General features: G+C 32.7%; 2 protein-coding genes across 2 annotated transcripts in view; both read right to left on the bottom strand.

Annotated features, from left to right (window-relative positions):
• Positions 1-10,979: 10,979 nt before the first annotated feature.
• LOC137402385 (collagen alpha-2(IX) chain-like) lies at positions 10,980-38,228 on the bottom strand. Its single transcript, XM_068088886.1, has 13 exons — positions 38,079-38,228; positions 35,689-35,731; positions 34,266-34,432; positions 33,842-34,007; positions 32,813-32,926; positions 30,269-30,436; positions 29,202-29,477; positions 27,159-27,349; positions 17,792-17,962; positions 15,649-15,691; positions 13,982-14,155; positions 11,676-11,789; positions 10,980-10,984 (listed from the first exon to the last, which is right to left on the bottom strand). Exons 1-13 carry the CDS (start codon positions 38,226-38,228, stop codon positions 10,980-10,982), a joined length of 1,782 nt encoding a protein of 593 aa, XP_067944987.1.
• A 26,174-nt stretch (positions 38,229-64,402) lies between these two features.
• The window catches only part of LOC137402384 (synaptic vesicular amine transporter-like), a 16,270-nt gene continuing 9,847 nt past the window's right edge, over positions 64,403-70,825 (bottom strand). Inside the window, exons 10-12 of the mRNA XM_068088885.1 lie at positions 66,571-66,701; positions 65,529-65,708; positions 64,403-64,465 (exon numbers count right to left, since the gene is read on the bottom strand). Coding sequence (XP_067944986.1) covers positions 64,403-64,465; positions 65,529-65,708; positions 66,571-66,701 — 374 coding nt within the window. The remainder of the gene's footprint in view (positions 64,466-65,528; positions 65,709-66,570; positions 66,702-70,825) is intronic.

The raw sequence follows: 70,825 nt of genomic DNA, 5'->3' as shown, positions 1-70,825 counted from the left end.
ATCTTTTTTTCAGCTACTGACAGTTTCTTGCTAGTGCAATCCTCAGACTGTAGACTTCAACTGGAACAAGATTGTGACTTTTCAAACATCCCACTCTTTCATGTGATTGGTGTATTTTGTCGCGCTCTGATTAACTTGTTACTAAAATTGCAGAGAAGATAACTCTTAGAATAAGTACAGGCTGAGGCAATTTGTGTTCTTTTATTAAGTGTTGACATGTCAGGTTTTTAATAAAGTAATATTTTTCAGAAATACGTAAATTGCACCTTTTTCTTAAGTTACTGTAGGATGCAACGTGTTTTAGTATAGTCCAGTCAAGTTTGAAGTTAATGTCTCGGTCTTTTAGTGCCCATATGTGTTTGCTCAGTTCTGTAGCATTTCTTTTTGAGCTATTATTTATACTGCTTTTACTGCTTCATAAAAGCAGTATAAATAATAGCTCAAAAAGAAGTGCTACAGAACTGAGCAGACACATATGGACACTAAAAGACCGAGACATTAACTTCAAACTTGACTGGACTATACTAAAACATGCTAAATCTTACAGTAACTTGAGAAAAAGGTGCAACATAAGTATTTCTGAAAAATATTACATTATTAAAAAGTCTGACATGTCAACACTTCATAAAAGAACAGAAATTGCCTCATCCTGCCCTCATTCTAAGAGTTATCTTCTCTGCAATTTTAGTAACAAGTTAATCAGAGCACGACAAAATCCACGAATCACTTGAAAAAGTGGAATGTTTGAAAAGTCACCATCTTGTTCCAGTTGAAGTCTACAGCCTGAGGATTGCACTAGTAAGAAACTGTCAGTTGCTGATAAAAAGATAAGTGAACTATCTAATTTTCTAATTTAATTTTCTCTTTTATAGTTGTTGGACTTTTTTAATTTGTTTGACTCGCACAAAAAATTGTCTTAATGATATGAAGTTTGGAAGTTACAGTTGTTTGACAGTTTGAAAACTGTTAGTTTTTATTTTTTCTTCAAATTTATTTTAACTTCACAAATACTTTTCTCATGATATAAAATTTGAATGTTAACATGGCAAATGTTGTAATATGTTTAACTAAAAATTCCACTGTCATACAGCCCACGACCAAAGTGATATTGGAAAAAAGAAAATGTACTGATGGTTGAGAAATGCAATATTAGCAGTCAAATGGCACTGCATTGCAGTAGGATAACTGCAATGGTAGCTGTAATGTACATGGGTATGGGTGTTATTATATACAACAAACAGCAATAATGAAAGGAAAAGATTATATGTTTATATCTCTCCCTCTGCAATAGGAGAAATGCAATATTAAAAGTAAAATGCACTGATATTATTAGAATAACCAATATTATTAATATAGTAACACAGCAATAATAGAAAATCAATGCACAATTTTGTTTACATTTAAAAACGTCATAGCTAACAGTATCAAGAAGTATCAAAAAGAATATCCATACTTAGTAATAGTAATACAGTAATAATAGAAAACCAATGCACAATTTTGTTTACATTTCAAAACGTCATAGCTAACAATATCAAGAAGTATCACGAAAATATCCAAACTTATAATTAAATATTGTAATAATCTCATAAGAATCGTTAAAAAAAATATCATCGTCATTTCCTTTACTTACACTGCGTTGGACATCAGTTAGAATAGCAAAGTACTCAAATGTGTCTAAAATGTCAGTTACTTTGAAATCGGCAAAAATGAAACGATTTCTGTACTCCTACGTTAATTACAGAATCCTTCAGCAATTCGACAATGATATAGACTGGTGAAATGTGCACGTTATTTTTTCGTGAAATGCGCGCGACTAAATTGTTCTATTCTCTGTCGCTCGGCGTTTCAATTTCTGGGCTTAACTTTGATAAAAGTGAGGCTTAGCAAGCTTTAATAATGATTTTTGTCTAAATTAATCAGTCTATTTGTGTATAATCCTATCAGATGGGTAAGTTTAAGATAATGCCGATGGTTTACAAAGACTTGGTAATATATTTAAATAGGTTTATATGTGTTTTGTATCGTTATTATACTTTAACGACTCTACAAAATGATGGTTAAATTTGTTGATGAAATTTTAAGACAAGGGTTTGTCTCATTGTTGATAAATAATTTTTGGGAGTTGTGTGCACATGTGCATTTATCATAAATCTCCCAACCAATCGCTTCACTCGTGTTTGGTCGTGGGATAAAAATAAATTTTTTGTTCAAAGATATTTTTGTTACCAATGCCGGGCATTCATCTAGTTATGTATAATCTTTAAAAAGCTAATAATACAATGATTAATAATAATAATAATAATACAATTGATCAAAAGAAAAATCTTTGCAAATTGGGGTTAATAATGACTATGATTATATCAACATCAATTAATTCTTTTGTTGTTATTGCTGTTGTTGTTGTCTTTGTTGCCATGATTTTAGTAATGATTTAACTGAGAAGATCGATTAACAGAATCATCAGAACTAAACTTTGATTTAAACTCACTAAAATCTAAATTCGATGCATTGTCTTCAAACTTTCTCAGAAGGTTTAAATGTTGAGTTGAAAACTTTAAAACATTTTGCTAAATAATTAAAAAAATGATTACTTGCTTACGGTCTATTAGCATCAGGAGCTGTTACTGTTACGGCTTATATACATGATAAGTTCGCTTTCCAACTCCAAAATGTTTAATAATTTCTCAAACTTGGAAATCAACACAATTTAAATAAATGCTTATTTTACCACTTTAAAATGTTTTGCTCAAAAGGCTGTTTGTTAAAGGTTGACTTGCAACAAAATTCACATTACAGTTATTTGGTATCAAAAGATTCACCATGTCTTACTCTGTTGTTTTGTAGGTGCAAAATATGTGGAATTGTGATTACAAGCTCTTAAAAGCTCAAAAACAAAAAGCCGCCGTAGATTGGTATCTCTATATTTCTCTGACGTAGTCATAACGTTTGGTTATTGTCTTGTTACGTGATGTTCTCACGTGAATTGAAAGGCCAATAAAAAGCTCAATATAAAACTTATCGTAGCACTAGTTTATGACAAACACTTCGGGTTTTACCGAAGACCCTGTATCAAATATAGATGCTCGCCATTTTGCAGTTTTTTTTCGGCTTGATCTAATCGTCAAGTCGTAATCTGATCATGTGACCCAATACTTCGCAAATAATTTTTGCAGCACTTTTCGATTATCACGAGTGACCAACAGGCTCGTCATGATTATCAGACAATGATATGAACTCCTTCGAGCTAAAGTTAAACAAATAAACAAATTTTTACGGCAAGTTATAAAATATCAGTGCTAAAAGTGACAGCGTTGCACTGACGATAAAACAGACGCGTAAGAACAATAGACATGGTTTTATTGAATGCGTGAAGTATATTTGTGAAAATATTTTGACAAATGAGGTTGTATGAATGTGCAAACAGAAACCATCTTGTAACAACTACGTCTCATTTGAGCCGTTTTGGAAAGAGAATCCAAACTACGGCGGTCTCGTGTGGCTGCAATTATCTGTTCAATTTTTAGCTTTTAAGAGCTTTTAATCACATTCCCACATATTTGGCACTTACAACACAACAGAGTAAGACATGGTGAATCTTTTGATACCAAATAACTGTAATGTGAATTTTGTTGCAAGTCAACATTTAAACTCAGTTTTATACTTCAACATTTATGAAAAACTTGTAAAAGTACGGATACTAGCAATTTTAATGTCACTTTGCCTGAGGCAGTAGACAACATAAATGTCGTTTTGTTCACCTAAGGGTGAAATTTTTTTTCTCAAACTTATGACCAGCTAGTCAGAAAATACAAAATTTGGATGTCATCTCTAACATAAAGCCACTTTAAGAAAAGGGTTGAAAAATAGAGCAAAATTGCGCTAAAATAGAGGTTTTACAGTACATAAAAAGTTGTGACCCATGTTTGCAAACTATTGAGCATCTGTCAATAATTAAGCTTTATATGTTTGAATACAGCTTCTCTAATAGTTTAAAGTTTTTCAAACTAATTTCATTGGTCATCAGAATAGATAACAAAAACTAAAAACATATAATTGAATTATTCTCAAATCAATCTACTGCCACTTCATCTAACAGATCAATACAGATAGTGCAGTGATACGTAGTACAAAGCAGAAATATTGGTAAAACATATTCTCATCACATACACACTTCATACATTTTTGAGGTTTTTTGTTACTTTTAGGGCAAAAACTTTTAAGTTTTTTCCCTAACAGTTTTTAAATTTTGTTAACAGTTTTAAGAAGTCAATTTGAATTTTGTTATACATAAATTTTAAAAACTTTCAAGTTCTAATCTGGCTTTGCATAACTGATGTAAAATTTTTGCTTATGGCAATAAAAGTTATTGCACGAATATTCACCACAACCTAATATTCAGATCGAGCATATCAAGGTAAAGTTAGGAGGTACACCATTTAAAACTCATTTTTAACGATTTTCAATTGGTACATATAGAGGCACTTTTGTTTAACAACTATTAATCTACAAATGTAGGAATGTTTCCTGTTTTGTTTTACAGTCACTATCCTAATTGATCATTTTTAGTCCTCAATTTTGTTGTTAATCACCAATGCCAATAATATTACGCATACAAATGCAAATTTGTTTAGTAAATATCTGTCTTTTTCCATCAAATACTTTTATACAGTTGAAATTGTCTACTCAAACTTTTCATTATGTAATTTAACACCATACTGAATCAATTTTAACATACCTTCATATTCAATTATCCAATCATTGTCGGGGCAAGTCCTTTTACCGGGAACCATTATTGTAGAGGATCTGCTACCAGCATAGCAGACAGCACAAGGGGCATTCTGATACCTTGCGCTATTGCTGAATATACCAGAGGTGCCTGTCTCAAACTCCGTGCCAGCTAGGTAAGCAGGACTAGTAGGAGTGCCACCACTGTTGTATTCAGCGTCATTTACCATGCACTGGTAGTTCACCCCTCCTCCTGTGTTGTCAAACGGTGATTTTCCGGTGAAACCTGTAATTACAAAACTGCAGTTTACTAAAACAACAAAACCAGATATATATGATAAGACATTGCGTACTGAAATCGATCATTAGCAGTTAAGAAATGTGAAGTGAGCCATAAATTATAGAAGCAGTGACCACATACAGGCGCCATTACCAAGTATTTTGTGACTAACATACCTAGTTTAACATATAGATAAGTGGAGAAAACTTCATATTTAATTTGTTATAATTTGATGTAACGCATAAAAATTTCTTCAATATGTGTGTATGTTTATATGCATATGTTTGTATGTACATTTAAATGGTAAATTCGCGTATCGCCGTATGGGAGTATCCACGTATCCATCTAACAAACTGCATTTGTGTATTAGACCTGATGAATGCGGAAGCACGAAACAGACCTGTCGTGACCCAACACTCTAATTTTCAATCGGCTGCTATGACAAGGGAGCTTTGCCCGGATGATGAGGAAACTGGCTGGCACATGTAACCTCTTCATGATGCTTACCACCGACAAATATCTAAGGTTGGCGATCTACACAAAATATATATGTAGCTGAACAAAGGAAACCTAACGACCAATACAGAGTCGCTACTCATGGCAGCTCAGGAGCAAGTGCTCCTAACAAGGCAACTCTAAACAAAAATCGATCACACTCAAGACGATCCTAGATGAAGAATGTGCCAAGATGCGCCTGAGACCATCCAACACATTATCAGTGGATGCAAGCAGCTAGCAGGAAACGCATACACCGAGTAGCATAATCATATTGCAGGTGTTGTGTATAGAAGTCTAAGTGATGAGTATGGCCTTTATAAACCACAACACTGGTGGGAAGCTCCTGGTAAGGTCAATGAAAATGACTGCACTAAAATCCTCTAGGACTTCTACATCCGGACTGACAAGCATGTCCCAGCAAACCAACCAGATATACGTAGTGGTGGTAGACAAGGAGAACAAGAGAGCTACTATAATAGATATAGCAGTACCCAATGACTACAATATAGCCAGCAAAGAAAAAGAAATGGTGGAGAAATATCTCCCTCTTGGAGAAGAGATTGAAAAATGCTGGGATGTAAGAACAACTGTAATTCCAGTAGTCATTGGGGCACTGGGCGCAATAACACTGGCACATAAAATGTGGCTTGCCCGGATACCGACAGCAATCAGCTCAGGTGAGTTCCAGAAAAGTGCGCTATTGGGAACAGCTAAGATCTTGAGGCGAGTGCTCAAACTCCCAGGTCTCTGGTAGGATACCCGAGTTAGAGCAGAAATTACCACCTATACGGTTTAACCGGGGTGAAGAAACTATATATATATATATACATGTATATATATATGACAGATAGCGCAGTTGGTAAGGTATCGGGACCGTGATCATTAGGTCCTCGGTTCAAACCCCAACAACTGCACTTTTCTGGTGGTCCTTGGACAAGACCCTTGCTTGTATAATGTCTACAACCTCTATGTTGAGTGGAATAACCAAAGCCATGCCGGCTCGGACGTCGCCCGGTCAAACAAGGTCTGCGCTGCCTGTAGTTGAACCAGGACAAGGCAGTGAAAATGGGCTACTGATTCAAAATGGATAAAATGGACTCGGACTGATAACACGGACCTCATGCAGTGCTACTTTATGAGTGAACCTCAAAAGTGGGGCCACATGGGAAGGATGCGTCAACTGTGGATAAACGTGCGCCCTGAATTGCCACTAACCGCTAAGCAACTTGTAGCTCAGAGGAGTAACATAATCAAGCGGCACCTCATATCGGAACTTGAGGTACGGTAGATGAAATTAGGGAACAGTTTACCCAAGTAACCTCAACCAACGAGGAGTGCATATCAACACACACTGTCACGCATACAAAATCATGTGTTGACTCACAGGTTGAAGAAGACATGCACTTGGACCTTGACCCAAGGGTGAGAGAGCTTGCAGAAATTATCATCAACAAGATGTCAGCTGCTAATGATTATGGAAGCAGGGTACCACTACGGAGAGTTAGCAAGGTCATACCTAAGAAGCTGTTAGAAGACATTAACTTGGCACTGGAGTCGATCTCAACTGGATCAATCAGTGAGACTAATGCCTTAATCTACAGTACAGCAACCGTCATCTTGGAGGAGATGGATATTAAGCCACTGCCAGCAAGGCTTCAAGCCATTCCATTCTGGCAGCTGAGGCTACAAAATAAAATCAAGGACTTGCGCAAGAAAGTTAGTAGGCTCAGTGAGAGATCTAACCACAGTTTGGAGCATCCAAAAAGGGAAGCCACAATAGAAGCTTTAGAATCTGCCAAACAGCAGCTAGTAGCACTCTCGGCACGACTGAAGCGGTACACCAAAGAGCGGGATAACAAGAGAATGAACAAACTGTTCATCATTAATCCATCTAGAGTGTATTCCTAGTTCAAAGGTAAACTGCAGAGGCCAATGTCTGAGCCTCCCCGATCTAGCACTTCAAATTTCTGGAAGGACATCTGGGAGAAAGAGACTACTCGTAACACCACTGCAAATTGGCTGAAGAGGCTTAAAGAGAGCCATCAACACACTGTGGCTCAGCAAGGACTCACCATCAGCAAAGAGGCCATCAAGTGTAGAGTGCAGCGTATGAAGAACTGGGCAGCACCTGGCCATGACATGATTCAAGCCTTCTGGTTGAAGAAATTGACATCACTTCACACTAGAATGGCTAAGCAGATGGAATGCCTAATAGAACAAGGTGACCATTCAGAATGGCTGACCAAAGGATGAACTGTAGTTCTGATAAAAGATCCAAATCAGGGGCCGATTCCCAAAAACTATCGACCAATAACGTGCTTGCCCACCACTTGGAAACTGCTCTCAGGAATAGTTGCAGACAAACTGGAAGAGCACATGAGTCACTATATGACCAGTGCTCAGAAAGGAATTGGGCGCAACAACCGAGGAGCTAAACATCAGTTACTGGTGGATCGGACGGTCTGTCAAGACAGCAGGAGAAGGCAAACCAATCTTTCCATGGCTTGAATTGACTACAAAAAGGCCTTTGACTCAATTCCCCATAGTTGGCTACTTGAGTGCCTCAGTATGTACAATGTTCAACCTGCTCTTGTGGCATTCATCAAGATGTCAATGACCAAATGGAAGGCGGAACTGGAGGCTAATGGCAAAAAGCTGGCGAGTGTACAAACTAAGCGAGGCATCTATCAAGGTGACTCCTTATTACCCCTGCTGTTCTGCATATGCCTAAACCCTCTAAGCAATATGCTGGAGGAGACTCAATATGGGTACCAGCTTAAGAGTGGCACTAAGATAAACCACCTCTTCTACATGGATGACATCAAGCTGTACGCTGACAAAGAAAGGGACATTGATTCACTAATACACCTCACTCAGGTATACAGCAAAGGACATCGGAATGACCTTCGGTATTGAGAAATGTGGAAGGCTAATTCTAAAGAAAGGCCATTCTATGCTCACAGATGGCCTAAGAATGCCAAATGGTTCCATCAAAGATATAGAAGAAGGGTACAAGTACTTGGGGATTATGCAAAGCAACATCAACCACGAAGCCGAGGTATGTCACAAAGCCATTACCGAATACAAGAAACGTCTTCGGCAGGTCTTACGGAGCCAGGTCAATGCCAAGAACCAAGTCATGGCAATAAATACCTACGCACTGCCAGTAATAAGATATCCAGCAGGCATAATAAAGTGGACTGAGGAAGCCATCAAAGAAATGGATATAACAACTCGTAAACTGCTGACCATGTATGGAACACTCCACCCAAAATCTGATACTACTAGATTGTATCTTGATAGGAAAGATGGCGGTAGGGGACTCAAAAGAGTACAGCAGACAGTGAAAGAGGAGGAGCAAAGCGTCAAAGCATATGCAGCCTCCATGGCCATCCCAGATAAGTTGCAAGCTGAATTTCAATCGGCTGCTCTTACAACGGGCCTACGTCCTGATGATGAGGAAATTGACTGGCACACGAAATCTCTTCATGGTGCTTACCACCAACAAATATCTAAGGTTGGCGATCTTCACCAGACATATATGTGGCTGAACAAAGGAAACCTAACGGCCAATACAGAGTCGCTAATCATGGCAGCCCAGGAGCAAGTGCTCCCAACAAGGCAACTCCAAACGAAAATCTATCACACTAGAGAGGATCCTAGATGCAGACTGTGCAAAGATGCACCTGAGACCATCCAACACATTATCAGTGGATGCAAGCAGCTAGCAGGGAACGCATACACTGAGCGACATAATCATGTCGCAGGTGTTGTGTATAGAAGCCTATGTAATGAGTATGGCCTTAATAAACCACAACACTGGTGGGAAGCTCCTGGTAAGGTGAATGAAAATGACTGCGCTAAGATCCTCTGAGACTTCTACATCCAAACTGACAAGCATATCCTAGCAAACCAACCAGATATAGTGGTGGTAGACAAGGAGAACAAGAGGGCTACTATAATAGATATAGCAGTACCCAATGACTACAATATAGCCAGCAAAGAAAAAGAAAAGGTAGAGAAATATCTCCCTCTTGGAGAAGAAATTGAAAAATGCTGGAATGTAAGAACAACTGTAATTCCAGTAGTCATTGGGGCACTGGGCGCAATAACACCGGCGCATAAAATGTGGCTTGCCCAAATACCAACAACAATCAACTCAGGTGAGTTGTAGAAAAGTGCGCTATTGGGAACAGCTAAGATCTTGAGGCAAGTGCTCAAACTCCCAGGTCTCTGGTAGGAGACCCGAGTTAGAGCAGAATTTATCACCCATACGGGGTATCCGGGGTGAGGAAACAATTTATATATATATATATATATATATATATATATATATATATATATATATATATATACATACTCAAACTACAGACAGTACTGTTTCGGCTATTGAAGTCTCATCAGTGCAGCTCAGAGCAGGCAAGGAAACAAATCCCGTTGCCAATGGCAGTTGGCTTCCTGCTGTGAAACAACTAGGTTGCCTCACAGACTTTAAGAAAGTCAATGTGCTGACACAAGAGTGCTCAAATCACAAATGGGATGAGCTTTGTACTAAGGCCAATAGTGTCGCACCTCTCACAGAGCACTCAACCAAACCGAAATTGTTGTTGCTGTTTTTTAAAATTTTATACGGGTATCCTGAGTTCTGTTTAGTTCTATTTTCTTTCATGATTGAATGATGCTTTGTTAGCTTTGTTTTATTGAGAAAAATATGTAATAGTGAGAAATAGAAAAGAAGGTGCAATAAGGAGGCCCTTCCATAGTAGTTCAGCTAGTCATGTCACTGGGCCTGGCTAGTAGTTAATCAACTTTTTTTTATAAAAAAAGTACACAATGGCTATTGAGGGAATCGTGGAGATGTTACTTGAGACATGATTTGAAATGACTAAAATTGCTTATTTCTTAGAGTTTAGTTAACAAAGAGTTTATACTGCTGACACCTGAAACATGACCTGTCTATGACCATATACAAAGGAAGAATTTGGAAGGGGTAGATACATCAAAGGATGATATGCAATATATGCAATTAATGGTGTTTTTAAAAGTTATGTTAAAAAGTTATGTTGTGTTTTTCAAGTATGGAAGGCTTCGAAAGAAGTTTGTAAAATTTGGGTAAATTTTAAATTTTGTTAAATAATGAAACTGATGAAGATGTTGCTATTTTTAATAAATGATGTAAAGAAAATGGTTTTATATTACATAAAATTTATTCAGATATAATATATCTGAATAAATTTTATGTAATATAAAACCATTTTCTTTACATCATTTATTAAAAATAGCAACATCTTCATCAGTTTCATTATTTAACAAAATTTAAAATTTACCCAAATTTTACAAACTTCTTTCGAAGCCTTCCATACTTGAAAAACACAACATAACTTTTTAACATAACTTTAACATAACTTCTATTAATTACATTATTTACATACATTAATTAACAATAAATCAGTTTATTACCTATAAGCTTAAAGCATTACCCTATAAGGGTAATGAGTTAAACATATTAAACTTAAAGAGTTAAACTAAATTAAATTAAATTAAATTAAAGAGTTAAACTTCTTTCGAAGCCTTCCATACTTGAAAAACACAACATAACTTTTTAACATAACTTTAACATAACTTCTAATAATTACATTATTTACATACATTAATTAACAATAAATCAGTTTATTACCTATAAGCTTAAAGCATTACCCTATAAGGGTAATGAGTTAAACATATTATGTTTAACTCATTACCCTTATAGGGTAATGCTTTAAGCTTATAGGTAATAAACTGATTTATTGTTAATTAATGTATGTAAATAATGTAATTAATAGAGCAACAAAAGTGATTCCAGAGAATAACAAGAACAATAACACAGACCAAGTGTGATAAATAAGTCCTAGATTTTAGTTTTTTTGCGGACTTTCAAGGTAAATTGAGCATCTTTTAAACATTTAAACATCTGCCTATTAAAACTCTCAAAATCTTAGATTGTTCGCTTTATTTATGTGTTGGTTATTGATGGAAATTCGCTCTAATAGTTTAAACTTGGTTGGAGGGTTTTCAATAATTATGTAGATAACTTTTTCAAAATTCTTGGTAAATTCGTTTATATTACACCTATATAAACGGTTATTTGTAATTATTGTATTTTATTTCGAACACTGTTGTGTCTGTTGAATACCTTGATATATGAGTACCGCATCTGATCCACATGTGGTTCGACCCCATCTAGTGTAAACTGCACCACCTCTCGTTTCACCAGACTCTCCTTTAGGGCCGGGTTCACCCGAATCTCCTGTAACATGATCAATACAATGTTTGTTAGTGGTTCTAATCTGCTGAAAATCTGATGAGCTTAGCAATTTGGCTTGTGAACATCTATTTTCAAAAGTCGCTAGTAGCATAGAGTACCTAAAAACAAGTTGCATATTTGTATCAGAGGCTAACAACTGCTTCCTAATAGCTGAAGCCATGTTATCATAAACAAAGCTAGAAGTGAATGACCGAAGCGTTACTCAAAGCCATTAAAAACTTTTACTATGACACAAACCACAATGTTTAAATCACTTTGTTTAAAGCATTTTACCAAAACTAACCGAACAACTGATTTTCTGTCAAAGTATTCATAGATCGTATTATTTCTCACACATAAAATTAGGAACAAAGAACTATATATATATATATTTATATATATATATATAAAATTAGGAACAAAGAACTATATATATATATATATATATATATATATATATATATATATATATATATATATATATATATATATATATATATATATATATATATATATGTATATATATACATGTATATATATATATACATGTATATATTCATGTACATCTTCATTTGTATAAATATATATAGTATGCATATGAATGTATATGCATAAACTAGTTGAATGCCCAGCGGCGTTGCCATGGGAAATTTTTAAAAGTTTTTGAACAGAAAATCTATTCGTATTTAACATTTAACAACATTTGCCATTCTAACTTTCAAACTTCTATCGTAAAAACAGTTTTTTGTGTTGTTGAAATAAATTAATAGAGAAAATTAATAAATTTAAAAAAAACTGTAAAGGTTTTTAAACTTTGTCAAACAACTGTAACCCTCAAACTGCATACAATAATGAAAATGTTTTGTGTAAATCAATTAAATTAAAAAAAATTAAAACAACTGCAAAAAGGTTTAAATGTAGAGGCGGAAAAATTAGCAAGTAATAGCTAAATTAAGTTTGTTTTGCTACAATTACAATAAATGATGATTTGGTAATGATACAATGAATACGAACTGAGAAATAAAAATCTTGAATATGTTGAATTAATAATAGAAATTCTTGCATAGAAGTGTTTGTGTGTGGGTGCACGTGCATTTGTGTGCGTGTCTGTGTAAAAAAGGTTACTGTTCCGCCAGAAACTACCTATCAAAACTTTGAATACAACGATGCTGGTACCTCTTGATACTGGCACAAATGTAAAACTGAGATGTTGTGCTGTCTTTGTCTGACCGAACGGAAAGAGAAGGTAGAGGCTCTTCCTACGAAGACAATATAATTGTTTGTGAGCAAAAAAATTAACCTTGACCACAATATTGCAATTGAACCTTATGAAAAACCACAAATAGAAGTTCAAAAAACGCGAAAAACCATCGTGTTTCATAAAGTTAATAAAATTCAAAGAGTTTCAAATAGTACGTCATTTACTGTGTGCATACGCTATACAGTATATGATGTCTTTGATCAATATACCTTGTATAACTCAGTGGTAAAGTGTGTGAGTTTAAAATGTGCAGTTGTAATCTCTCACTCACACACTTGCACACAAACCTTAAAAAATATATAGATATATATGAATATGTATACCCAACAAATATAAAAACCCAGAACATCAATAACTAATAATTAATTATAAAAAAAACTTTGTCAGAAATGACTGCAAGTCCTTCTAAGCTGTAATAGGTGTTAAAATTATAACATGCTAGACCTTGTCATAGTCAGATACACATAGTATTCTGAAGTGTCAAGTTTTAACTGTGCACATTGGTTTGGAACCTAACATTCAAAATGACCAGAATATGACAATTATCGAAACCATAAAGTGGAAAATAATTGTTTGATTTGCTTTTTGTGAAAAATAGAAAACGCAACTGTGAAATGACTACCAATTTTAAAAACACTGTTTATTTATTGATAACTAACAGTGACCCCGGCATTGTGTTGGATATTTTTGTTTTCAATCAGATAGCCTGCAGAATAGTGTCTCAAGGCCAGTTCTCAAAAACCAGGTGGGTTTTCGCAACCAAATATTTTTGCTGACTTCTTAGTGAAGTACACACGCACGCATGTGTGCTTACACACAGTTACATATACACAGACACACATGCGCCTACATAAGACTGCATAGTAAAAAAGTGGTGTCTATTTCTTATCCCTTATTAATCTATGAAGAAACTTAAAGTATATAGTCGTCTTACCCTTTTCACCATCGTTTCCTGGCATTCCAGCCACTCCAGGACTACCAACTGCACCTTTTTCTCCAGGTAAGCCATCTCTACCATCTCTACCATCATCTCCTTTCTCTCCATTCACACCATCTCTTCCATCTCTACCAGCTACTCCAGGTGGTCCAGGAGGTCCAGGTGGTCCAACTATTCATACAAAAGAGATGAATTTACTAATTCCAATACCAATAGACAATATACCAGTGCATCAGACAAATTGAGACAAATAGAATAAAATGTGTTTTTATCTTTTACCGGCGTATAACAAACTTACTCAGTTTAATGCTGTTAAGTTATTGAGCTTTTTAATATATTTTCCACGCCATTAAAGATTTATGATTGTATGTCATAAAAATGATTTTACATTTCTATTTTGTAACTCAAATGTCAAATTTAAACTAAAGCTTGATAAAAAGTACACCAGTTTGGTTAAATAATTTGTTTTTGTGAGTAGAAACTGCTTTTGCAGGGTGCGGTAACAAAGTTTTGGCAAATTAAGCAGAAGCAAGCAACAATGTTCAACTTCCAAAGCTTTAACCAAAAATATTCTGTTCTGTAGCCTACACATCAGAAGCGAAATGATTTTTATCAAAAACATAGTTTAATCTAAACTCATGGAGTAAAAGAGATAAACTACGAAAATCTTTGCAAATGTAACAGAGTTACCGGCTCTGCAGTAATGTTATTCAGTGAGCAAAGTGACTCGTCTGGCTGATAGAAGGAAAAGCAGACAAAGGTTGAATAAATTTGACACCAAAGAAATGAATAAAAGGGTTATTATATCGATAAGCTGATAGCTAGTATTATGTAATATAACTAGGAATATTTTATAGCCAAAGTAAGAGTTTGAAGAGATAATGTTTCGGTACAGACATATTATGCTCTAAAATAAGACTTTGATCAGTGACTGGACTGTATCATGTAGAATATCAGTTTACATATTGGTTTATAACTGTTCTAGCATCTAAAATAAGATGTTTTCAAAGAACTAAATGCAAAAACAGCTTTGATGAAAGATTGAAAGCTAAGACCAGACATATCAACCTACATTATGCAATAACCGGATGAAAAAGAATTTTGTTGTGAAGATTGTTTTCAAAAGATGCCAGCGCTCTGAAGGTAGAAATGTTATTGTTTGCAACCAGCATGGTGGTGTGAGAGCAAACAGCAAGTACTATGTCTCCAAAATATGTTGCTGACTAAGTGATATTAGCAATCACTGTAAATATAATTATGTCATTGTATTGTACTGCCAGTCTATACAATAAAAATGATGTTGTGAGTGTAGGCAGCAGACACGCAGTATATATGATGTGAGTTGAGAGCTGTCACTAAATGCTGTGAACATAGAGCTACCAGCATATTCAGTTAACATTGTTTTTATTTTTTAGTGTATGTAGCAAACTGATGCCTATTTTTATAGCAAATTTGCATAGTTGATAGTGCTATTGGTGTGCGCCTGAAACCTGGTCTTCACCATGTATGTCATAAACAAGATACTGCCGACAAATGCAGAAAACACGACACGTTGATTGTAAGAAGTAAATCTAAAGCTGTCAGCGCACACAGAAAACTTAATGCTGCCGTAATAAAACTATTCTTATGAAAGAAACTATTTTTGGCTCATCAAAAATTCTCACCTTTCTCTTCCCAAGGATTGTTTCCTGCTACAGCCTCTTCAATCTACAACACCAGTAGACTTTAGAACTGTTTTTGCAAATATCGTATATGTATGCAGCATAGCAAATTTTTTAGCAGTAACAGTAAAGCTCTCTCAATATTTAGCTACATGTTTTAGTGCTTTTTTTAAGGTTCTATGATCAACAAAATTTGCATAAAAACATTAGAAATAGTATTTATATTAACATGATACCATGTGTGTTCATTCGCTGTCTGTCATGTTATCCAGCCAAAATTGCAGGTGAGAAAAATAATTATTGTAAGTGGCATTTAATCTCACAACTCGCCATCTAGTATTTGCAAAGATCTGCATACGTATTGACATGTAGTCTCTGCGTTTTATTGATTTATCTTATGCTTATGAGTGTCACAACAGATTGCAAAGGTTAGTAGCTTTTGTGTCAGTTCGCCACGTGTTATACTCCTCAATAAGTAGATGTTCAAAAATGCACAAAGAATCATTGTCTTGCTAGATTCTTATAATTTTTTGAAAATAAACAACACATTATTGTGAGTGTATATTTTTATTTATTCCCAACATGAACAAACAAACAAAGCAGTAAAACGAGGCAGGCAGAAAAAAGTTACAGAAATGGCTTAGGGCGGATGAAAGACAAGTCTAACACAATAGGAACAGATTACAAATGTGAAGAATGAGAAAACAAATGAGTGAAGAGAGTAGAGTTACATCTAATGATTGTAGTAGAGAACTAAGACAGCCAAAATTTCTTCTTTGATTGGTTTATGTTCCACCAGAGTTTAACTTGAGCTGTTGATTCCGTCTGTTGAAGAGTGGCAACTACATAAAAATACACAGCCGTAGAATTATCAAAATTCCGCCTAGTTGAAATAACTTGTGTTTAGTTCCAACAACTGAATTTTCTCATTTGTGTCCTAAAACAAATATTGATTCAATTTGCTCTGACTGATGCTTTTTTAGATAGTCAACCTATATTTTCATTCTTCACTCCATATCTTTAGCGCAGTCTGTATATATCTTTATATGTTAGTTGCTCTTTTATCCGAAAGCCTGCAAACGTACTTATACAAACTCACAACACTCGTAAAAACAAACTATTAACTTGACTAGTCATCTTTCATTTTTTATAAACATTATATTTGTTGTCTTTAATTAATACATAGTTAGCCAATGGGATGGCATGCAAAAAGGTTTTCATGAAGAAGTTCAAAGTAGCTATGCTAAATAATTCGGATGTTATGCGAACACGTTGGACTAGTAAGATATTAATAAGAATTATTAGTTCTTGTTGTCAACTTGTTTTTGTGTATTTCTAGCTATTTGACCTACTATTTTTCATAGCAAAAAATAAAGTACTATAAAAAGAGAGTTTCTTATGACAAAAACAAGTTCCTTTAACTTTTCTAGCTGTGTCTTTTTATCATAAATATTTTTTCTTACTAATTTTATTTTAGCTTTATCTAAAGTAGTATACAATAGCTAATCAGGAGCAATTGGGATACTGAAATACTTTCACTAACCAAATTTCTGGCAAGAATTAACTCATTTCAGACAAAAATAGAGAAGTATTATTAATAAGTACAGTTTATTAATCCATTACTATAAATTTGTTGATTTTCGCTAAGTACTAGAAACGGTAATTATTATGACAAATTGTTGCATAACTTTTGACATTTACATTGGTAAAATAACTCCTCTTTCAAGGTTTTATTAACAACAGTGAAAAACATTTCTTTTTTATTAGCAATCAGTTTTTTTTTAAATGTTTTTAATTATGCTAAACAAAAATTATAAAAACTGCCTGAGATAGTATAAATTATGGTAAAGTAGGAGTATTTATTACTATTATATTTTATTTATGTATTAATATATTGAACTCTGTTACATAACTATGTACTTTTGCTGATAATAGATTTATGTTTCATTTTTTATATTAGTTACATAACCAATGTAGTCCAAATTCTGCACAGAAATTAGTTGTAATGAGAGTTTAAAACATTAGTCAACAAGCAACACATATGACTAACTTCATAACAAATAAACTACCGTACATGACATGGTAAAGTAAAAAGTTATAATTTTTTAGAATAGCTTTATCTTTTCATGTAAGGAAGACAACTTACAAAGGTTTTGATTGAAGCAACGGCTCCCTTCAGGTCTTCCATATCAGCTTGCAACTGTATCACCACTTCATTCTCCTCTACAGGGTTGCTGCCACACACTGCTGTCAGCATGAGGAACAGCAAAGCTTGACACACTTGTTTCTTCTTCATTCCGTTTTTACTCGTAAATATCTAGTCATAGCATTTTGTACAAAAAATTAGTGATAAGCAGATAAAGCTTACATTATAGCTTTTTATTCACTTTTGAGATCAACTCAAAACATATTTTTTATTTTTAAAGCTATTAGAAGGGTGTGTACCTACCTTCGTCAAAGACTGCACACAAAATGCGGAGTTCATCAATCAATCAATATCATAAAAAGGAATATAGGTCATGCTTGAATAATTTTCAATTTCCTACGTGTAGCTTTGTATGAACAGAAAGCTCAAACATAAATCAGCAGCGAATCAGATAGAATACTTATTCGGCTAGATACTGTCAGTTTCGGGCTTGTGCAGTCATCAGGCTATAGATCTCAACTTGAGGTTAGATATATATAGATATATAGTATATTATAATAAATAATATATTATAATATAATATTTTTATATTAAATAGATAATATTATATATACATTTATCTAATATCGTCTGAACATTTTAATAAATATTGAATTATTAACATGTTATCATTAACAATAATATATATAATTAGCCATATATTTATCAGTCTTTGAATTATGATAAAAATACTAAGCGCAAAACATAATGACCATCACTTAAACATATTTTGCCAACAGCCGGCAACTTCTGAAAATGAACTTGCCTCGCAAAGGTTTCATTATATTTGTATTGCATGCTCGGCTTTTCTTTCAGTTTTTTATTGCTGTCAAAAAATATGTGGTCGGTCCCTAAAATGGCTTAGCTCCTGGCAGCGGCGCAAAACAACTATTCAGGCAAAAGTAACTTTCCACCAATTAAACCAAAATAACCTTTGAGCCGTTCTCACAAAGAAATTGTACCGCCTTTGGATAAATTCATCAACATTAAAAGTATTCTAATAAGTCATATAGCACTTAGCACTCTCCTGCTAAATAAAAACACTGCATCTTAGTTTCTGTCTACCAAAATGGTCTCTATCCAGTGAATGAGTGGCCAGAGAGCACAAACATGGCTCGAGTGATAAAATGGAGTGTTTAGGTTACTATAGCGTACATACATCGATAAAGAGCATCAGATTTTTCCTATTAGTTATGGTTTATTATGGTTGCATATTTATTTATTATGCCTAAATAATGTTAAGTCTTTTAATGTTAAGAATCTTTTCATTGTCAAACACGTGCTGTGAGCGGCCTACAAAAATTATGAAATAGGAATTTAAGCATCTTCGGTTTTAGTCAACTGGGGGCAAAAAAAGGGAAATACGTTTGCCTGATTCTATAAATCAATTTATGTCATAGGCGCAATAATATGGAGACTAATCAAGTCTTAATTTTAGAAAGTTTTAAAGAATAGGGATAGCCATAACATGGATACTTTTTTAAGCAAAAGCAAAGTTTAGTGAGCTCAATTAAACTGGGTAGGCTAGCATAATGAGTTTTGTCTTTTGCTGTCACTATTTTTTATGAAAAGAATTATTACAAAGTTTAAATGTTATTATGAATAAAAATTACATACGACTACTATCAATTATTTTGAAAAAAATCATTTCCAGCTGCATTACCAATCTTCTAGCAAATATATATTTTCTTAGCAAAGAGGTTTATGACTAACTAGTACCCTGTCAGTTCCAAGGGCTGTGAGAGATCATCAGATGTGCCATAAAGCACAGAGAGCAAGAACTCCCACAACTATTCTAACATATGCTAAGAAGTAACTAATTAGCAAAAGGGGAAGACTGTTTGACCAGCATGCTGAAGGAAGTAAGTTTGAGTCCTGTATGATGCTATTTTTTTCTCTAACAATTACTTTGGACAAAAAGAAATATACAGATCTTATTTTAGTAAATATCTTATTATAGTACCCTAACAGCAGAGTGTCCCGTGAATGATTGCCTGGTATAATTAATATTCTGTGGGGTAAAATAACTACAATAACTATAACCATTGCCTTTTTAGCCGCAATTCTTTGAGAATTAAAGAAGGCGGTGATGGTCGTAGTTGGTAGAGCGACATTCAACAGTCTTCGTTTCCATGGTGCTCATGATGCACAGTTGGAGTTGTGCCAACTGACTAGCTATTTCACCAGGACCACATGCTCTCTTACACTCTCCCACTCTTTATCGGTCTCTCTCTCTCTCTCTCTCGCTTTTTCTGGCTTTCTTTCTCGCTATTTCTTTTTGCTCTTTCTCTCCTTCTCTCTCTCACTCTCGCTGTATCTTTCAATATCTGTCTAGGTTTTTCTTTGGCTTTCATTCTCTCTTTCTCGGTCTCCCTCTCTCTCTCTTTCTCTCTCTCTCTCTCTCACTTTCTCTCGCTTTTTCTGGCTTTCTTTCTCGCTATTTCTTTTTGCTCTTTCTCTCCTTCTCTCTCTCACTCTCGCTGTATCTCTCAATATCTGTCTAGGTTTTCTTTGGCTTTCATTCTCTCTTTCTCGGTCTCTCACTCTCTCTCTCTCTCTCTCTCTCTCTCTCTCTCTCTCTCTCTCTCTCTCGCTTTCTCTCGCTTTCTCTCGCTTTCTCTCGCTTTCTCTCGCTTTCTCTCGCTTTCTCTCGCTTTCTTACTCGCGATTTCTTTTTGCTCTTTCTATCATTCTCTTTTTCACTCTGGCTTTATCTCTCAATATCTGTCTAGGTGTTTCTCTTGCTTTCTTTCTCACTTTCGCTTTCTCTTGCTCTCCATCGCTCTTTTTTTCACTCTCTCTTGCTCGGTCTCTTTCTCTTGTGCTCCTTTTTTTTTGCTCTCTCTTTTTTGCTCTCTGTCTTGCTCTACTTTTCGCTTTCTTTTGCTTTGTTATGCTTGCTTGTGCTCTTACGCTATCTCTTGCACTTTTTCTCTCTCATTATCTTTTGCTGGCTCTTTTGTACTCTCTCATTCTCTCTCCTTTTCTCTCACTCTTTCTCGCTCTCTCGCTTTCTCGCTTTCTCTTTTGCCCTTTTTCTCAGTTGAAGCGACTAAGACTGTCTATGATTTTGGCTTAAGTGTAATAGTAAAGCTTCAATCAGACCAACTTCAGCAGTCTTCTGTCATGAGGTTGTATTGATTTGCCTCAACTTTAAATTCATTTCAGCTACACCTTCATAGCATAGTCTTGGCCTCGCTTTACTCAATTTACCATCACATCGTTGTGAGGATAATAGTCGATAATTAGGCCAGGTTTGTTTCAATCTATTTACAAAATAGTATTGAGGTGAAAAACCAGATAATATGTTTTTTTCTGCATTGTTATGATCTTTTTCACAAAATGCCAATGGGAGTTTTAAAAAATCCCTCAACATCCTTAGCATGATGAATCTCACATTTTCGTTTTTGATTAAAATAGTTTTTGCTGTCAAAACCTTTAAACAAACAAAAAAATTCGGTTCTCAACAACATACTTTGCTAGTTTACTGTGATTTTAATAATTTAATCAGGGTCTAGCAAGCGGCTATGCAGGCAGCTCAACATGGCAACAGTACATAATGTGCCAATGCATGCAAAGTTGTTTATAAATTTGCACTATACTCAAATAACAATTTCAACCTTGAATCTGATTCGATTTGCAGTCTTATATTTATTTTTTCTGTTTCAAAATCATGTTTAGTTTTATGTCTCAATTAATAAGGGTGTGAACTCAAGTGCTGATGCAACACGAAGCTGGTACAGTGCTAGAAAAAGCTAAAAACTAGAAACTATAAGAAAGCAGGCTAGTCAGTTGGGTTCTTTGAGAAATTTTAAATTTGCTTTAACTCGTATTAAAGCGGGAAGATTTGAGGTGAAAAAAACATAAAATTATGAGGATGAAACTTTGTAAGCATCTCCAGCTTGAATACAAAGTTTTCAAGAAGAAAGCATGGGAAGCGAACTCCATAATTTTGCTTCTACTGTTATTAAATGTAGCTTTGATTGCAAAATTCTGGTACCTTCTTGGCTTCTACTTCAATAAATTGCTCTTTGTTTTTTACTATCATAACCTAAATTAGGTTAGCAATGGATGGTACACACTGCATCACAGTAGATCAGCAGAAATTCCACATTATATCGACGATCAGTTGGTATAAAGTGTTTCAGACTATCGCAAACTTTCTGCTTTACATCAACAGATAATCAGCTACACAGTGCTCTCAGTCTACAATATCATTGCAAAAACTGTGAGCAGCCTACAAAAATCATGAAATAGGAATTTAAGCATCCTCGGTTTTAGCCAACCGGGCGCAAAAAATTGGAATTGCGTTTGCTTGAATCTAGAAATCAATTTATGTCATAAGCCCAATAGTATGGAGGCTAATCATGTCTTAAGTTTAGAAAGTTCTAAAGAATAGGGATAGCCATAACATGGATACTTTTTTAAGCAAAAACAAACTTTAGTGAGTTCAATTGAACTGGGTAGGCTAATATAATGAGTTTTGTCTTTGGCTGTCACTGTTTTTTAAGAAAAGAATTATTACAAAGTTTAAATGTTATTATGAATAAAAATTACATCTGACTACTATCAATTATTTTGAAAAGATCATTGCCAGCTGCATTACCAATATTTTATTAAATATCTATTTTCTTAACAGAGAAGTTTATTACTAGCTAGTACCCTGGCAGTCTCAAGGGCTGTGAGAGATCATCAGGTTTGTCGGTTAAGCACAGAGAGCAAGAATTCCCACAGCTATTCTAACATATGCTAATAAATAAATTATTTTACTGAAAGTATAAGACTGTTTGCCCACCACGCTGAAGGAAATAAATTTGAGTCCTGTATAATGCTATCTTTTTCCTCTAACAATTACTTCAGACAAAAAGAAATATACAGATCTTATTTTAGTAGAAACTCATTATAGTAAAGAACCTGTTATAGTACCCTAGCAGCCGAGTGTGCCGTGAATGATTGCCGGGTATAATGAATATTCTGTGGAGTATAACTACAATAACTATAACCATTGCCTTTTAGCCACAATTCTTTGCGAATTACAGAAGGCAGTGATGGGCATAGTCGTTAGAGCAACAGTCAATCACGCTGCATGCCACAAACTCGAATCCCATCTCTGTTTCCATGGCGCACATGATGCACAGTTGGAGTTGTGCCAACTGACAAGCCATTTTACCTGAACCATATGCTCTCTCACGCTCTTTCACTATCTCTCTCTTTCTATTTTTTTCTTTTGCCCTCTTGCCGTCTTGCTTGCTATTTCTTTTTCACTCTCTGTCTTACTTTACCTCTCGCTTTCTTTTGCTTTGTTATGCTTGCTTGTGCTCTTGCGCTATCTCTTGCACTTTTTCTCTCTCTCTCATTCTCTTTTGCTGGCTCCCTTGTACTCTCTCATTCTGTCTCGCTCTCTCTCACTCTTTCTTGCTCTCTTGCTCTCTCTCCCTTTTGCTCTTTTTCTCAGTCGAGGTGACTAAGACTGTCTATGGTTTTGGCTTAAGTATGATATTAGAACTTTAATCAGACCAACTTCAGCAGTCATCTGTCATGAGGTCGTATTGATTTGCCTTCCACTTTAAATTCATTTCAGCTACATCTTCTTAGCGGAGTCTTGGCCTTGCCTCACCCAATTTACCATCACATTGTTGTGAGTATAATAGTCGATGTTGGAGCCAGGTTTGTTTCAATCGATTTACAAGGTAGTATTGAGGTGAAGAGCCATAGAATGTCTTTTTTGCATAGTTATGAACTTTTCACAGAATGCCAATGGGGATTTTAAAAAATCCCTCAACATCTTTAGCATGATGAATCCTACATTTTCGTCTTTGATTAAAATAATTTTTTCTGTCAAAACCTTTAAAGATAAACAAACAAACAGAACCTGTTCTCAACAATATACTTTGCTAGTTTACTGTGATTTTAATGATTTATTCAGAGGCTAGCAAGCGGCTATGCAGGCAGCTCAACATAGCAACAGTACATAATGTGCCAACGTATGCAAAATTGTTTATAAATTGGCACTATACGTACTCATATAACAATTTTTCAACCTTGAATCTGGTTCGATTTGCTGCCTTACATTTGTTTTTTCTGTTTCATAAACATGTTTAGTTTTATGTCTCAATTAATAAGGGTGTGAACTCAAGTGCTGATGCAACACCAAGGGGTACTGTTCTAGAAAAAGCTAAAAACTAGAAACTATAAGAAAGCAGGTTAGTCAGTTGGGTTCTTTGAAAATTTTGAATATTTCTTCACTCATATCAGAGTGAGAAGATTTGAGGTGGAAAAAACATAAAATTATACAAATGAAACTTTGTAAGCATTTTCTGCTAGAATACAGAGTTTGCAAGAGGAAATCATGAGAAGCGAACCCCATAATTTTTCTTTTACTGTCTTTACTAGCATTGGGTTATTAAATGTAGCTTTGATTACAAAAATCTTGTACCTTCTTGGCTACTACTTCAATAAATTGCTCTCTATTTCTTATGTAAATTAGGACTGCAAAGGATGGTACAAACTGCATCACAGTAGATCAGCAGAAATTCCACATTATATCGACGATCATTTGGTATAAAATGTTGAGGACTATTGCAAACTTCCTGCTTTACATCAACAAATAATCAGCAACATAGTGCTCTCAGTCTACAATAACATTGCTGAAACTATTAGTATTAGTCCAGCAGCAAATATCATTAAGGGAAATATAAATCTTAAAATCTGCAACAGCCAATCTATATTGCCAAAGTGGTGTATATTCAGACAGACAGTCATGATTGTGTGATGAAATATTGGAAAGGTTTGACAACTGCAATGCTTTTGGTCATATCTGCGTTCTCTTTTTGATCTCTTCAGTCTATGGTGCACATATTTTGCAAATAATTTTTGAGAGGACAACTCCGACATGCGGACATACAGTGTGTACCAGCCTTATGTGATGCAACTTTTTGTCACTTGAACTTGCACTCCTATTAAAGGGATACACGTTTCATGTTGTTATGTGTTAAGTCATCCAATTTCATTCAATTAATAAATACTTATTAAAAACATTATAACATGTTTTGAACTAATTAAATTATTTTTTTACAATTTTCCGCAGTGTTTAAGCAGAGAGCAGTAGTATTCTCTTATCAGCCCTCAAGCGTATTACAAATCTTCGCAATAATAATATGAGTGTTTGTCTGTCTCCACTGGAACAAATTTACCTCTTCAAAAATCAAACCCAGATGTTTTAGATTCCTAGCACTGAGCTCTACCCTTGCACCACTCAACCTCTATGTTAAATCATGGAATACTTGTACATATACTTATTACATCTAATGGTCTTTCATGATGCACAGGACTACCAGCATACTGGTTGAGATAATAATGAACTATGTGTATTTATAATTAAATTCTAGAAAATTATTATCATATGTATTATATATAGCAAATGTTATCCCACGACCAAACACGAGCGAAGCAAATGTTTGGAAGCTTTATGATAAATGCATATGCGCACACAACTTCCAAAGATTATCCGTCAATGGCCGTTACCACACCCTTGTACAATAATCCCAACAAAAAATTCAACCATTTTTGTGTTGAGTCGTTTAAGTATAATAATGATACAAAACAAATATAAACATTTTTAAATATGTTACCAAGTCTTTGAAAAGTTTCCGCAATATCCTAAAACTAATCCATCTGATCAGATTATACATAAATAGACAGATTAATTTGGCCTAAAATCGCGCGATAAAAACTTGAAAAGCCTTTTTTAATCAAAATTAAGACCGGCCAATGAAACGGCGAAAAGGCTGTGGGACAAAGAGTAGAACCATTAAGTCGTGCGCATTTCACAGGAAAAATTTAACACATTTCACCAGTCTATGGCATTGTCCAATTGCCGAAGGTTTTTGCAGTTAACATAAAAGTACTGAAAAGTAATAATTTTTTTGCCGATTCTACCGAACTCTGACATTTTGGAGACTTATAATGAGTACTTTGGTATTCCAACTGATGTCCAAAGCAGTGAAAGTAAAGGGAATGATGATGATATTTTTTTAACGATTCTTATAAGATTATTACCATATTTAAGTATAAGAATAATTATTCAGTTTTGTAGGATTATTATAAGATTTAATTATAAGAATATGCATTTGAATTTACAAGATCGAAGTATATAGTGATCGATGGTGTGCAATATATTACTGTTGTTATTTTTCCGAAGATTTTGTAGAAGTACTGAATAGTAATCGTTTCTTTTTTGCTAATTCTACCAGACTTTAACATTTTTGACACTTATAATGGGTACTTTGGTATTCCAACTGATGTCTAAAGCAGTGAAAGTAAAGGAAATGACGATGATATTTTTTAACGAATCTTATAAGATTATTACAATATTTAATTATAAGAATAATTATTCGGTTTTATAGGACTATTATAAGAATTAATTAAAAGAATATGCATTCGAATTTATAAAATCAAAGTATATAGTGACCGATGGTGTGCATTATTTTACTGTTATTATTTTTCTAAAGATTTTGTTGATGATACTGCCGCTGTGCCCAATATCGCGGTACTGCCAAGCCGTTTTTAATATGTGCAAAATTAAGTAATACGCCTACATTTTCTTATAGATATACATCTATTTCTATGACAACCAGCTAAAATCTGTTTAGATTTTTAAATTCAGCATAAATTTTTGGATATAAATACAGAAATCTAGATAAATATCACAACTTCTTGACATTGGTTGCTATGACCAATGATATACAGCTCCCCCCAGTCTGTGTATATTACACAGCAGCTTGCCATTTTACTTCTAATGTTGCATTTCTCCTATTGCAGGGGAGAGATATAAACATATAATTTTTTCTTTTCATTATTGCTGTTTGTTGTACATAATAACACCCGGTAAATTATAGCTACCATTGCAGTTATCCTATTGCACTGCAGTGCCATTTGACTGCTAATATTGCATTTCTCAACAAGCAGTACCCTTTCTTTTTCCATTATCACTTTGATCTTCGGCTGTATGACAGGGAAATTTTTAGTATATATTATATACCTAGTAACTAAAAGTAGGTACAAAAGCATATATTTTGGCCAATCCGCGCCTGAGGTGAGCATCACACGAAACAGATTTGTAGCGCTTTCACTGGAAATTTACTTTCTTCTTAATATTTTTAAAATTAAAATACAATATATATATTATATACATATATTATGGAAACCTGCAACTTTGTAGAAGGCAGTTAACAAAGTTTACTGCAGAATAAAGTACTATAAAGCAAGTTAAGTTCCTTTTCAATCCATTGATTAACAAATCTATGCAAGTTAATTATTTTGTGCAAACGACGCAAGTGATGGCCATGTTTGAGTTGTACGGTGGGCAAGGAACTCCTTCATCACAAACTGCTCTGGTGAAATGGAAATCTGCACCGTTAGCTTCATTAGCACTCTCTCCATCAATGTATTCAGGCTGACCATCGACGCACTCAAATGTTGTCTGGTGATTATGGGTGTAGAGTTCAGACATCAGATAACCTAAATAAATAAATCTTTATTTAAGTGCCACCTTTATTTAGATGCTCCTTCTAATAGAATGTGACAATAGTGGAAGGATTAAAAATAGATTGGCCCCTTTTAATTGAATGCCACCTCTGATAAACCTCCATTTTATCATTCATTATGTATTATTTTTATGAACCATTAATATAATTCATCAAAAGAGGACTCTCAACAAATTGGTATTGATGATTGCAAAAACATTAATGAATTGTTTATAGTTGTTGTTGTTGTTGTTGTTGTTGTTGTTGTTGTTGTTGTTGTTTTTGTCGCTATGATTTTAGTGACGGTGCATCTGAGAAGATTGTTCATCAGATTACGAGAACTCTGATTCAAACTCAATAAAGCTCAAATTTGATGAATTGTCTTCAGATTTTTCTACAAGGTGGTTTATAAGCTGATTTGAAGACTAAAACTGTTTGATAAATGATTACAAAAATAAATGATTAGCTACATACAACCTCCTAGCATCAGGGGCTGCCATTGTTACGGCTTATGTAAGTTTCAAAATTATCTAGCTCCAACATTTTTTCAGCATTTTTCAAAAATTGGAAAGGAACACGATTGAAATAAATGGTAATTTAATCTATATAAAATGTTTTACTCAAAGCGGTCATTTGTTTAACTCAGCCTCATACTTCTACATATATAAAAAAACTTTGGAAAAGTATGAATGCTAGCAATAATAATGTCACTTTGCCCGAGGGAGGAGACGACACGAATTTCATTTCATTTATCTGAGGGCTAAATTTCTGTTCTCAAACTTATGACCAGCTAGTCAAAAAATACACCATTTGAACGCCTATGTCTAATAGAATGTCACTATAAAGAAGATTAAAAATATAGCACGATGCGCTCAAATATAGGTTTTACAGTACATTAAAAACAATGAGCCATGTTTGCAAATTCTTGGGCATTTGCCAATAATTAGACTTCATTTGTTTGAATATACCTTCTGTGAGAGTTTAAAGTTCTCCAAAATGATTTCACTGTTCATCAGTTGATTCATTAAAAATAATAAAACTACATATTTGAATTATTCTCAAATCAATCTGCTGTCACCAGATTTAACATACCAATACAGATAGTGCAGTTATATGCAGTATAAAACACAAATATCGGTAAAATATAGTATCATCATATATGTACGTACACACTTCATACATTTCTGAGGGTTATTTTACTTTTAGGGCAAAAACTTGGAAGTTTTTGCCATAAAAGCTTTAGGTTTTTAGGTTTTCTTAAGTTTTAAGAAGTCAATTTAGAAATTTCAATATGTAAATATAAAAAGGTTTCTACTTATAACCTGGATTTGCATAACTGAATTAAGATTTTAGCTGTTTGGAATAATAACTATTGCACAAAAATTCACTATTACCTAATATTTAGACCAAGTTAACCTATCAAGTTAAAGTTAAAAAATGAACCATTTTAAACTTGCTTTTAACAATTTTTAATTAGTAGATACATTTTTGTTTAACAATTTTTATTCTAAAAGTGTTTCCTGAATTGTTTTATGGTCACTATCTTAATTCATTATCTTTAGACCTCTACAATACTATCAGATTACTAACTTCTAAAACACATTTGTTCTACACAATCAATAATTTTTTATTTCGGTTTTGTCATTTCCTTTTTTTGGGCATGAAACAAAAAGCATCATTTGGCTGATGATCATCTATTATAGTCTTTACCAATAAAATTATGCATATGCAAGTTTGCTTAGTAAACATCTGTGTTGTTCCATTAAATCTTTTTATACAATTAAAATTGTCTTCTCGAATATTTCGTTATGTAATTGAACATCGTACTGACTATACTGTTAATATACCTTCATATTCAAATATCCAACCATCTTCAGGGCAAGTTCTTTTACCAGGAACCATTATTGTAGACGATCTGCTACCAGCATAGCAGACGGCACAAGGGGCATTCTGCCAATTTGCACTATTGCTGAATATACCAAAGGTGCCTGTCTCGAACTCTGTGCCAGCTAGGTAAGCAGGATTAGTAGGTGTACCACCTCTGTTGTATTCAGCGTCATTCACCATGCACTGGTAGTTCACCCCTCCTCCTGTGTTGTCAAACGGTGATCTTCCAGTAAAGCCTGAAATTAAAAAGCAGCAGTCTACTAGAACAACAAAACCATATAGGTACGATAAGACATTGCCTACTGAAATCGATCATTAGCAGTTAATAGATGTGAAGCGAACCATAAATTATAGAAGCAGCAACCACATACAGGCGTTATTAAAAAGTATGTTGTGATTGACACGCCTAGTTGAACGTGTAGACAAGGGGAGAAAACTTCATATTTAATAAGAGTTATATTTGAATGAATGCCTAACTATTTAACCATTAACCTAAAAGACCATTAACCTAAAAGAGCATTGACCTAAAAATTAGCATATTCTACAATAAAACTGGAAATAGTGTTACTAACTAATAGGTAGGTATCTCGTCAATTGGTGACCATCTTTTTTACAGAAGTTAAGTTTTTCCACAGGCTATGTATGGCTAGATTTTTGTTTATTCAGTAAACTAATAACACTTGTTTGCTGAACCAGATAGGTGCAAAAAAAATATATATATATAGTTTTGTACATGAAATATATATGTATTTTATAAAAAATTATATATGTATATATACTCTTTATTTATTATATTTATTATATAATATATATAATTTATATATTATACAAAAAATTATAAATGTATATAATTTTGTGTATATATATAAAATAATGTATATGATATATAATAATTTTTTCCATTTTTCAAATGTATTGCATTATTTTCAACTACGTGTATATATATATATATATATATATTGTGTTGGATCCTACGACCAACACGTAGAGGCGACTAGGTCGGCTTATTCTACCGGTCTGCATTCACCCTTCACAGGGGCTGTGTGCGGGTTGCCCGTGACCAACACGCGGAGGCGACTAGGTCGACTTACACCACCGGTCAACATCAACCACCTTGCACAAGGGATAGCTCCCAGAGTGGGTTTTGTACCAGGTCGACAAGGTCGACCGGAAGTCGACGGGGTCGACGATGCTTCTATGAATTTATCACCACAGCACAGTCCATAGACTAGGTCTTTGGAGTTAGCTATATGCTTAGTGTGGTTCTGCTATCGCTCAAGGTAACAGAAGAAGTATGGTTCCAAATGCAATGCATATATTTGAACAACATAAAAGAGCCGAATCTCTGCCTTAAATACATTCAATCATGCAAATAAGGTAGCAAAGGCCAGCCTCCTTTAGGGGCGTGGTTACACAAATGAAAAAGGGAGCACAACTCCAAATGATATAAAGAAAAAGGGGATGGCAACATAACGTTTCCATCACAATATATATATATTTTTATGTCATTTCAAAGAAATTCAGTTAGAAAGAGATCTCTAGTCTGCAAGTTGAGTATATTAAAACTAGAAAAATATTTGGCTAAAGATTCTTCCTGCAGCTATATTTCTGTTTCATTTTCGGCGCTGTCATGCTGCGATTAAAGGTTTGGCAAAAAGACTTGTTGTCGGGGCGTTGTTTGTGAATGTGCGGAAAGTAACTCCACACCTGCCTGCATGGGGTGGCTGGGGGGCCGAGCCACCCCAATTTTTTAGTTATTTCCGGCAGCCAAGTACTAAGAATTGCAGTCTAAATTCAATCACTTGGAATTTCCAACCACTAATTTACTAGCAACTAGCGTTCTATATTGTCTCCGTGGTGATCTTGCCAAATGAGTGATCTTGTAGGACTTTGTTAAGACTTGGAAACCAAACTTTATTGCTTATAGTGGGGGTATGAAAGAGGCCCCCAAACTTGCGTTTTCCTTATCATTCCTTAATCAACTAGAATCAAAACATTGATGAGGAGCACTGTGAGACATGCTCATCTAAACAATCTTTTAATACTACACACATATAAATGTGTTGAAACAGAATCAGTTGTGAAATATTTCTGCCATGGACACACTGACAGAACAAGAGCTATTGCAATAAAGAAGATATAGCTCTTGTTCTGTCAATGTCCCTTACAGAAATTGTAGTGTCATGGGTTTTTAATCTTTTGTTGAATGAAGAAAAGGTTTTGCCTACTATGAACCATCAACAATAAATTTATGTAGATTTTGATGCTTAAGATTGATTGCATTTATGCATACATTGAGGTTTGTTGATACTTAAAAAGTCTTGAGCTTCGAGGCACTGCCTCAAACCCCGTTGGTGGCTTACACCACCCCCAAATCCCCAGGTGTTCATAGCTAGTTGTATAATATTTGCAGCCCCAACTTGCAACCAGGGAATACAGTCCTATGTGTATGGTAATTCATTTCTTTATTTCAGTGTCGTTAGTTCTGGGTTGAATATTATACGGCATTTTTCCTATTGCAAGATTTGGTGCAGTTGTAGATTTGTGTTTTTCTTTTCCAAGTTATTACTAATTTTTGTTGTTGTTTATCAAATTCCAAACAAGTTTACTGAGTTCGGTTTAGTTTGGTTTCCTTTCCTGATTAAATGAAGCTTGGTTTGTTTGCTTTCTTTTATTGAAAAATGGACGTATAAGTGAGATATTAAAAAAGAGTGCAAAAAGGACTCACTTTCATAACAGCTTAGTTAGTCATTAGGGCCTGGCTAGCAGTTAATAAATTTTTATATAAGAAAGTACACAATAGCTATTTCAGTGAATCATGGAGCTGTTACTTGAAACGTGATTTGAAATGACCAATATTGCTCATTACTCAAAGGTTAATAAACAAAGTGTTCTACACCGCTGACACCTAAAACATGACCTGCCTATTAGTCTATACGAAGGAGGAATTTGTAAGCCGTAGATACAGCAAATAATGAGGTGCGTTAAATGCAATTAATGTATTAGTGTTTTTAAAAGTACGGGAGGCTACAAGAAAACACAAAATTTGTAAAGTTTATGAATGGTTAGAATTTTAGACTTTTTAAATAATGAGACTGATGAAAATTGTGCTTTTTGGGTTAAATGATGTAAAGAAGATATTTTATATAACATGGATTTTATTCAGATGTATTTTAGTGCATTATCACAAACTTCTAAATAATAAGCTAATTCACTGTTAATTAAAGTATGATAAAGCAATAAAAAGGAATTCAGAGGGAGCACAAAAAAGCCTGATAAATCAGTCCTAAGCTAGACTTTAATTGTTTTCACAGAATTTCAAGGTAAATTGACCATTCTAAAAAGCTGACAATTAAAACTCTTAAAATCTTAGATTGTTCGGTTTATATATTTGTTGGTTATTGAGAGTTTGCTCTAATAATTGAAACTTTTTTGGGGAATTTTCAATCTTTATCTAGTTAGTTTTGACTACATTAGTGGTAAGTTTGCTTATATTAAACCAATATAAACTGTTATTTGTAGTTATTGTATTTGAATTTGATCACTGTTGTGTGTACGTCAACTTTGATACCTTGATATATGAGTGTGGCATCTGATCCACATGTGGTTCGACCCCATCTAGTGTAAACTGTACCACTTCTTGATTCACCAGACTCCCCCTTAAGGCCGGGTTCACCCGCATCTCCTGTAACATGATTAATACCATGTTTATTAGTAGTTCTAATTCTGCCACAAGTATGATGGGTTTAGCAAGTTGACCCAAGAACATCTATTTTTGGAAGACAAATGTAACACAGAGTACATAAAGCAAGTTGCATATTTGTATTAGAGGCTAATAACTGCTTCCTAATACCTGAAGCCATTTTATTGTAAAGAAAGCTAAAAGTGACTCACCAAAGTGTTACTAAAAGCCATAAAAAATTCCACAACATCATGAACCACATTTAACACCACTTTAATTAATTAATGCATTTTAGCAAAACTAACCTAAATTTATTTTCTGTCAAAATATTCACAGATTGTATTCTTTTGCACAGCAAACCCGGAAACAAAGCTCTACAGACAGCGTGCTGGTGGATGATGGTACATTATACAAATTTGGTTATAAGGAGATACTATCATCTTTTTCTGCACTACAATCCAATTGAAATTACCATTAAACTTTCCAGTTCAGTAACAAGACTTCAAAATCGAAAACAACTACTGACTCTCATGTTTAAACAAAAACACGCACCAAACAGAAAGTTAAATCTTTTTACTAAAGCAAAGTCATGGAAAGTGACATCAACTTAAAAATCAATGTGTGAATTTTGTAGATTTATTGTTTCTCAAATTAGAGTCATATATATACATATACTAGCTGTGCTACCCTGCGTTGCCCGGGTAATAGAAATGCCTTTTTGAACGTAAAATTGATTTGTAGTTAACATATAACAACATTTGCCATTCTAACTTTCGAACTACATATCACGAAAAAAATTTTTTGACTTAAAAACAATGAGAAGTAGTGAGGGTTGCTTGTTATTAGCCTGGCAGATTGCCAATGAAAAATTTTAGTAAGCTAACTAATGACAATCACTTATTTGCGCAATCACTTTACGTGGTATGCAAAGCTGTTGGGTACGGGCTTTCATATAGCGACTTTTTTCTGCAAGCGAGTAACTCAATCTATGTGGCCTACTGGGTTGGGTGTTGGACAGGCAAACGATAGGCTCCGAGATCAAATCATCTTCGGTATGGATTCTTTCATCCAAGATTTTTAAGATCTATAGCCGGAATGCAGACAGATATAGGACATCAAACATACTTTTTTTTGCATTTATATATAAAGATATGTATATATTATGTATATCTTATATGTATATACATATACTTATATATACATATAATATATACATATATGTATATGTATATACATATATATCTTATATGTATATATATAAGAGATATATGTATATATATATATATATATATATATACATATATATATATATATATATATATATATATATATATATATATACAGTGGCTGGAATGCCAAGTATGTCTTTTCCTGCCATTCTAGCTATTCCAGCACTACCATTTGCACCTTTTTCTCCAGTTAAGCCATCTCTACCATCTCTACCGTCATCTCCATCTCGTCCATCTCTACCAGCTACCCCGGGTGGTCCAGGAGGTCCAGGTGGCCCAACTATTCATGCAATTGAGATGAATTAACTAGCTGCAATACCAATAGACTATATATACACTACTAATTCAGACAAGCTGACACAAATAGAGTAGAACAGATCTTTATCTTTTTACCAGGTTATAACAAACGTACATGCCTGAGTCTAATACAAATAGTTTATTGGGTTTTTAATATATTTACATGTCCCAATGAATTTATGGTTATATGTCATAAAAAATTATTTTACTTTGCAATTTTATGTTATAGCTCAAATTGACATGCCTAGCAAAACCTGATCAAAAGTTCACTAATTTGGGTAACTAATATACTATTTTGTGATCAAAAATTGCCTTTGCAAGAGTGTGATGATTCTTTGGCAAGTTAACCAATGACAAGCAACAGTGTCCAACTTCAAATGCTTTTACTAAAAGAATTATGTACTGTAGCCTACACCGCAAATGTAAAATGTTTTTTATAAAAAAATGTAGTTAAACCCAAACTACTGAAATAAAAGAGATAAACTGCTAAAATCATTGCAAATGTAACAAAACTCTTCCCTTTACTGCTCTGCAGTAATTTTACTCAGTTGGCAAAATGACTCATGAGACCGATAGAAGGAAGTTAAGGAAATACATTTAACACAAAAAATCGAATAAAGGGAATTTAACACAATAAATCAATATCAGCTTATGTCAATAAGCTGACAGCCACTATTATGTAAAATAATTAGAAATATTTTATACTTAAAGTAACAGTTTAAAGAGATAATATTTCGAGACAAACATATTATATAGTAAAATAAGACTTTGATCAGTAACTCGATGTATCATGTAGAATATCAGTTTACAAGTTGGTTCGTAACTGCTCAAGCATCTAAAGTATGACCCTATCGAGGAAGTAAATGCCATAATATTTCTCATAAAAGATTGAAAGCTAAAAACAGACACTTCAATCGTATCATGCAATAACCGGATGTAAAAACTACTGTTGTGAAGTTTGTTTTCAGAAGTTGCCAGTGCTCTGAAGGTAGAAATGTTATTGTTTGCAACGACCCTGGTTCTGTCAGAGCTTACAGCAAATACTGTGTCTCCAAAATATGTGGCTGATGAAGTGATAGAGCTCATTAACCCAATACTGTCAGCGCACGCAGAAAACACTGCACTTTTACTGTAAGAAGTAAATATATAGCTGTCAGTTTACACAGAAAACTTGATGCTGCTGTAATAAAACTAGTCTTAAGGAAGAAACGATTTTGTGACTTTTTAAAAATATTTTACCTTGCTCTTCCCAAGGATTGTTTCCTGCTACAGCCTCATCAATCTACAACACCAGTAAAGTTTAGACTTTTTGAACAGATAAGATATTTATTTAACATAGCAAATTTTTATCAGTGTCAGTAGAGGTCTCCCAATATCTAGCTCAATGTTTTAATGCCTCTTTTGAGATTCTATGATCAAAAAATTTAGAATAAAAACATTACTAAAAATGATCTTTAAACTAATATAAAATAATGGGTGTTTATTCGCTGTCTGCCATTTTCTCCAGCCAAGGTTACAAGTTGAGACAAGAGATTATGGTGAGTGAAATTTAAGCACACAACTCGCCATCTAGTGTTTGAGAAGAACTGAAAGCGTATTCACATGCTGTCTCCGTGTTTTATTGGCCATCTTGTGCTTACTCATTTTACCCCAGTTGCCAAGATTACTAATATTTGTGTCAGTTTGACGCATGTCAAATTTTTGAATAATTAGATGTTTCAAAAACACATAAAGAATCGTCTTTGTAAACTCCTAATTTTCCTTTAAAGTAAACAACAAATCATTTTGAGTAAATGTTTTAATGTTTATCCAACATGAACAAAAACAAGGCAGTAAAGTTAAACAAACAAAAACGACAAAAAGGCGACAGAAATGGCTCAGAGCGGATTAAAAAGAAGCATAATAGGAATAGAAAACAAATGTGAATAATGAGGAATTGACTGAGCAAAAAGAATAAAGCTTCATATAATGATTGTGGTAGAAAACTAAGACAGGCTAACATAAATCAGATGAACAAATAAGAAGGAAAATCTAAAAACACTAAAGAAAAAGAACCAATGCAAGAAAGGAGAGATGAAAGAAAAAAGCAAGCACATTAGATCATTAACGGATAGCAGATGAGAGTTAGAAGAAGTCACAATGACTCAAGAAGAATGAATAAAAAGTATGACCTTTTTACTTGTAATTCAAACATGGATTGATAAAAAAAATTATTTGTATTGAAAATATCAAGTCATGCAATTTACTTGTGCATAAAAAACTTGTTGAAAAATAAACGTGAAGGAAAGTAAACACACAGCGGTAAAGTTAACGTAGCAGAAAATCAAAAACAGAGAAAAGTCATCAAGGGTGGCTTTTGGCACTATTTAGGCTCAACCGGAGCGTAACACGAGCTGCTGATTCCGCGTGTTGAAAAAATACACAGCCATAAGATTATCAAAATTCTAGCTATTTAAAATAGCTTGAGTTTAGCTCGAATTACTAAACTTTCTCATTTGTATCCTGAAACAAATATTTATTTATTTTGCTCTGATTGATGCTTTTTCAAATAAAGTCAACCTAAACTGTTTCCTTTGTTGTTCACAAAATTTTAGCGCAGTCTGAATTTCTCTTTATATTTTTTGTCCTTTTATCCTAAAGGCTTCAAACACAATATACAAGCCTTATGATATATAAGCTTCATACTAGAGCCTTATACATATTTACAAACTTATAAAATTACAAACAATTTATTAACTTTTATTTTTCATTAATAACTGATGAAAGATAAAGGTTCATCTTTATCTTTCATTAATTAAAAGATTAAGATTCATGAAAAATCTTTTAATTTTCTATGAAAGATTTGACCTACTATTTACATAGCAGCAAATACAAAACAATAAATGAAGAGTTTCTTATGCCAAAAACAAGTTTCTTTAACCTTTTTACCTGTCTTGTTATCAGAACTAGTTTTTCTTACCAATTTTAATTTTTTTTTAAATAGTTTGCGATGGCTAATGAGGAGCAATTGAAATACTTAAATGCTTTCACTCACAACACTTTTACAAAAATTAACTCATTCCAGGTAACAATAGAAAAGTATCATCGGTAATTCCAGTTTATCAATCTATTAACATAAATTTTGTTTATTACTTGCAACATAAATATAAACTTCAATAATTATGACAAATTGTTGCATAACTTTTGAAATTTACATTGGTATAACAACTCCTCTTGCAAGTCTTTATTTACAATAGCAGAAAACACAACTAGTTTCCTTTGTTGTCAATATGTTCATCCCAAGACAAAATAGGTTTCCAATTATTCTAAACAAGAATCATAAAACATGTCTTAAAATAAATTATGGTAATGTAGGAATATTAATCACTACGATATTAGTATATTCAACCATGCTACGTAACTATATACTTTTGCTGATAATAAATCTATTTTTCATTTTTTATAGGAGTCACACAATGCATGTAGCACTATTTTTGCACCCAAATTAGATATAATGAGAGTTTAAAACATTAGTCAATAAGCAACACAGATGACTAACTTCACAAACAAAACAAACTAGATAGCATAGTAAATTAAAAAGTTATAGCTTGTGAGAATAAGTTTACCTTTTTTAAAGGAAGATAACTTACAAAAGTTTTGATTGACGCAACGACTTCTTTTAGTTCTTCCATATCAGTCTGCAATTGGATCACCACTTCGTTTTCCTCTACCGGGTCACTGCTGCACACTGCTGTCAGCATGAAGATCAGCAAAGCTTGGCACGCTTGTTTCTTCTTCATTTTGTGGTTACTATTAAATATTTATTAATAGCGTGTTGTACAAAAATTTAGTTCAAGGCAGATTAGGCTCGCTTTATCGCAGTTTATTCACCTTTTGAAATCAACTCAAAACATATTTGTTAAATTTTAGAGCAATTAAAAGAGGTATGTACCCAGCTTCGTCAAAGTCTATACGCAAAATGTGGAGTACATCAATCAAATTATAATATAAAAGGAAAGCAGGTCATGCTTGAATAGATTTCAATTGCGTACATGTAGCTTTATATGAGTAAAGGTTACGGCTGGTTCAGATATATCTCGGCGTTGATGCCGCAATACTTCAGAGATCATCAATGATGATGATGTTCTCACTATTACAAAACTATCCATATTTACATCAAGAAATACTATGTGACATCTTTGTTCTCATTTATTTTTTATATATATGTAAAAGAGAAATGAGAACAAATATGATGAGAGAAATATATATGTATATATATATATATATATATATATATATATATATATATATATATATATATATATATATATATATAGATGTATATATATATATATATATATATACATCGCATCTAGGAAAATATACCGATCGCATCTAGGAGAGATTACATTACCAAACTAATATACATGACTGAAAAACTACTGAGGAGAATGCGGTGGAAGGCATTTTTCTTCTTACATCTGGAGAGCAAAAGTAATGCTACAGAAACTTATGGATTCAAGTCAACGAGAACTCCTTTAAGTATACCTGAGCCTACCTATATATATACCCTATATTCATATATATATATATATATATATATATATATATATATATATATATATGTATATATATATATATATGTATATTTATATATATATATATATATATAATGACACAAAAACTGAAAATCAAAGCCATCTGATTGCTGTGAAATATAAACATAACACTTTATAGTGTACTGTTCCTTGACATTAAAAATTTAACATACCACAAGTAAATTGATCAAAACTGTTTCTATGCTGTCTATTTTTATGCATTATAATGAGCCTAGTTATACCATTATTTTTCACTACAATAAGAGTCAGTCATGTCTGTCCCTCTGGCTATCCATATGTTCAACGCCATGATCAGAAGCTGCAAAACTATTGAATTGTATGTGATTCAAACCCCAAACATACCGTTCCGTAAGCAGACACTCAAACATCGACACCTATCAGCCGCCTTCAGCCATAGTGGAATAACTGTATGATTAGTTATTACACCAGTCTATCTTACACAACACACTTGTCTGCTAGAGTACTAATTTATATTATTAAAACTTTTTTAAAGAATAAGTTGCTCTGGTCAATTAGTAAATGATTTTTTTTGTATAAACTTAAATTCTTTTTTTTCTAAACCAAATGTTTTTATAAATGCAAATTTTGATCCTTTGGTGATCAAACAATTGTCAAAACCATCTAGCAAGTGTACTTCCTCATGTCATATCAAATGATTACATCGTGTCCTGATCTGTCACCAGATATTCTGGTCCTATCTAAAGGTACCATCATGCTTTATTTTGACACTGGCCATACAAAGTTTGTCACGTGCAGCCACTTGTTTTCCACTTGATTTTTCACTTGCCAAATTGTGACACTATCAATTGTGGTACTCCATAGCAGATAAAGAGAAACTTTGCATTCATAACTGTGTATGTTGTTATATGGCAAACCACTACTAGACACCACTAAATCACTCGTGACATTAAGGTTTAATATCCGTATATGAGCTTATTAAATTCTAATTCAATCATTGCATAATCAGTTTGAGCATTCTCTTCAATAATTGGTGTTGTCTTCTCTTTTATTAGATTTTTATTTCACGTATCTAGATGTTTTACCTATTATTGTTGTATATATACCCATATCAGGCAAGATTTTCATGCAATCAAATTTTAAAATAAACTTTCCAAATTTAAAATTCACCTAAATCAAACTTATGATTTTACTCAATTTGACATCAAAATTGGTAAAAAAAAGGTTGGAAAACCACTATGTGTGGTGTAAAGCAAACAATGTAAATCTTTGACAATAAATTGGTGATTGGCAAGTGGTGCAACACAAAATAATGACAAATAGCTCACAAAAATATATGCATTACCTGTGAAAAGTTAATTCAAGAAATTATAACAAAACTGAAACCTTTCAATGTGCCGATAATTGCAATGTTTACCTTATCTTGTTACAATTATCTTGTTTACCTTGTTAATGATCATAAACTTTTCTCAAAAAGTCTAAAGTGTTTTCTACTTCGTAAAGCAAGAAACGTCTTAAGGCCACATTTGTTTGCATTTCAAGCTAATGATGAACAGGTTACCAAACTTGTGTGTACTGACAAAAGTTATTTTGATTGGCTAATAATTGAACACTGATAAACTCTGTTGTTGTGCCGTAATGTATAATAAAAACCAATATTTCTGTTTACGGTTCATAGTCAACAATTACATCTAGTTGTTTGATCAGAAACTCTAATTCTAACCAAATCACCGTTCAGATTTCTCAGCTGCATTAAAATTACTGAACACCTGTTTTTGTTTAACTGGTAATTTGAAATAGCAGTGTAGGCAATGAGTAGCATATCCATTGAATTCTGTTCCAAACTATCAGCAAGCCCAAGATCTATTTTATTTTTAACAAGTTTGCTCGCAGGTTTTTGCTTAGAAGGCTGGTTTTGAAAAACCAGAGTTTTGAAGCCAAGTAATTCAGACATCTGTCAGAAGAAATGTAGCGCCATTGAGTGAAATTTGAATAAAATTGGGCAAAAATATGAAAAAGGATAGCGTTTACACATACTAACAGACATACAAGAACAAAGTTAAAATTTATTAATATAAACGTATGTATATTAATGAATTATTAATTTTTATTATTTATATATATGTAGATTCTTTTTAAATAATTCAAGTCAGCATTACTATAATATTAGAGGCAGATCGGTTATTAGTGTCATTTAAGGTATATGAATGATATCTTAGACTGCCTATAAATAGTGGCTACAGTGAAAAACCTATTTTGGTCCAATATGGACATAGAAAGATGAAAATTGACAAATTGTTTGGAAGATAGGTACTTATTTTTCACACAAAAGATAATTGTGTTTGATGCAGCAGTTTTTGAGATATGACCTAGTTCATGTAAGTGGATTTTATCAGTAGGTATCGGTGTTTTTTATGGTTTGCAATTGTTCAGATGAGAATTATGAGGCCAAAGGTTAAGATGACTGGTTAATATTTGCTAGGAATTTGAGTGTTGGCATTACTTGTAAACGATTTTAATGCTTTGATGCATACTACACAAAGCAGAAACATTTAAAATGTTTGTAAAATATGTTTGCATTTAGTAGCAAACATATTTTCCCTTTTTTTTAAATGTAATCTTGATGAACATTCAATTTCAAATGGTTTGCAGATCTAGCCAGCTCTTAAATAACATGAAATTTATTTTGAAGCTACAAGACATTATTTTGAGTTAAGCTGCACTTAGTTTTGGCAAGATCAATGCTATAGCATGATTACTGATAATTTTTTTCAAAAAGTTATTTCGACTTAAACAGTATATTGAATTTATAGTTATGTGCTTTTAAATATTCGTTACTTGTCTGGTACATCTATGAAGATATCTAAAGGAAATGGGTTTTTACTCAAGGCTATGTATCTCTAGTTTGTTGGTCAGTTTGAGATAGTATGATATCAGCTTAGTGTACTGCAAGCAGAGGTTTGGCGTATTAATAAGAGCATGGCTGTGCAGGCAATGTCTCAGTGATTTTGGTAAGAAACCACGCCAACTGAAAACATGTTCAGTTCTAGAGAGCAATAAAAGGTTGGATGCTATTCTTGTCAACAATAGTAAATTTTTTTAAAAATTGAACCCTCAACTGGTTGTTTGTGGATTAATTTAAACTTCAAAAAACCTGTAGTTTGAAGTTCAACTGTTTTAAATCAAAGGGCTACATCTGCTCTCTAAAACCATCATATCAAGATGAGAAATAGCCTGATGCTGGTCTTGTACATGTATGAAAATATCTAAAGAAAGTGTGTTTTCACACATGGCAGCTTATCTTTAGTTTAGTGGTCAGTTTGAGATAGCGTGATGTCTGCTTAGCGTACTGCAAGCAGAAGTTTGGCACGTTTGTAAGAGCATTGCTGCACAAACAATGTATTTGTGATTTTGACCTGAAAAATTGCTAAATTAAGACGTGTTCAGTTTCAGAGATTGTCATTGTGAGATGATTGACATCTGACATCAATGTCAGATTGAAATTTCTGCAAACACCAGTTTTTTTTTTGCAAATTGAATCACAACTAGTTGTTTGCGGATTAATGTTGTAATTCACCCTACAAAACAACCTGTCGTTTGAAGCTCAAGCGTTTTAGCTCAAAAGGCTGCAGTTTCTCTTTAAAACCATCATATTAGAATAAGAAACAGCCTAACAATGGTAATAGGTCAGCTAACAGTGTTTTATTTGAAGGTTTCACAGCTTTTCTAGCTGACAGTTTTAACGGGCTTTATTTAAATTGGAATTTTTCTGGATTGTTTTTACTTCAATTAATAGCTAAAAATTAGACAATACTAAAACTTAAACTGCTAAAAATAATTTGTAACTTGAATAAATGTTAGTTTATACAAAAGATTTGGAGTAAAAATAAACTAAAACAATTTATACGCTTCTTAAAGCTTCCTATATATTTTAGCTGGCATCATATTCTTGATATGCAAATTATAAAGTCAACAAAATATACATTTATTTGTGCTAAAAATAAATCTAAGTACTTTGTAGGAAAATCTATCTTTGTGGTATTTTGCATCATATACATATAAATATGCAGAATACAAAAACAATGGACAAGGAAAGAATGAACTAAAATTGTTTCCTCTGCTAGCCAATGACCAGCTAGCCGGAGATGGTGTTTCAATAAAAGCACCTTTCAGAAAGCAATAGTAAACTGTTGTTGAAACCTGCCAAAAATTTCATGGTGAAAGGAAGTGGGAGAGGTTTATGATTGCCTATGTTTTTACAGGACGTGGTACTCAGAGAGGGAAATGTGTTCCAAAACTATAAATCTTTATGAGACACCAAATTCATAAGTCTATCTGTTCAGGTTTTTACATCAAATAATTTTTAAGTTATGCGGTACCTACATTGAAGATGTCAAAGTATGAATGCACTGCAAACTTGTCAATTGACTGCAAACTTGTCAGTAGCAGAAAGCGTAACATGATGATCGTATTCTGTGACATTCATCTTTACATCATTGACAACTATTCAGGCATGAAATCTATTTCATGACTGAAAGAGCCATTGACTTGTGACCCTATGAAATAGTCTAAACACAAATTGTACAGAGTCGGTATTTTTATTAGCATTCTATAACTCGAGGTTTGTTATATATTTTCAATTAAAATTCTGTAATTTATGACAACTTAAACACAGTATGCTTTAAAATAAATTTGTTTGTTAATAAACTATATTATCTTTCTTATTTATATTGATCACTATAGGTTTTTATCATTTTGCAAAAAAAAATTGTTAAAAAATGCTGACAGGTGTTTGAGAGACTGACTAAATAGTAAAAATGAAAAAGAAACAAGCATGTTAAGTTTTGCTGACCATCATGTTGACAGCAGTGTTTGGCAGCAACCCTGCCAAATACTGGAGGAGAATGAAGTGGTAATCCAGTTGCGGGCTGATATGGAAGACCTGAGGGGTATCGTTGCTCCAATCAAAACTTTTGTAAGTTCCTATTAGTTCACATAATACTTCAATGACATATCTAAAATAGTTATTTAATTATTATTATTGGAATTATGATTTTTTTTAATTGAAAAAATGTTTTTTGTATTTGTTGCGTGTTTAACTAAATTGATCAGAGCGTAGCTGTCATAGTTTTGAGTAGCGTAGTTATGCCAATTTAAATATTGTATTCATTTTTAGCAGTCTTATTAGCGACTTGCGTTTTCTCTCTTACGACTTTTGCATAAAATTTTGAGCCCTTCTAGAATAAGCTTTTTTGCAGTTGAAAGTTACTGCTAGGAAAATCAGCAAGCAATGTAAATGAAGGTACTTAACACGTTACTTGACTTTTTTTTAATTTCGATGAAATGAAACAAAGGATTTATTTATTAACCTATTAGACAATTTTAAAGTGTCAATAATAACATATTAGATGCATCGCTAAAAACAATTCATTGAACGGTTCCGCAAAAAAGATTTTCGCATTGTAAGTCGCTATGCTATCAGTATATGAAAGCAATCAGCATATGCACAAAGTTTTTAACTAGCTCATACCCTGGCAGTCTCAAGAGCGGTGAGAGATCATCAAATGTACCATAAAGCACAGAAAACAAGAATTTTCACAACTATTCTAACATATGCTAAGAAGTAACTAATTAGCAAAAATGGAAGACTGTTTGCCCACCATACTGAAGGAAGTAGGTTTGAGTTCTGTCTAATGCTATTTTTTCTCTAATAATTCCTTCTTTAGACAGAAGAAATTATACAGATATTATTAAAGTAAAGAACCTATTATAGTAAATAAGTTATTATAGTCCTCTGGCAGCCGAGTGCGCCATGAATGATCATCAGGTATAATAAGTAATTTGTGCAATTCTTTGAGGAGGTGGTGGCAATTATAGAAAACAGTGAATTGGCATAGCTGTTAGACTACCAGTCAACCATGCGCCATACTACCAACTCGATTGCCATCACTGTTTTTCCATGGCGCGCATGATACACAGTTGGAGTTGTGCACAAGCTGAGTTACCTTGCAATTAAGTAGTTCAATTGACATTCTCGTAAGGTGCATTTAACACCAGCGCTTTGGTAAACTATTGATAACTGTGTTGCCAGTTATTGCCTTCATAGGTTCATAAGTAGTGATGCAGTCTTGTCACTCTTAGCAGCTTGAGGAACTGTTCAAACCAAAATAAAAACGGCTAAAGTGTAAAAATGTCTAAAATGGAATAGCCTGGGCAATAGGCAAAGTGCATTATTCGCAAGTCTCATTGCCGGGCGAGTATAACTGGAGTGGCTCAGAACCTGGTCACTTGACGGGGGAATTTTCTGTTTTTGTCACATGTCTTGCACATGCCCAGTTGCATTTAATCACGATTAATATTAGACACTTGCCACAATGCTATATTCTATCACAGCAGTATTGCAATAACCCACTACTAATAACCCAATACTGTTAAGAAATATAAGATAAGATATTATGCAAAAATATGCATAAATAGTTGCAGAATCTTGCATAAGATTATTGTACACAGAGAGGTATTCGGAAAATGTATAGAAAAATAGAGAAATGTATAAAAAAATATAAATCTCGAAAAAATTGGTAAGATTTGGCATTAGATATTAAATATTAGACAAAAACAGAAAATTCCCCCTTCACGTGACCAGGTTCTGAGCCACTCCAGTTATACTCGTCCCTCATTTCCATCATTCGCAAGCATGAAACATTCGATAAAGAATTACGAATAGCAAAACTCGCTTAACTTACGCAGTTTTGCTATTTCCATGATGTGGATCTTTTGCGGACTAACTCAAACATGCACATCATGCGCCGCATAGAAATATTGTGAATGTAATGTACTAATTTTTTTCAGTTTCCAACCGTGGCTTCAGACAGACGGACACGGGTCTTATTGTAGTCAAAATTGTGGTTTAAATCGACAAAATATTTGCTGATTACAAATATTATCTGCATTTTATAAACGTTATGGTATTGTTAAAACTTCTGCTAGCTACTATTTCAAAAAGAAATTTTAAAAAATGACCAGATTTATAAAAGAGAATTTTTAAATGAAGATATTGTGTGATAATTAATTTGTAATGAGAAATACACAAATGAATGTTCAATCGTAAAAAATCTCGACATGCCTAAGATTTCTGTTTTTAATGTACTCTGACATGTAAATGTTCCAATAGACTTTATAGTAATGTATTAGGCAACGTTCACTTTTTAAAGAGAAGAGACACGATTGATGTAGACGGTATCAAAAGTGTCAAATTAGTGCACAATTACATTGATGGCTGAGGAAAAGTAATGAGGTTATGCGATGTTAAGAATAGTAATACTAATAATGGTAGCAATAAGAGTAATAATAACTAGGCCTAGAACATATTTCATGACGGTAGTTTAAAAAACTAAAAACCGTAAATTTGCATAAATCTAGCCAGAATTATAATATCTGCCAAAAATATAAGACAAAAAGTTTTTGCCTTATGGTAAGTTTTAGACAATTAAACAATTGTACCAAAACTGCCATTGTTTCTGTACTAACACACATATTCTGTACTAACACACATAACTAACACTACAGCTTTACAGGAAAATTACTCGCCAGACAAAATGTTTTAGGTAGAAGAAGCCCTTGCCGGAAAAAATCCATAAGAAGGCAAAGGTGAACCACTTATTAAATTTAATAATATTTAAAAAACAATGTGTTTAGTATGCTGCAAGCATAATATTTTTGAAGCACCTAATTGCAGCCAAAACAACAGCGAAATGCTTGCTGTATGCAACCTACTTGCTAAATAGACTAACAGCACTCTGTATGACTGCTGTAAGCTCTGACAGCACTTTGATAACTGTACACTTTGACAGCGCCGTGTTTCTTATATAGATTGCGAATCTCGTGTTTGTTGCATAGATTGACAGCACCGTGTTTGTGGCATACACAGAATGCGTCATGCTTACTACACTAAAGGTTTCAGAAAATTGATTTTCATGCACTACCTAAGCTTGGTAATACATAACCTTAAAATTTGCTTTTTTTCTATACACTCTGTTAATATTCATATAACGTCATTGTAAAATTTTTCTAAGTAAATCTGATACCACGACGAAAAGTTTTTTATAATAATCCATTTATATACCACCTAATAGCTATTAGTATAAAAGTTGACAGCTGATTGGTTGACCTTCAGAGTTTAATTAACTGGGTTTACTTATTTGTTCTTAGGAATCAGTCATTGTGTGAATCAGTCATTCTTAGTCATTGTGTGTCTGTCTGTTAGTCTGTGTTAGTGCTATATGAGTTTTCTCATTTTTGCCTTATTTTGTTCAAACACCCATCTGGTTATAAACTTAGGAATGTGTCTTTACACAATTTTAAAAAAAATTGCACTCAATGAACGCTTTCATAGATTATTGTCATCAATTCTGTGTAGTAACTCGCGATGAAAATCTACTTCCGTGCTGCAAGCTAATTGAACATAAAAAATTTCTGATGTGCTGCTGGTCAATTGCTAAAACCATCAAGCTTTTTTGTCTTAATATTATACTTAAACAAACATGAACCAAGACAGTGCTGTATGTTATATTTTTCTCATAAAATGAGTTTGATATCTTGCTATCTTTTTACCCGCATTACAAAAGTTCGTATCACATGGAGTTTGCACTACGAATATCAATCTCAATCACTCTTTTTCAAGTATCAGATGGCTTTAATAAAACTATTAATACTTCAAAATATTTTTATACAATTTGATGCAAAGGAGCTATATAATAAATCTCTGGAGTTAATAACTCAACAATTTAGTTTTTTTCCATACAAAAATACCTGGTAGATGTCTGGAGATTGATGTATTGTACATAGATCGATGAGGTTGTGTCTGCTATGGGTAGTGGATTTAGTGTAGCTGTGTGTACTTATGCGTGCATGTACTTCCATTGAAGCGAAAAACTGGAACTTATAATGTGCTCATTAAGTGCAGTGAAACTATGATGAGATAAACATAACATTGAAAAAGCAATAAATAAAACTATGACTTATGAGATCTGCAAGAATAGGCAACATTTATAACTTCAGTTATTTATGGAGTTCATAAAGAGAAGAGAAGACAACGCTTAATTTAGATGAACAAAAGTGTAAATACTGTTTTCATCAGCAGTTTACAACAACATAAGAAATAAAAATTACTCTTTTATTGTAGTCTGACGTCATACTGCTAACTTTCGTATGACATGTTTAATTTAATATTTGAGATAGAGCAAAGGTCAGCTTGATAATGATGAATTAGACCCAAGAATTATGCGTTGATTAATTATTTGTGGCAGATGCAAGCAAATATGTGCTCAGAAAGAGGGTCACCATTGATGACCCTGGTTACAAATAAGCGTATGAAATAGTACTACAAGGATAGGTGACACACAAACATAAAAACATTTGCCTTTCAAAAACTAACCGATTACAACAGTCAAACGATCATCTAGACTTGGTATACTATCTGCAATTACCTTTTCTTTTTAAAATCAGCAGTCAGCTAAGAGATCCTTTGCCTGTATCATTTATTGTTTTATCCTTTCTAAAGTAATTTAATGGAGAAACCAATTTTGAGAAAAATGAAATAGAGATGATAACTGCAGTCTTATTCTTTCCGCTGTGTTTCTGTTTTCTGCCCTCGAATCCGATTTTTTTAATTTATTTAATAAAATTTTATGCCAAAAATGAAAAAAAGAACAAAAAGAAAACAGCTTCCTATAAGGCATGGTCAGTGTAAAAAAGTTTGTGTTTAATAAAAAACTTGATTCTAATATAGCGTTTCAATTTTCACTGCAATACACACTTAATAGAAGGTAGTGGCACTAATACAGCAGTATGAAACAAGGCAATTTACGATAGCATTGGTCATTATACATGTACTAATTTAAAAAGCTACTTCTGTATAATATGGCTTTTGTATAGAAACTTCCACCTAACGATTTTAAACTAGGACATGTTTCAAAGTCTATTTAAAAAAAAACAATTTATGTGTGTTTTAAATTAGTGTAAACTGATATTTTATTTGACTAAAAAGTTTTGATACACATGTGACTAGGGTTTTTCGTCACATATCAAACCAAGTTTTGACCTGTTCAAAACAAAAGTTCAACTTGTTTACATTATTTTGGAATTATCAGTAAATATTACTATATGGAACACTGAAAGTGACTAGCTGATGCAACTATTGTTGTTGCGTCCATTTGTAGTTGGACCGCCTGGACCTCCTGGACCACCAAGAACTTCTGAGAGAGATGGACAAGATGGAGCAGAGAGTATAAATGGAGAAAAAGAAGCAGAAGAGATGGAGCAGATGGATTACCAAGAATAGATGGTATTTTTAGTAGAGATAGACAGAATGGTAAAGTTCGAGAGAAAGCTTGTTATCTTTTAGATATTTCAGTTAAGAGTTTTGTTGCCAAAAGCTGAAAGTTAAATTCAAATGTGTAGACAAACATGGAATTGTTAAACTTGTGTTTTCAGGAATGTTTGACATAACCTCACCAATGATGCTGTGTAGTAAATTGTAATCAATACCTTTAACACGAGATCCAACAAGCATTTCTAGTATTTTATGTTAGATTGCCATCATAAAGCTTAAGTCAAGCTAACTTTGCGCTATCTATTCTAATATAGCTAAATATTCTAATACAAGTAATGATTTTGTTTAGCTATTTATTAGATAGCCATAGCCCAGGCTTATATAAACTAGGTCTGGAAGGCAACAGTGCAATGCATACTATGAGAGTGAATAAACCACATTTTGTGTTATTATTCATACAGGTAACATTTATTACTGTTATACTTTCCTTGTTGTCTCTACATGTTAATGCAATACATACTATGAGAGTGAATAAACCACATCTTGTGTTATTATTCATACAGGAACATAACAGAAGTTATTGGCAACAAGGTTGGGATATTCTTGAGCAGTACAACTGATATTCTTACAAGAATATAACACAAAACCTATACAGCATTCTCAGTATATACAAGTATGTCTTCGGAAGTGGATAAGTTAATCGAAGTCATTACGGCTCAAAACCAAAAGATGGAGGAGCAACAAAAAGCTCATCAAGAGCAGCACAAAGCTCATCAAGAACAACAACAAGCTTATCTGGAAGAAAATAGGAAACTCATGGAACTACTGGAGAAAGGTCAAACCGAGACAGCAGCGAAGCTAGCACCATCGGCAGCCTTACCCAAGTTTTCAGAGTATGATCCAGCTACCGAACTATTGACTGATTACATGAATCGATATGACACTTTTGTAGCAGCTCACTCTATACCTGAGGAGAGAAATATCAAGTTTGTTTTTATAACTAACTAAAAATGAAACATTTGTTGATTTCTTTTTTTTAAATTTATCATTTCGGGCAGTTATTCAGACTTGTGGACAACAAATTGGAAAATTCCAGGCGCTCTTTTGCTTAATCGCACAAATCGATCTACAAAATATAATGTAAATGTTTGAAGACAAGTTTGCATCCTTTGATAAACTTTAAAATAAATCAATGACTTGGATTGTTTAGTCTTTATAATATTGTTTAGTTATACACCTGAAAATAATAATAATAAATAAAATTATAAATAATAATAAAATCATTATTGTTCAGAAACCCTTTTTGTGGCAAAACGTAACATAAGATTTACTAATTTAAAGCCAATTTTAAACCTTGTCAGAAAATTCAAAACACAGTGCAGCAATCTGCTCGTAGAATTATACTAGCTACTAGTCTTTTGTGCATTTATGACAGTAGAAGCCACTGCAATCGCGAAATTTAGCTAATCTCAAAAGGAAATGCTTTCAATACACTTTATTCTTTCTGACTGTGAATGATGAACAAGGCTAGCTTTTTATTTAAACTGCTTCAAGTGATAGGTAACGGCTCAATGTTGAACTACTCGTAAATAAAAAATAGTGACACAAAATTAATTGTACAAAATATAGGTAATCATACCTTCATTTGTTTGTTAACTCATTTATTTAATCAATGATTCATTCATTTATTAATACAATTATTCATTTTTCTATTCATTCATCTGTTTGTTGACTATTTAGTTAATATTTTTTGTTATTTATGAGTAAAAATTAATGGTAGGGTGCCGGGTTGATAATTTTGCTTATTATTTCTTAGCTGTTAGCAACACTTGAACAATGATTTTAGGATACCAACTGATAGAAAGCAAGATCTGTGTCACATTTTTTGAAAAAATAAATAATCCTTGTATCTCGATAGAGTATGAAAGTTTATTAAGCTAAAAATACTATGTAACAGAATTACTTGAAATAGAAATGTATTGTAAAAAAACTATCAGACTTTTTATATACGTGCGTATTTTTATAAAAGGTTTGATTAGTGGTCAGAGCATATAAGATCTTTAGAAGTGGACATACATGTACTAGTAATTTTAATACGTCTACTAAAATGTAGAAAAAAACTTATAAACTTTGAGGAGTTCTATTTTAAGGCTACCATCATTATTATAATGATTATGACTTTTATTAGAGAGAATACAATCGTAAATTTTAATAACAGATTACTAAATTTATTACTAAATTGATAATTAATTCAATCTATAAATATATATAAATTTCAAAGTTTGCTTTCCGGAATGTCCGGCTATAAGAATTGAAATGTAGGAATGAAGGATTCACTCTGTGCTGGATTTGATTGTGAAACCGCCCGTTCACCAGGCAATAACCTGACCAATTAAGCTACCCAATATGTGATAAATTCGTGAGGCATCATGAGCGGTTATGTTGGTTAAAATACGCATAGAAATTTGTGTTATGCAACATCACTAAAGCTTGCTCTCAAGACTCTTATTAGTAAGTTTAGCAATACGGATAGTAGCTTACTCAATATAGCCATTGGCAATGTGCCAGGCTAAATGAAAATAGCAGGCAACTACATTACCTGCCACTGTTTATAAGCTGTTCTTAATACTCCTGAAAATCCGGGCATTCATCTAGTACACTAATAATTTTAATACTTTTAATGAAAGGCAGAAAGAAACTAATGCATAATATTCTTTCACGGCTAGCACCATTATCATGATGGTCACATTTTATGTTACAACAAAGACAACAATTTATTAGTAAAATTTAGACAATAAACAAAAAATCTCTGCTAGTAAAACTCATCTGCAGATTATAGCAAAAGCCAAAATTAGCTGCTGTACAATAAAGGTTACAAAAAATTCACCAGTTTATTTGACCAGCAATCCTTAGCTAAGTTAGGTATCCTAAACAGATCAGGTATAGTGATTATACCAAAGAAAGTGTTGATTTTAAATTATTTTGCAGTTTCTTTTTAGTAATTGAAACACGTTTGGTGATTGGTGTGGCAAACTTTACATGCAAAGAATGTTAAAATGTACAATTACAGTACAGCCATAAAATGAGCCATAAAATGTTTTAAGGATTATATTCAAATTGATTAAATTAAGTTTCAATAAAAACTAAATAACGATGAACAATTTTTTAAAAGAAATTGCTGGCAAGACCGGAGGCTTCTCAATCTACAGGTAAATTGACAAACTTGTTGCAAATAAAAAAATTTGTTTTTCAACTATGTTTAGGGTGCAACTAAAAACTTGTTTAGTGTTTCAAAGTTACGCTACTATTTACCAAATGAACATTAAAAGGAAGTTGTTGGTTACTGTAGTTATTGTTACTGCAGTTATTGTTAGTCTTTGGAATAGTTTGATACTGACTCCTCGTGTATATGAGAGCAACACATTAGACTATTCCAATGTTACACATTATCAAACATTTTTGAGTGAATGTTGGATTTAGAGCAAGTTCTTTAAATATGTTTTGAGGCATTACTGGGCTTCCTGATCAGCCTTTCTTCTGGATGCTGAGCCAGCCTTGTGTTGATCTGTATTAGAGCTGGTTTGTCTTCTGTCTGAGCTAGACCAGCCATGAGCTGGCTGACTCCTACCACAATATGTATTACAAACAAGTTTTTAAATGTGTTTCAAGGAATGGCTGGGCCTCCTGATCAGCCTGGAAGCAAAGGCTCACAAGGACTAACAAGTGAACCTGGACCTGAAGGAAAACCTGCCGACAATGTTGGTGCAGTTTACACTAGATGGGGACGGACAACGTGTGGACATGATGCTGAGCTTAATTAGGAAGGTCTGTGCAGCACAAAGAGAGATTTACCAACTTTAATCCATATTATTGAATATCATTTTTTATTGTTTTTGTCTGTTAGTTTGCGTAAACGATGCATGTTGCCACATCTTTCAGCTAATTTCATCCAAATTCAAAAGAGCTATATGCCTTCCCCCAAGTTGCTGAAATATTTAGTTTCTAAACTTTGTGTTATTCATGAGAACCATTACACTAAACACCAAACTGCTGGCTATTTGATTGATAACAAAAGAAATCCTAGGCATAGCCGGGCTTACTGCTAAAGTTTAATAATCTCTGTATTATAACTAGCTCAAGATTTTATTGTAGGAATTTTTTCCGGATCTTCTAAAAGGTTGTGGCTTACTGCAACGGTTTCACATGTAAAAACTGAAGGTTTGCTTTGGTTTTTATTATTTCTCAATCCTGTAACACTTTTTTAACTTTGAAAAAAGTGCTTTAAATATTGCATCTTATTAGTTCAATATCAAGTTTGAAGTTTAGGCGATATCAAGTTTTTTTGCGAAAAATGACTGGAAACCTTGAGGGTATAAAAAGGGTATCAAAATTTCTTTTCAAAAATGCTATTTAGCTGTATTACCAAAGACTTGTGAAAAATCAAATAAGCATTATCTTTCCTACAATTTTTTGCAACTCTGTAGCTTTATTTGCTAATTTCTATAGCAAATAAAAAGTTAAATAAAATATTGGAAGAGGATGATAAAAAGCATCTATAATTACTTTAAATTGTCATAAAATGCCAGAGTATGACATAAAACTTGTGTGTCATGGCTAAATATACATCAAAAGATTTTTTGTTAAATTCCTTTGGTATGATTAGATGCTCTTCACCTGTTTTTTGGCCATTCCTTTTATTTTTCACTTTTGCATAAACAATTAAAAGGGTTTAATAGAGCACACAAAAAACTTTTCACTGAAATCTGAAATCTGAAATCAATATTGTTTTGTGTTCTTTTTTATTTAAGTGATATTTTATGACCAATGATATAGTTACACAAGTTTCAGTGTTTTCTGCAACCATATCCATGCAACTGGATGCTTTATTGGGTCAAGCTATTTTCATCAAAATCTTTAATTCATCTCAAACAGAACTATGACCATCGGCCATTTTTAATATAGTTATCTGTGTTTTTAGGTTTTGTTGGAGGGTCTCAACACGACCAACCTGGAGGACTAGTGAACTATCTGTGCATGGTGAATGATGCTGAGTATAAAGGTATTGCCAGGGCTGAGTTTAGAACTATAAACACACAGTCCGGTAGAACTACAAACACACAGTTGGGTAGAACTATAAACACACAGTCGGGTAGAACTATAGACAGATGTGCCAATAAATAATCACATGCAGATAAAGATGAAGAGCTGGAAATTTTTATTATAATAAATGCGAATGCATAGCACAAAAATTTAGCAAGCTTTAACTCAGAGTAGGCCTACTTGGTTTCAGGAAATTTGATGTCAGAATAGTTCAATCGTAAGCACCAGACTACAGCTGAGTGTCTCGATATTGAACTAGATTATGTAAAATGAGAGATTGCTGATGATAATCCTGCAGTCATGGCTTTCACAAGGGCTGTTTACAATTTCAGATTACCTTGTCCACCATACGATGGAAATAAAGCTCTTACTTGTGTAGTGTGCACAAAGTAACTAGGTTTCATGAAAAAATGTAACAATGGAATATAATCTAGTTTTTATCACCCTTTTAACCTGTCAACTTGTTTCACATTATTTCATTATTTTTAATTAAATTCTATTGAAAGCTTGCCTATGACATTGTTCAACTTTCGCTTTCTCTGAGTGCATTGATCTTTCCTTTTTCAAATATCTTGCTGAAATAATTTAGAATTACAAATAAAATTTATTAATATCATCATGTCTTCAAAAACTTCTCAACTTGGTTCTTGATTTTAGCCCTAGCCGATAAATATTTAAAGATTGAAGTAACATATAACTGCAGCCGAAAGAAACACTTATACGCTTTATATACCGCGTGAAAAATAATTAGTTTTTAGACTTGAACATGAACTCACTCAAATTTTTGTGTGTTTTTAACAGAAAGTAATAGTATTTTTTTATTATTTGCAATTGATGTTTTTTATTTTTGAAGTGTTCTGATTGCGAAGACATTTCTAGATTAAACTCGATCAAACTAGATTACGATTAAAATGTCAAAAGAAAACCGTGCAAAATGACGCCATTACATGTTACTTCTGCAATAGTTGATATTGGCTGTTATATACATTTTAAGCATTATAAATCTCTATTCTGTCAGTCTCTTTGCAACTATAAATGACATAATTGCACTTTTTCTCAATTTGAGCAAACTGATTGCGATTGAGTTTCATTGATTTGATCTTGAAGCATCTTGGCAATCAGATCACCTCATAATAAAAAAACAATTGTAAATGATAGATAGCACCCAAACTTACTGATACAATCTACTAAAATGATGTGTAGTTTCACCTTTAATGGCAACCTTTGACAACAGAATTTTCTAAAGTTAAATAGAGAAAATTAATTGTTTAATTATCAACCCGAAGTCATTAAAATAACTGTTGTTTGGACACCTTTTTACAGCAGAAGTTAACTTGAGATTTAGCAATTTAAAGCTACTTCTAGCTAATTTTATCCGAACTCTAAAAATCTATGAGCCTTCTGCCACCGCGCAATGCCTTAAACACCCACCTATGAGCTATCTGATATACAAACAAATATGGATAGACTGGCAAAAAGATAGACGGATAGACAGGTAAAGAAATAAACAGACAAACAGATATGCAAATACACAAATAGATGATTAGACAGATACACCGATTTATAGACAGATAGATAGGTAGCTCGAAGGATATACTGACAGACATACAAGTTGATAGTTAGGTGTTGATAAAGATTAACATTTCATTATATCATTATCTATATATTATTACTAAAATATTTTATTATATTATCGGGTGATGGTATTATATTAACTTTAAATGCATCACACAGAAGCTTAGACCCAAAGAGACAAATGGAGCCTTCAGACTGCGGCTGAATGTGTCGATGTATGTAGATGAAGAGAGTACTAGTGATAATCCTTCAGTCGTAATTTTGATAAAGGCTGTTTGAAATTATGCAGTACCTCGTCCTTCATAAAACACAGATAAAGCTTTTACTTTTGCAGTATGTGCAAAATACTTAAGTTTCAGGAAAAAATCCAACAATGTTTTTTTGTTTTTTTAATTCTAGTTTTTAACACCCTCACAACCTATCACATCCACTTGTTTCACAAAGTAGACATGATAGGTTAGGACTTATGCCCACGGCAATTTATTATTTGTAATAAAATTCTATTGAACACTTATTTGTGAAATTAGTCAAATTTCATACTATCTGTGTAGACTTTATCCTTCTTTTTTAAATATCTTGCTAGAGTATTCTAAAACTAAGAATAAAATTTGTGACTTTCATCCTATTTTCAGCAATCTTTCAGCATGCTTTTTGGTAACAATCCTAGTTGATAAATTATTATACTGTAGGTATTTAATGATTGGAGTAAAATATGACTATCAGATAGTAACATTTGCAAGCATTATATAGTAAAAACTAGCTGCATTACCCGTGTTCGGGAACAGATTTACGTAAAGCAAGTTTTATTGGTAGTTGTCTTTCATACTGTAAAACAACTCCAAATATACAGTCTACCGAAATTGTCCTGATCAAAGAATGCATGCACATATACATGTCATTGTTGGGGAGAACAATGGAAATCTGCAATGTGTCTTACAGCTAGATGCGTGTAAAATCTAGTAAATATTCTAGATTCATGTGTCTAGATTCATGCATTCGTTCATACCCGTCTATATTTGCAGTTGACGATCGCGCACTTTTGCCGCTGAGCCCCGCCTTGGCTGACCAGTCTTCACACGCCTCGCAGTTGACAATTGCGTTTTTGCACTCACCTCGCAATCAATCGCTTTGCAATCACAATCAATCGCCTTGCAATCAATCGGCCCGCCTCGCAATCAATCGCCTTGCACTCTCCTCGCAATCAATCGCCTTGCACTCGCCTTGCAATCACCTCGCCTCGCAATCAATCGCCTCGCAATCAATCACCTCGCACTTGCAATCAATCACCTCGCATTTGCAATCAATCACCTCGCACTTGCAATCAATCACCTCGCACTCGCCTTGCAATTAATCACCTTGCACTCGCAACCAATCGTCTCGCAATCAATCGCCTAGCACTCAATCGCCTCGCATTCACCAACTCATTCATCCGGAAAGCCGCGCCTGTAGACTCTTGCTGCACTCAGGGCGAAAAAGGTAACCCGCGCATCCCCGAGTGACGCCACGGTCCCAAGCCTAGCTGTGCTACCCGGCGTTGACCGGGTAGTAAAAAAGTCTTTGCACAGAAAATTGATTTGTATTTAACATAATTTTTTATAACAACATTTGCCATTCTAACTTTCAAACTACATATCATGAAAGAAGAGTTTTGTGTAGTTGAAATAAATTAAGAGAGAAAATAAAACAACTGTAAAGGTTTTCAAACTTTTTCACACAACTACAACTTTCAAACTTCATATCATGAGGAAAAGGTTTTGTGCAGGACAACTGATTTAAAAATAAATAAAACAACTAAAGGTTTTCAAACCAATGTAAATTTAAAATTTCATAACTTTCAGCGACCTATATCTTTTAATAACGTATAGTGGAACCTCAGTTCTCAAACATAATCAGTTCTAGAACTTCGAGATCTGAAACAATTTCTCCCATTAAAATAAAATAATGTAAATTTTAATCCGCTTCAAGGCGAGAAAACAACTTCGGTAAAGTATTTTTTCAACATTTTACACCATAAGCTGTACTTGTACCCGGGTAATAAAAAAGTCTTTGCACAGAAAATCTATTTGTATTTTTAACATATATAACAACATTTGCCATTCTAACATTTAAACTACATAGGTAACATGAGAAAACATGATAGGTAACCAACCTATCATGAAAAAAGTGTTTTGTGTAGTTGAAATAATTTGAGAAAATAAAAACAACCGTAAAGTTTTATCAAACTTTGTCAAACAGCTGTAACTTTCAAACTCCATATCATGAGGAAAAGGTTTTCTGCAAGTCTAACAAATTAAAAAAATAAAACAATTGTAAAAGGGATTAGATGTAAATTTAAAATAATTAGCAAGTTAAATAGCTGAATTAAGTTGGTTTTGCAACAATTACAATAAAAGATAATATGGTAATGATACGATTAATACAAACTGAGAAAACAAAATAAAAATCATGAATATGTTGAATTAATAGTAGCAATTCTTGCATAAAAGTGTGTGGGTATAAAAAGGTTACTGTCCCATCAGAAACTATCCATCAATTCTTTGAATACGACGATACTAAAAAATATGACAGAATATCATAGTATTTTGTAGTTGAAATTTTATTAAAACAATGTCTGCCAAAAATGGTTGAATAAAAGAATAATATTAATAATGAATTGGAAACTAATCAAGTAATAATAACAGTGATAGGAAAATGAATAATGTTTAAACTTCAAACACGATACTCAATTTATGTTTAAAAGAATGCAAGTTGAAATAATAACAACGATGAAACAAACTTTAAAAAAATTATATTATAAACTTCAAAAGTCATAAGAAGTTTATAAATGTAATAAGAGAATTTAAATATCTACTATATGTAAATGTATGTAAATATAAGATAGTGGAGAATAACTGATACTTGCAATCTTACACGATAAATCTTACAGCAATCTTACAAATGTTTGTTGTAAAATGTGAAAATAATTACGAAAAACTAACTGGTTAGATTTAACAGGAAAGGTGTGTAAGCTAATACATCTAGCTGTACAACCCAGCGTTGCCCGCATAATAAAAAAAACACTGAACAGAAAATTGATTTGTATTTAACATATAACAACATTTGCCATTTTACCTAAAACAACTGTGAAGGGTTTCAAATTTACTTTGTCAAACTACTTTTAAATTTCATATCATGACAAAAAAAAAATTCGTGCAGGTCAAATAATCTTTAAAAATAAAACGACTATAAAGGGTTTAGATGTAACAGTGAAATAATTAGCAAGTAATAGCTAATTCGAGTCTGTTTTGCTACGATTACAATATTAGATGATTCGGTAATGATACAATTAATACAAACTGAGAAAACAAAATAACATTCGTGAATATGTTGAATTAATAATAACAATTCTTGCATAGAAGTGTGTGTATAAAAAAGTTACTGTTCCACCAACAGCTATCTACCAAAACTCTGAATACGACGATACTGCTACAACGATATGTTATGTAAAAGTAAATTATTGTAGTGTCTTTGTCTGATCGAAGGTGAGAGAATATAGATGTTACTCTTACTCGAGATAATACAATTGTCCGCGTGAAAAGTAGTGACCTTAACAGCGATTTAGCAATTGAACCTTAAGAAAAGCCAGAAATAGAGGTTCGCAAAAACGGCATCGTGTTTCATAGAATTAATAAATTTTAGTCGCCAAATTCTAATATCGAGAGAGTCTATTGTCGATATCGTTTTGCCGAAAACAAATTAGCCCTAATACGTCGAGGACAAAAAAGCATCGCGGTGTTGTCATGTAGCTAAAAGAAAGCCGTAGAGTTGTAATTATTACGTCAATTTGGGGTGAAAACGGTAAACGATGAATAGGTTATGAGGCGCAATAACCGGAGATTCTCGTTAACACGCCCTAGATACTTAGTAGCGGCTAATAGTCCGAAAAGTACGGTACTCTATAAAGCGGACAGACAGATACACAGATAGATAGACAGACAACGATTGCCGTTTATATAGTAGATTGTTTTTATACTCAAATGCATTCTTTCACCTTAGTATTTTGTATAGCTGTGAGAACTTCCATCAAGACCAATAAAAGTGTTAGCTTAAATCATGAGAGCATAAAATATTATTATGACTATGATATATTTTTTTATTACTCCACTGCAATCTGCTCAATAATTTGCACTTACTGCAAAAACCAAGCTTTTAGAGGTTTGCCAAACTAATCAGTATTTTCTTCTAGAAATAGATATCACTGAGTTCTACAAAAGTTCTGTGACAAATTTTATTAGCACTTTCTGTAGTATCTCGCCAATATATAAGATGTTAAAACTTCCGTTAGCTGTGCCAAGGAATTATATTTTATCCCCTTATTGAGAATATCTCTACAATTTCTTCTGTTTTGTCGCTAAATCCTAAAAAAATAGTTTTTTCTTAAATCAGCAGACGGTATGTGGTGGTGCTGATCATTAGATGATACATCTTAATACATGATGATACATGTAAGCCGGGTCATCTATACATGAACAGGCTCAACTCAACCAAACCAACCAACAGAAAATCAACTCACCGTCTTTACTGGTGTGTGCCAAAAAATTTACAAATACCTTGTGAATACTACAAAGTATCATATATTTCTGTTCTAGAAATAGCTCATAAGTATTATCTTCTTTATTATAGAAAACGGCACTTTCTGTTGTATTTTTTGATTTATTGAACAGGTATTGCTACTCTGTTATAATAGTCCCTATTGTTTTAAAATTATAAACAAGCCTATGTGCTAAGAAACATTTTAAAGCAAAAAATTGCCAGCAAAGAACCTATAATCATTAAATCATTCAAAGAATTGATTGCTGCAAAATTATTAATTTTTGAATTATTAACTAGTTATACATGTAACAAATACAGACTTGCGGGTCATTCATTGCAAAAGATTTTAAATGTAAAAAAATAAATACAAAAAAGCTATTGATTCACAGTTAGTTAATTTGATGGTGCACTTCTGCTTCACAAATGACTTCTTGTTGAAGCAGAGATTCAGAGGCAGTCAGAGTTTCGAAAGAACACACAGAAGATGTCGATTCTGAAGACAGTGTTTCTGTTGTATCAAAATCTGAAGGCGTGGGCTGGTCTGGAATTCTTTGTAGGAAACATGAGATGAAACAAAAAGAGCCAAGAAAGAATCCTTGTCCAAAATAAAGCCTGAAAAAGGTAGTTAGTAAATATATTTCAGAAAAATTTCAAAATAAAATATAACTTGAATCAGAATAAAACCGTTTTTTTCGAGATGTAAATTTATGAGTTAATAACATGAATAGATTTGTATAATTATATGACTAGAAGAAAAATCTTGAAGAATTCTCAACCAGCCATTTGATAGTGCATGCATAACTATTCTTAGTTGGTGACTAAGTTGTTAGTATACAAACCTTTTGTAAAGATCATAAAATATTAGTTGCATAACTTTTTTGTGACACTAAAGTAAAATTTATTGCCTGTGCAAATACAGAACCACCATCATGCAAATAGTTTTTGCTGACTTTGAATAAGATGATTGCTTAAAAGTGTTTGCAGTCTTTTAAAAGCTAAAGTATATTTGGTGCATTTGGTATGAATTTGTCACTTTAGATTAAATCTCATGACTGTACTACTACAGGACTCTGTACCGTTTATGTAAACTTGTCACTGGTTAGCCAGTAAAGCAATTATTAGTTTAAAAACAAATCATGATTAGTTGAAGCATTTAATAGCTTGAGCAGTTTTCTAAACATTAAAAATAAAATTGTATTTATGACACAAAGCGACTTGTCAAAAAAGAACTTTTCATATTCTGTTCCAAAATTTTGTGAGAAAACTAGGTTAAACTACCTCAAAATTAAACAAATGCTGCAAAATATAATATTGACCAACAATTCTGCTTGAAGATTGTTAAATGGAATTTTTAAGCAGAGACAACATAAAGATGAAATACTTTCAAAGTTTGGTGTTAACATGGCTGGTAAGTTTGTGGTGATGACCAGGATATGTCAAATCAATTGATGAACTCCTTACTTACCAGTTAAAAGGCACAACTTTTATCAAAGCTCCGCCCACATTAGGACCTTCAACAGAAACCCAAAACATTGTTATAGTTGGTGAGGTTCTGTCTTTGCGAGTTATTTCTTTCTTTTCAGAAAGTTTCTATGTATCTAGTTGAACTTGAATTGCTAGAGAAGTAAGGAATTATAGTTTAACTTGACAGTTCTGAACGTAGTACAGAAAATTGTTGTTATATTTGTTGTTATTGTTGTTATTATTATTAATGTTTTGAAGGCAAGACAATATTACTGGAATGCATTCAAATAGTTATTCTGAAGAATAAATCCATCTCATATTGTGATGAAGATGAAGTGAGATTATGTTGCTCTAAGCTGTATCATCATGTTATGTATAGATAAAAAGCTAAATTTGCAAGTTTCATAAACTTCTAGATTATTTCGTTAAACAGCCAAAAAATAACTTTATGCAAGAACTTTCTATTGATGTATTATACTTAAAAATGACTAAATCTCATCCCATGGCAAAAAACTCGAAATCTATAGAACCTTTATAAAACCTTTACTGTATATAAAGTATATAGTATATAGTATAGTATATAGTATATAGTACATAGTATATAGTATATAGTATAGTATATAAGATAGTATATAGTATATAGTATAGTATATAGTACATAGTATATAGTATATAGTATATAGTATAGTATATAGTATAGTATATAGTACATAGTATATAGTATATAGTATAGTATATAGTATATAGTATATAGTATATAGTATAGTATATAGTATAGTATATAGTATAGTATACAGTATAGTATATAGTATATAGTATAGTATATAGTATATAGTATAGTATATAGTATAATATATAGTATAGTATATAGTATAATATATAGTATAGTATATAGTATATAGTATAGTATATAATATAGTATAGTATATAGTATAGTATATAGTATAATATATAGTATAGTATATAGTATAGTATATAGTATAGTATATACTATAGTATATAGTATAGTATATAGTATAGTATATAATATAGTATAGTATATAGTATAGTATATAGTATAGTATATAGTATAGTATATAGTATAGTATACAGTATAGTATAGTATATAGTATAGTATATAGTATAGTATATAATATAGTATAGTATATAGTATAGTATATAGTATAGTATATAGTATAGTATATAGTATAGTATACAGTATAGTATATAGTATAGTATATAGTATAGTATATAGTATAGTATACAGTATAGTATATAGTATAGTATATAGTACATAGTATATAGTATATAGTATAGTATATAGTATAGTATACAGTATAGTATATAGTATATAGTATAGTATATAGTATATAGTATAGTATATAGTATAGTATACAGTATAGTATATAGTATATAGTATAGTATATAGTATATAGTATATAGTATATAGTATAGTATATAGTATAGTATATAGTATAGTATATAGTATATAGTATAGTATATAGTATAGTATATAGTATAGTATATAGTATAGTATATAGTATAGTATATAGTATAGTATATAGTATAGTATATAGTATAGTATATAGTATATAGTAGTGCTGGGCACGGGTAGTAATACTCGTTGAACTCGCGGGTTTATCTTCTTTCGAGTATCGGGTAATAGAGATTTCGTGAATTCCGGTCCTTCGGGTTCGGGTTTTGACTTTCAAGTTCGGGTTTTGGTACACGGATCCGTCGGGTAGTGTTAACAAAAACTCGGTCTATTGCATCCTGCGCTCTTAGTCTGAGACCACAGGGCATCTCTGTGTCATTTTTGCTAAGGAGGCATGACAATGGAGTTTAACGAGTCTTTAATTTAATAGATAGAATAAAATATATCAGACCTTATTTACTATGCCTACTAGAAATATTGTAGTCAAGCAGTGATTACTTGTCATTAAAAGGTGACAAGAAATACTTACATCACATTTTATTTGCGCATTTAGCCAAATCGGCTTCGTAAACAAATCTATGCCATTTTTAATACGGCGACGCGTGTTTACTATCACCGATAACACATAGGTCCTTAGTCTGTTTCTGCTATCGCCTTGATAGAAACAGCTATCAGCGTTGATAGTAACGGTGAAAATTTAATAACTCTGTTTAAATTGATTACCACAGCTAGCTATTATGGATTACATAATTCATTATAACCAAGTTTTACTAAGCCAACAAGCCTTACTAACGGGAAAAAGCCGATAATGTCAAGTTTTTTATGATATTTGGAGCACCATCAACAAAAAGTCAGAGGTACATAGAACATGCTTAAGTATTAAGCTACCATAGACCCTATCTTCTGCCACCTGTTGACATGAAAATGCCATGTAGCCCCAGACTATCTTGACTGTTTAACAATCCACCCGTTAACGCTGCGAGTACGAATGTCAGTCAATAAAAACTGTGAAAAATGATAAATAAATTGAAAAGAAATATAATTGCTTTGTAAATTTGAAGATATATCTGTTTAGAAAATTTAAACATGAAATCCATATCAATAAACCCGATACCCGAAAAACCCGTAGGCAAAGAAATACCCGAGCCTAGCACTACTAGCTACCCGATACTCGAAAAACCCGAACAGAAGGGGACGGGTCTAAACCCGTTGACCAAGAAGTACTCGTGCCCAGCACTAGTATATAGTATATAGTATATAATATATAGTATATATTATATAATATATAGTATATAGTATATAGTATTTAATATATAGTATATAATATATAGTATATAATATATAGTATATAGTATATAATATATAGTATATAATATATAATATATAGTATATAATATATAGTATATAGTATATAATATATAGTATATAGTATATAATATATAGTATATAGTATATAATATATAGTATATAGTATATAATATATAGTATATATTATATAATATATAGTATATAATATATAGTATATAATATATAGTATATAATATATAGTATATAGCATAGCGCAGCATATAGCATAGCATAGCGCAGCCTATAGCGCATAGCATAGCATATAGCGCATAGCATAGCATATAGCGCATAGCATAGTATATATTTATATATATATATATATATAGGACAGCTACGCAACATCAATAGCGGCACAATTTTGAAGTTTTGTCAAAATGTGTTTTTCAGACATCAGAAAGTTCATGACATGATTATATGTCATTTTCCATTTCAAATTGATAGCTTGTCATTAGTACCAAGTATTAGTATTGTCTGCTTTCGTTAAAACTGTAGGACATTTACTTCAAGGATATAAGCTAGATAAGTTATCACTGAGAAGAGAGTAATCGTGAGGCTGTTTGAACACCGTGACGACAGATAATAATTTGTGTCACTGACTGCAGTATTTTTAGTTAACCAATTTAAAAACTTCAATCATTAATTTAAGGTTTTTGGTAAGTTTACTGTAACCAAAACTAAGTAAAATGTTGAAGGATAAATTTACAATAAAATATTTACCTACGAATTGTCCGAGATTATAAGTAGCCGTGTAGAGACCATTTACTAGCCCGTAGTGAGAGTTATGTCTAATATCAACCAGGTGGGTTAGCATAGGGTTGGCACAGGCAACTAGCATACCATGTCCAATTCTACTTATGCATTCAGGAACCAGTACTTCCCAGACTATGGTGGCAAATGGATACTGCAAAATAAGTAAACCACAAAATGCATTTTATTGGAATGTTGCTGCAAAAGCAATTCCAATCAAAAAACTACATTGTGGCTTAGCTAGTAGTGAAAAATATGTGAAGATAACAAATGCAGCGGTTCTGGCAAATTTGCAGGGCTCAAACTGCATGGAACACAAACACAGAAAGACAAACTAAAAATGACATTAGCATCCAACAGCATTGGCTGCTAATGTATCTGATATTTGATTGCTGGTCATGAAAGATGTTTAGATCAAATAACTGTGTGAATATTTGAAGACTTGCAAAGGCAATCGGTAAATATAACTGATATTGGTGAACTTGCTTTGAGGAGCTAATAAGTATGCAGTTATCTGTTTCTTTCTCTTTTACCCTACATATACATGAATATATAATATACATTAGTGCAATTTACCATATCTATTGCTGCGATTAACTTGGTGTTTGCTCTTTTCAATAATTTGTGCTTAGAAATGTGAAAGTACATCAGTCCGCCCGCAAGGTACTCGGTAAGTTGAATGAATTTAGTCTTCAATTTTAGTTTTGACGGTTGGTTAGTTAAAAGTTTTGAAAAGCTTATAACATTTTAGCTGTATAAAAATCAGTAAATATTAAATAAGAATATTATAAACGTAATAAAAGTGGGTATAAAACAGCAAAACAACACTTTGACAAGTTCAATAAAAGCTGTATATGTGCTCACCTATATACTTTTTATTCTTTTAAGATGGTTAGGCGCTTTAAAACTAAACATCAAGAAACCTTAAGAATGAAAGTGAAACAATTCTAGATATTGTCTAGAACTATAGATAAACAAAAGTACTTGGTCCCGCAATTTTAATCTAATTTACTGACCAGCAATGATCCAATAGCAAGGATAGCTATGCCAAGAAAAAGAAAGAGCCAATGTCGAGATGGGCGAGTGTACCGTCCTGTCAGCCATTGAACTCCAACATTTATTACGGAGGCAACAGCGAGAATCACACCTGCAACAGATTGTCACATTAGGTAAGTATCACAATGCTACACTAGCATTTTAAACTTTTCATTAGCTAAAATAAACTTCATTAAACTAAGATGGTTGACTAACTTTAGAAACACGACTTTGAAAATGAACATTAAAAACCTCATTGACTGATTTGAGATACAATTATGCAAAGTTTATGCTGATGTTGGAAACTTTTGGCAATGAAAAATTACACAATAAAATTGGAAGCCTGAAAAGCTTATTTCTTTAATTCTACTTGAAGCTATAAAATTATTTTGAGTTTCCTTCATTATTGGGAATTATAACTTGGGGATTTCTTCAAAGCACACTTCCCACAAATCCTTTGAAAAATTTAAGCAAGTCAATTGTTTATTATTAGTTTGCAGTTTTGACAATCAAAGTAAAAATTTCGAGTTTTGCATCACTTTGAAGTTATGGACAGATTCACAAACTTTCACAGTGTGTAGGTGACTGAGCTTTTGACAGCACACAGAAGCCCGGTGCCATTGCAGCTGATCTCTTACACAAAATAATTTGGGACCACTTTGTCATCATTCTAAAATGAGGTACTTGAACTCTTTTATTTAGTATTTTAAGATCACTAGGTTCTTGTATAGATTTTAGTAAGTGAACCTAATGCAAGAAAAATTTGTTTTTTGAGAATAATCTTTTCATGCATTAAACCATTGGATGAGCATAAAAATAATATCACAGCCAACAATAGCAAATCTACCCACAATCTTGAGCCTTCCTTTGCTTTTGAAAAAGTTTAAAAGGAACATTTTGGTTATCTTTGGGGATAATACAGCGTTATATAAAAAAATAACTTTTTGCAAGCATTGCTGAAAAATAAAAGTTTGATGAAATTTTAAAATATTCTATTGCTAGAAACTCTTCTACAAATTAGTGAACTTTAGCTAAGACCAAAATAATGCAAAATGTAGTCAATTTGAGAGTTCTAAGGACTTTATTAAATACGACCAACTGTAGTTCTTTTAGGTTTTTTTAATAAACTAAAAACATGCCGGTTCATTGAAGCTTTGATATTTTAAAACAAGGCTTTGTATTTGCTTGAATGTAAAATTTATGTAATTCTAAAGACTCGTTTTGTCGGAAACAAAAATTAGTTGGAATTTTTTGAAAGAATCCTTTAAAAACCTTGTTAAGCCCCATTTGACTGTTTGCTAATTGGTGCCAAAATGACCTGGTTTAACAAGGAAAAAAGGTTTCAGACACTTTAGAGGTAAAAGTGAAGTTTTAGTGCTGAAATGGTGTCATTATAAATAGCAAGCTTAGCTTGTAAAATAAATCAGCTTTTTAGATTAACAAAATATTGGCTGAAATAAACAACATAACTAAAATATTTATTATTACTTCTTAATGTTCTTCTTAATAGTTGCAAATCACTAAAGGCAAACGTGTTAAATGAATCGTTTATGCTTCTGTAATTATGGTGAATTTAAAAGACTGTTATGCATTAGTTAAATCAGATAATGAGATAATGAAATTGTAAATGCAATATGAGTAATACAGCAAAGGTGTGAGTAACATGATATTCTTATGCTTGTGAATGAAATGATATTCCTATGTTTTACTAATCTATTGAAGAAAAATATATTGTAGAACTATTCAGCACTTCTTCTGTATCCAAGAAAAACAATACTACATATTATAATATGCAAGCACATTTATAGCATGTATTAATTCCATTGCAATATTTATCCATTCAGAATTAGTAGATGACATAGAAAATAAAGTTGTGTAAAGTTTACAGTGAATGAAAAACTTAGTAACTTTCTAAAAACATCTTTGTATAGATTTTAGTCTGTATCTATGAACTAGCTGTGCTACCTGGCATTGCTGGGGTAGTAATATAGTCTTTGGTCGGGAAATTTATTTGTGTTTAAAATACAACAACATTTGCCATTCTATAGCATTCAAACTACATATCAAGAGAAAACTGTTTTGTGTAGTTGAAATAATTTAAGAGAAAATACTAACAACTGTAAAGGTTTTCAAACTTTGTCAAACAACTGTGACTTTCAAAGTTCCTATCATAACAAAAAAAAATTGTGCAGATCAAAATAAGTAAAATAAAATAAAACAATTATTATATGGTTTAGATGTAAATGTGAAATAATTAGCAAGTAATAGCTAAATTAAGTCGGTTTTGCTATAATTACAATTAAAGATGATTCAGTAATGATAAAATTAATACGAACTGAGAAAACAATAAAAATCCTGAACATGTTGAATTAATAATAACAATTCTTGCATAGAACTGTGTGTATAAAAAAGGTTACTTGCCCACCAGAAGCTATCCATCAAAAGTTTGAATACAACAATACCGGTACTTCTCGATACTGGTACGAATGTGAAAATGAGATCGTAATGTCTTTGTCTAACCAAACAGAGAGAGAATGTTGATGCTCTTTTAAAACGATAACATAATGGTCTGGGGGAGAAAAATTAACTTTATCTCAAATATAGTAAATGAACCTTACGAAAAATATTTTTTAACAGAGGTATTGTGACGCGTGGGCGCATGCTAAAATAATTAATGTGTGTTTATGGTATACAGGTTATGATAACATCATTATTGATTAAAATTCTCTGTGTAGCTCAGTGGTAGAGCGCTTGGATTGAAAACTTGTGGATGCATTCATCGTGAATACAAATCCACCAAATTGTGAAATTTTAATTCCAAGATTTTATTAGCTATAGCTGGAATTACACACATATTCCCACACAAACTTTAAGAAGTATAAATATGTCAATTTATTGGCCTTGAAATATACTTAAATGGCAGAAAGCCTAAGAATAACTGGCTGTGTCTTTAATTATAGTCAGTAAAAAGCTGATTTTTAGAGAATTTTCAAGAATACTTTGATGTAATTTTACACTCTTTAAATTCTTCCATAACAGTATGTTTTGTGTCTTAACCGCTAGTTCTACACGCTGAGTGGAATTAAAAAGTTTCAAAATAATTTACTTGACAACTGATGTTTTTCAAAACTTTTTACCTAAATGAGTTTTATATTATCAAACAGTTTAAAATTATTCTATACAAAGGAGATTATTACAACTCATTTTCCATTCTGCTAGAAAAATTTTCCTGTTCAAAAAATTGTTTTTATTGTAACCTATTTATCACCAATGAAGGCATGAGTTTTATTACAGAGGTTAGCATCAACTGGCAGAAAACCAGCCATCAGGCCTGGTCAGTGATTGGCAGGTCAATGAGAATAACATATTACTCAGGTAAGTACTATGTAAATCTAATGACTGTTTGAGTTGTTGCTCATCAGTTAACAAAAAGTGATAATATAAAATAATGAGTGATAAACTCGATAATAAACAACAAATACAGGTAATATGACTATGGTTTATAATCTTGAATTAAAATTTACAGCTCTCGTCTGTGCAAGTATAGAATTACTTTATCTAAAGAAAATAACATGACAATCGATGATGAGGTCAAGTCCATGAATATCGGTAAATAAAATAAGATGCATATAGTCAAAGTTACTTAAGCTTTTTTATGCTTTATTTGGTAGTTTATTTAGCCATTAACAAGAGCAATTTTTCAAACACTACAGGCTCTTTCTACAGAAATAATACATATGTTCGCGTAAAAACAATTGGCCTTGACCGCGATATAGATATTGAACCTTACGAAAAACCAAAATTAGAAGTTCAAGGAACGTTACCATAATGATTAACGCTGAACTCGCCATGACGAGCAACGTATATTTTCTAATAATGTGTAAACTGAACGCTGAAACTAAAAGTTTCTGATAAACGTGTAACATAAACGCTGAAACTAACCTGAATAAATTTAGCTTACTAAACACATACTTGAAGGAAGCTTTGATATGTATTTTAGTAAAATTGAAAACTTTGAACTAAAATTTTATTCTTTGTCCATTTGCGATTGGTTTGTACCAGAACGAATAATGCTGAACTCGCCATGATGAGTAATGCAGGTCTTTTAACAACGTATATAACCAGTATACAAATCGCCAAATTTTGAGTTTGAGATAAATTATTGCTGATATTGTGGGGCAGAACAAATTTGCCTTAAAGAAAAAAGACGAAGAAGCATCGTGTTGCATATACTTA

The sequence above is a fragment of the Watersipora subatra genome, chromosome 8 (assembly GCF_963576615.1).
Source record: "Watersipora subatra chromosome 8, tzWatSuba1.1, whole genome shotgun sequence".
Lineage (NCBI taxonomy): Eukaryota > Metazoa > Bryozoa > Gymnolaemata > Cheilostomatida > Watersiporidae > Watersipora > Watersipora subatra.
This window is presented reverse-complemented; position numbering and strand designations above follow the sequence as displayed.

Bases quoted from the DNA above. Each gene is read 5' to 3' on its own strand.
- LOC137402385 (XM_068088886.1), bottom strand. From the start codon at position 38,228: ATGAAGAAGAAACAAGCGTGCCAAGCTTTGCTGATCTTCATGCTGACA. The intron at 34,433-35,688 runs GTAAAATATTTT...TTGCATGAATAG, and splicing joins CAATCCTTGGGAAGAGCAAG to TTGGGCCACCTGGACCTCCT. The intron at 11,790-13,981 runs GTAAGACGACTA...ATCATGTTACAG, and splicing joins AGGAAACGATGGTGAAAAGG to GAGATTCGGGTGAACCCGGC.